A 72,089-nucleotide genomic window follows, 5' to 3' on the forward strand; every position below is an offset into this window, starting at 1 on the left:
TGGTGGAACTCGCATTTAGACAGTTTTGCATAGAGCTGGTGGTTACGTAGGCGTTGCAAAACTTCTCTGACCAGAACAACATGCTCTTCCATGGTTTTAGAATAAATAAGAATATCATCCAAATAAACCACCACGCCGCGGTACAGCAAATCATGGAGGATCTCATTAATGAGTTGCATGAAGACCCCCGGGGCCCCTTTTAACCAGAACGGCATCACAAGAAATTCAAACATTCCAAAACAGCTTGAGAAGGCGGTGAGGGGTTCGTCCCCTTCACGAATTCGGACGCGGTAGTAAGCTTCCACTAAGTCCAACTTGGAGAAGATACGACCCTCCTGTAACTGCCCCATGATATCTGAGATCAACGGGATGGGGTAGGCGTTGGCTTGGGTAACTGCATTAAGCTTTCGGAAGTCAATGCATAAACGCAAGTCACCCTCCTTTTTGCGGCCAAAGAACGCTGGGGCTGAGTTGGGAGCGTTCGATGGCCGAATGAACCCTTGAGCAAGATTCTTATCCAAAAAGTCACGCAATACAGCGCGTTCGGAAACGCTCATGGGATAAATCTTGCTTTTAGTCAGTGTGCAGTCTTTAACTACCTCAATGGCACAGTCAGTGGTACGATGGGGGGGGCAAGGCATCACATTCTTTAATATCGAAGACGTCTGCAAAGTCTCTGTAGGCATCGGGCAAAAGTGGGGGCGATGCGGTATTGGAAGTTAAAGCCGGAGTAGGTGGAGACGTCACTGCGACTCCTTGCCGGTGTTGTTCGCACATAGGATTGGTAAAGGAAATAGTATCCGTCTCCCAGTCTATATAAGGACTATGGCCCTTGAGCCAATTAATTCCTAGGACAACTTCGAACCGAATGGGGGCTATGGTAAAGTCTATTTGTTCCCAATGGGAACCTATACCCATCGCCACTCCCTGTGTGCGATGATCGACTGGTCCCCCCTTGAAAGGGCTTCCATCCATCTGGGCAAATTGGACGGGAGCGGGTAGTGCTTCGGACTTGACTTTGAGAGCTGCGAATGTGGTTTCACTAGTTAAAGTGCGACCGCAGCCAGAGTCAATAAGTGCCTTGACAGGCAGTTGGGGACCCCCTTTATAGTGTTGTAACACTGCGTCCACATAAACAGTGATTTCCACTTCACTCACCTTGACGGGAGCTTTGGGTTTAGCAGAAGATTCTGCAGGTGTCTGTGGAGACGCTCCACTCACCACAGACCGAATCCGTTTTTTGACAGATCAAGAGGGGATTCCAGGTTTAGAGCTGGAGCATTCCATTGATCTTCGTCCGAAGACGGAGAGTTGTCCCCCACTGGGGCACTTGTAATCCGAGACCCTGTGGGGTCGTTTGGTGCAGAGAGGCTAGTCGATTCCTCAACGTGAAGTGCAGAGGGTGTGGGTCGTCCCGGTGCTGCGCTGCGGGTGGCCGCAGTGCCTCTGCGTTGAGGTCTTCATCGAGCTCGGAGTGACACGCTGGGGCGGGTGGCCTCCGGTCGTTGAGGGCAAGTCGCTGCAAAGTGGCCCAATTCCCCACATACGAGGCAAGCTCCCCTCTGGAACCTTGATTCGCGATCCTGAGGTGGTCGTGTTGGTTTCCGCAGGCTGGGGAGCGGCGCTCTTGATGGGGCTTTCTGGGCGTTCTTATCCTTGTGTCGTTGCCGGACCAGGGATATGAAACGCCGGCAGCTTTCAACTTCTTCCGCCAATAGAATCCAATCTTCGAGGGTATTAGGATCACCTCGCATATATGACCAGTTCAAAATGTCAGGGTGTAAAGCTTCCCTGAAGTAGTGGATTAGGGTAGCTTCCGGCCAGTCTACTATTCTACTGGCTAGTCTTTGGAATTCATCAGCAAATTCTCGGACTGGAGAAGAGCCCTGTCTGAGTTGTAGAAGTTCTGCTTTGGCTCGTTCTCCCATAAAAGGGTCTTCGAAACGTCTCCGCAAGGTAGTCATAAAATTGTTGAGGGAGCGGATAGACAGAGACCGAGTGTCAAATTGGAGGACCATCCAGTCAGCGGCTTTCCCCGTCAATAGAGAAGCTACAAAGCGGACCCGGCTATCCTCTGTGGGAAAGAAGTGCCCTTGTTCCCGCATATAACTGTCCACTTGATGTAGGAAACAGGGTAGAGTCTTGAGCGAGCCATCATAGGTCGTTTTCAATCAAGGTTGCTTCCATGGACCGGGTATGGGCTGTCCCGGTTGTACGGGTGCCCCAGGGGCGGGGGCAACTGGCGCTCCGGGTACTGGTCATCTTGTTTGTGGACTTCCTAGAGGCACCTGGTTGGCCACTGTGAACAGACTGATGGACTTGATGGGCCTTGGCCTGATTAAGCATGGCTTTTCTTATGTTCATATGTTCTTAAGGCAAAAGTAGCGAAACCTCAGCCCTCCGCTCCCCCCCCCCCCCCACAACCTGGTATGCTTGCTTCTAGAAAAAGTATGTGCTGGCTGGCTGGCTTGCTTATCAAGAAACTTGCAAGCGTAGAGATATTTCAAGGAAAACACACAGTGTGCTAGAACTGGCTATGCCTCGCTGAGGGGAGGAGGGGGCAAGCCCTGCATAGATGCAACAATTACAAGTGTTTGTTGTTAGAGCAAAACAATTTGGATAACATGTGATCTTTGCCCAAATAAGGGCACAGCCTAATATGGGTCTAGGATATGCATGCTTTTAATTTGCTAATATGGCAAATTAAGGTGGGCTTAAAGTCATATGATCCTTTTGTTTGTGCAAGTTGTATCAAATATTAGAAAAATGTGTGTGCATTGTAATTCTGCTGTTTTGAAACACAGGATTGCCCTTTATTCTGAATAAAGCTTAAATATTTCCCCCCTCTATCTCTTGGAGACCGGCTGGTTGTGTAGATTGGAGAATACACATCAGGCATAAGAGCCATTTGGGTGACACCCCCTTAAAAGAATTGACTCAGAATTGCTAATAAAAATCTTTGGTAGACAGTCATTGTATTCATTCCTTCAACCTTTTCCCTGGGGAGCATTATGTAGTAGCCCATATTTAACAAAGCTTCCCTCTTCCTTTCAAGATTTGTAGAGAGGCCACAATGCCTAATAATTTTGAGGAGAATTTCCATACTGTCTTCTGTGCACTTCTCTGTCCATTATCTGTAAGGAAAGAGTCAAGCCCATCAAGATCAATGGTGTATTTTGCTGTGTGTGGAACACTATAACTCAGCACTGCTGAGAGTAATAATCCTATCTCTAGTGTTTGTCATGGACACTAAAGCTACTTTACAATTCCCTCTTGACTCGCTGAGCTGTAGATTTTTCAACTTAGCTCTCTCTCTCTCTCTCTCTGACACACACACACACACACACAAACACACACACAAACACACAAAAACTTGTCTGGCTCTGTGGCGTATAATGTGCAATTGTTCTCCTAGTCAACAGTTTCAAACAGCTTGAGGTGAACACAGCATAAACTGCAAGTTCATTATGTACTGCTTGAACCTGTAGCCACGTTGGAGGTTGTGTTCCTTTCCCACTAACATCTTTTTACAATAATGGTTTGCCTGCCTGCTGTGTTTTTTTGGTTGCATAACTAAAATACGTTCCCCTGCTGCCTCCAGCTTCTTCATTCAGAGTTTTGCAAATTATTAAGCATCAGGGATCAAATGTCATGGTGCTTATTATCTGAAATCTAGATGCTGCTTGGGAATTGGCAGACTTGCCCCCAAATCTTCAAAACTGCATTAGTAATGTGCAAGCAATTGGTGCCAATGTTATGCACCTCTCTGCAGCAGAACTGAAGGTCAGGATACATCAGTTCTTCTTTACCTTTTCAGACTTTGATATGTGCCCCATACCCACTCTTTGCTCATGTTGCTCCACAGGAATAAACTCCCCTACCCTTAGTAAAGAGAAACACCATTGCAGAGAAACGAATCCCACGAGAAGAAAACAGATATTGCTACACAAAGAGGTGAGAAGCCAGGTCCACGGCATCCCACTGATACTTACCCTTTCATAAAAACAAACCAGCAATACACTCCTCATTTTGACCTGCCCCCCCTCCATTCACATTCATCTTTTTGGCTCATTTATGTTTCTTGCTGATCCAGACCCACCCTTCCTCTTCTGTTTCGGCTGGGAGTTAAGGACTGTCAATTTTCTCTGCTCACTTACGATCCCATTGTCTAGTTCACCATGTCCTTCACATAAGCCTCTAGGGTTTCCCAGACAAGTAGGATTGCCAGGTCAGTCTTCGCCATCGGCAGGAGATTTTTGGTGTAGAGTCTGAGGAGGGCGGGGTTTGGGGAGAGGAAGGACTTCAATGCCATAGAGTCCAATTGCCAAAGAGGCCATTTTCTCTAGGTGATCTGATCTCTATTGGCTGGAGATCAGTTGTAATACCTGGAGGTTGGCAACACTACAGACAAGGGTTCTGCCTGGGACCCCCTCTCGCCACCCAGACCCAAGTCAAATAGCATATAAAAGCAAATCACATGACTTGCCCAGCTCCATGGAGCCAAAGGATGATCAGAGCTGCTGGAATTTTGTCCCCATGTTTCAGCGGCACTGAGTAGGATGATGAGACCATGCCAAGCACATCCACCTCTAAGCCCACCCTGGAACAGGAGATCAACTTTTCATTTTATTCTGTTTCTTTCTCCTGTCCTAGGGTGACCAGATGCAGAAGAGAATGAGACTTCAGTCCTTTCAATAATTATGGAAGACAGATTTTTGACAAGAGCAGCTTGTAAATGCGGAGATGACATAAGCAACACATGCCAAAATTCTCTTTTCTGCAAACGGTGCTCTTTTACATGTGATTGCTTTCTCTCTGTGTGCGTTTCTGCTTCTCTTTTAAAATAGTGCTGGTTATGCCACTGATGCAATCCACTTTAGATGAGGATGCCAGCCACTAATGGGTCAGATCCCATTCTACCAGTGGAAGACCAGTGGTGTCAACAGCACTCCAAGAGCCTGTGAGGAACAGCAAGTTCTGCACCGCTATTCAGAATGGAAGAGGCAATGCTATTGTCTCATGTATGGTGAGAGAATATTCCGATTATGTTGACGATGAAGGGCTCAGAGTGCGTGCACACATGATTGTAAAATACAGAACCTACAAAGGGTTTTATTTAGCCAAGGCACCTGATCTTTGCATGTTCACAGAAGGCCCATTCACATCTGACTGGAAAGGAATGCGGAGTGGGAACTCTGCCATCTGGGCTTTCCTGCAGTTACCTGATAAAATAAAACGTTAAAGTTAGTCCTTCGTCAGTCTAAAAGCCACTTTTTGTAGCCCTGCTTACAGCTCAGCCAGAGAATACCGACTCAGCAAGAAAGTAAGGGTGCTAAACCACATCCTTCATCCCAAATGCTGTGAGATATCTGTTGCTTTATGCACTAATTTGCTAGATCCCCGTTATTTTATTCCCTTCCTCCTGTTACTGCCTACCTCTTCAGAATATTAGCAACATCAGCTCAGCCTTCCAAGGAGTCTCTGGGGCCAGGATCAATGCCTAAGAAGCCCTTCGCTCTGTTACTGAAAAAGAGAACCACAATATATTTCTCCTGGGAGTGATTGTTGTTTTCATTGGTAATGCAGTGTTGGTGTCACAATGATTTGAGAGCAGTTTAGAGGAAACCTTCAGTTGAACAGACACTACCAGTGCTGATTTGTGTGGGGCACCACTTGGGTTATACTGCTTTTCTCACTGAAATCCATGGCACTTGGCATGCCCTTGCATAGTCCCAATTGACATTAGGGCACCCATATCAGCCATGTTAAGAACATAAGGAAAGCCCTGATGGATCAGACCAAGGCCCATCAAGTCCAGTAGTCTGTTCACACAGTGGCCAACCAGGTGCTTCTAGGAAGCCCCCAAACAAGGCGACTGCAGCAGCACCATCCTGCCTGTGTTCCACTGCACCGAATATATTCAGCATGCTCTCCTGATCCTGGAGAAAATATATATGCAATATGTACATTGTAGAAGATACTGGATGGAAATTAAAAAATCAGCAGTTTAAGCCCGTTAAGAGCCTCTTGCTTTCCTGAGAGTGCAACCATATTTTTTACATCTATGAAGATTTATAATTATGCCCCCCCAGAGATAATGCACTGAATACTTTACATTATTCATTTCTCGTCTGCTGTATATTGAAAATTCAGAAGTTGATGGAATGCTGACTTTGGAATACTGTCTTCAAATCAAGCCTTATAAAAGAGAGAGAAAGAGAGAGAGAGATGCATTAAACTTTTACAAACCTCCTTACCTATTACAGAACACGTTCAGAATCCACAATGTTATTCTCTTCAACAAAATGGGGTTATGAAAATGAAAGGTGGGTATCAGTATAACTATGTTATTGATTCATATATCCTGAGGCACAGAGGCTCCTCAACAGGATATGGGCCAGGGCTGTAGCCAGCTTTCTTAGCTAGGAGGCCACCATATATCTATGTGGGAATTCAAACAAATGAATGGGAACCTTCTACTCGGCCAGTGATTTCCTTATAATCAACAGAAATTGACTAGAAGATTCTCAGGGTTGCCAACTGCCTGGAGAGAAAAACACACATTCTATCCCTATAATGTATTGTAGTCTCTATGAATTGTTCTCATCTAAACATAATTAGTTGTACAAGAACGGTTATTTTGCGTTTCAGAAGCTTTACCCACTTACAGAAATTCATTGTTTCTTTCTTTAAGTTCCTTGATATGATCATAGACATAGCATAATGGGGGATTTTTTTTTTTTTAGATCACTCAAGTACGGTGTGATGGTCAGGGGTCTTCAAATTGCAGTAAGAATATATATTGGAAGCTCCCAAAAACCAGGGAAGGGGAAAATGAGGCTTCACCACACCATCAACCATTCATATTACAGTTCTATGCGGCCCTGTGTCAAAACCTTAGAGAGCAAGGCGTGAGACTAGGGTTGTGCATATCGATAAACCTGACCTGAAAATAAACCCAAAATTAACCGTTTCGTCTTCATTCGGGTTTCAGGTTCACCGAACACCAAAACCTGGGAAGCAGCCCAAAGCCAAATAGGCGCTTCCTGAAAAAAGCCGAATAGATATTTGGCTTTTCGGGTTTTGGCTAGTTGCCCTCTGCAGAGTCCTTTATGGCCCTTGTTATGTTTAAAGGAGAGCTATCTCCTTTCTTCATATTCCTGCCCCCTAACTGGTCTCCAGGGCAGCAAGAGGGATGGAGCAGGCATATTGGAGTGACCAATAGGAAGGCTCACTAGATCCACAACAAACTGAAAATGTTATCGAGGTGTATCTTTTGCCAGGAATTAAATGATCTGATCTAGGAAAGTTAACTAGATGCTTAGGGCTTTTTAAATGTTTGCCTATATCTGAATCAGGCCTGACCAGAGTCATCCAGAAACATGTAAGCCAGCAACCACCAGCATATCTTGTAGATGTGAACCCAAATGTTTTGTGAGAATTTCCTTTTGTGTTGTGCCTACTGCTAATCTGTGACAGTTTTCTAGTATAAGGATGTGAGGCTAGGGCTCCCCTTTTCAGGCTAGATATTTTACCTCAGAGACATTCCTCAAGGCCTCAGCTTGAGGAGATTAATCCTTCTCCCTTCAGGATGCTCAGACCTCCGCTCTCTCTCTGGACCCGCAGAGACAGCCTGATGTGTCCTTCCTCGGCCTCAGGCTATGAAGGTTTAAATAGCCCCAGGGCGCCTCTGTAGGCTCCACCTGCCATCCCCAAGTCCCAAAGGATTCCCGCCTCATTTAGAGTTGCCATCCTCCAGGTGAGGCTTGGAACTCTCCTGGAATTGCATCTGATCTCCAAAGTGCAAAGATCAGTTTCCCTAGAAGAAATTCTACCCTGCCCTAAGCTCAGCAGTGTGGTTCCATCAGCGGAGCTCTCTAGTCAAGGCTGCTTGAAGAACTTCATCGTAGAAACAGCTTTAGGTTCAATCACTTAGCAATTCCCAAGCAGCCATCCTCCAGGCAAAACTATTAATCCATTTCTGCCTTTGATACGAAGGGCAGGATTTTCCGTTTTCTCTTGGCAATTAATTAACGTCTGCAGCACCATTGACTGAGCAGTTGGAAAAAAAGAGCCATGGTGGGGTTCAGGTGAGTCACTGAAGGGCTTGGCTGGAGAAATGATGAGATTAGGAGTTAGTTACAATAGAATTGATGGGATCTGGCAGGATACTTGCCATCTATTGCAAGAAAAGTATAGAAATGCTAAATGTTTATCCATTGTCTCTTTGTCTTCTTTGGAGAGCTGCAACCTTCCTTTCTGGGGAGGGTATGGCTCACCTTTTGCTGCTTTCAGCCCTGTCAGCTCGCTTCAGCTTTGCACAACCAAGATGGATGCCAGGAGACCCCTTGTTGTCTCACTACACAGCATTGTGCCATCCTTGAGCACCAGCTTTTGTCCTGTACCCCACATAGGGGTGTCCCAGGATTGCCCAGGGTCTGGTCTGATGCCATAACAGTTTCCTCACGGTCACCCCACCGACTACCTCAGGGGTTTGCTTTGATTATGCTTGCATTTTCCGACTGTCAGAGTGTTTTCTGGATGCTGGCTAAACATGAATCCAGAAAACATGGGCAAAACATGCGGAAATGTGCTGGGAGGGTGAGGTGACCTCTGATGGTCAGAAAATGCAAGCATAATCAAAGCAAAGCTCCGAAGTAGTCAGTGGGGTGACCGTGAGGGAACAGCCTTGCATAAATGGCCTATGAGTTCAAATGAAGTTCACTGGCAGTGCAATCCTATAGAGAGTTACTCCAGTCTAAGTCCCTGGACAGTAAAAGGAATGTTTAAATTTTGTGTGTATTTACTTACTCACCTAACTGACCTTACGGGGTAGGAAAGTGGAGGAGAGAGACCATATAGGCTGGCCTGAGCTCCTTGGAGGAAGAGTAGTATTAAAATGCAGTAATTAAATATTTTGCATATGTAGGATTGCAGGATTGGTTCCTAGCAACTCCACTTAAAGGATTTGGTTAGCAAGGATGGGAAAGAGACCACCTCTGCCTGAAACATTGGAGAGGTGCTTCTAATCAGGGTAGACTATGTATGTCTAGAAGAAGAAGAGTTGGTTTTTATATGCCGACTTTCTGTACCACTTAAGGAAGAATAAAACCAGCTTACAATCACCTTCCCTTCCCCTCCCCACAAAAAACACCCTGAGAGGTAGGTGGGGCTGAGAGAGCTTTAAAGAGCTGTGACTAGCCCAAGGTCACCCAGCAAGCTTTATGTGGAGGAGTGGGGAAACAAATCCAGTCTACCGCTCCAAACCACCGCCTTTAACCACTACACCACGCTGGCTCAAAGGTCTAGATCAGAGGTCCCCACTCAAGTTGTGCAAACGGGCACTTTTAACATTTTGACAGCAGAGAATGGGTGTCACCACCCAATGGCTGCCATGGAGGGCTGGGGCCCCATCCCAAAACATTGGGAAGTCGCAAGCCAAGCATCCTCCTTCTATGAAGTCATTTTTTTCTGGTTTCTGATGCTCCAGTGATGTATTTAAAAAACAAAACAAAAAACCCAACCCCAACCCAAAAATGACAGATATTACATTTAAGAGGGATAATATTTTATTTCATTAAAATATATTCAGAAACATATCCTGCAAAAGAATTAGGGTTCTCAATAATTTATTACTATTTACATTAACAAATTTTGTTTTAAAATTATTATACAAAAGAACACTGAAAGATTCACAGGTGATGTACCATAGTCCTCTAGGCTGTATGGGGGGGAAAGACAAGTAACTTGGAATGTATTTTTTTTCCTTTTCAAATCCTGTACATAAATTCCGGCAGGTATACTATATTAAAAAAAAAAAACAAAAAAAACATGTCCACACTTATAAAACTGTACCAGTTGTAAAACTTGTGTGGTTTCCTCCAAAGAATCCTGGGAGCTGCAACTTGGTGAGAGTATTGAGAATGCTGGTTTAAGAGAGCCCTGGTCATAGAAATACAGTTCCCAGGAGCTCTGGATAGAGGGAATAACTATTAAACTAGCTGAAGTCATTATAGTGTAATCTGAGTGGCGAAAACAGGTGTTTTGCAGGCCCATCAGCTTGTGCCAAGAACAGGGTTAACATAGCACCATTCAGCCATTAAATGCTGCATCAAGTATCTCATGCGCCACACACAAACTACCCCACTATCACACACAGCCAGTTCTCCCTTTCATCCCTATCTGTCTCAGGTCCGGGGTCCTTGACTGTATCCTGTTTCAATAACAGAGTACAAGAGCCAACATTCTTTTCCTCCTGGCTACCCGAGAGAAACCTTTGACAGTGGAAGGCATCTTCAAGGGTGCTCTTGTGCTTTAATAGCAGCACAGAATAAATTTCCTCGATATTCTGCAGCAAGTTGTCGGAAGGGGCCGCCCTTCCCAAACTGCGAGGTGCTCTGCAGCTAGTAAAGAAACTGGAGGTCCTCTTTCCTGTGGAAACCCTGAAGGCAAGCAAGGGAGGAGGGCGGAAAATGAGATGCACGGTGGGATAGTGAAACCATTTCTTAAGAGCAGGGACTGAAGGAACATGTGTGCCCCACAAGGGATACTTAGAACATCTTGTTATTGGATATGAAGGATGTGTATGCAGGATTAACAGGGAACACTAATGGCTGCCATACTTCCCATGCTCCCCCTGATTGTAAAACTAATATTGATTTGTACTGTCAGGAAAGCAACTTTACACGGGATCAGAGACAGATTTATTCTAGGGCTGAAACAATTGCCATTGGCTTGTCACTGCAAATAATCTCCCACTGGTACACGATTCCTAACCTACTTACAACTTGACAGAACTACTTATCGCAGGGGTTAGCACCATCATTCCACAAGTCTCCGTGTTCCTGCTCCAAGTTCCTAAGTATTTCTAATTCATTATGGCAGGGTACGGATGGAGATCAGTCTACATTAGAAGGCTATTTTTGCTGGCTTCCTTGTGGTGAACATAACCATGTGCTCCGGCTCTTAGACAGCTAAACCCCACCTCTCTTATGTAAACACGGTAGGGCTGAGAAGTTCCTCTCAACTTTCTAGAGGAGTCTTTAGAAATTCTGACAAAGTATCTAAAAATTATGGGGTTCATCTCTGGTTTGGGATGTAATTTGCTTGTTTCATCTATTAATAACAACAACAACAGTATTTCAAGTGAGAAGGAAAGGCCCTCAGAAGAATCAATAAAACGACTCCAGGCCTAGAATAAATTAAGCAATTTGTTAATGTGCATTTTTGCTGTAGGCACACGTGACATAAGGCATTGGTTAATCTGGAATCTCTCATTGAACAAATCACCATGACACCTGTGATAAGGGGTCACGCTGAGGAATTGGGGGGGGGGATTGGTATCTAAACAAAGAACACCTTCCAAAAAAAATGTAATATTATTACAATGGGAAATTTTGAGAGAGAAGTAGTTTGGATGATCTTTGCAAGTCTGACTCTATATCAGCAAGAATGTGCGCCATAATATTTTGCACCATTTACGTGTTTTCAAGAGCTTAGTGGCCACATCTAGCTTTGAAGTCTCATGTCTTTTCTTGAGATTATTTAGCCACTGGTGCACTTGCTTCATTCCTTTGGCAGTATGAATGGTCTCTCAGCTGTTCAGGAAAGAGTTTTATCTTTTCAAGGTGCCTCCAGGAGCCACAGTGAAGAACCAAGCAGCTACAGCTTCAAGACAAGTATTTCAGCTAGCCCTTCTCTGCTGTTCATCACACAGCTTTGGCATGTGTGACTAATGCAAAGCTATGTGGTGGTGGATGTCGTGAATAAGTCATCAGCCATGAAGTTCACTTGACAGACTTAGTCCAAAATATCTGTCTCAAATGGAACAAGGTGGTAATATGACAAGTTGGTGACATATGCTGCTGGGTCATCACTGTCCTCTAGTTCTGATGTGAAGTCACTAACGTTCTCAAACCTAGAAGGGAAAGAAACAAATTATTCTGTGCAGTCCAGGATAGAAAAGCAAAAGTATGACTGGGGTAGAACATGCATACAGAGTATAATAACTTATTAGAAGAGCCCGAACCATCTCTTGAAATACAATGAAAAGGAACCATTTTAGAATAACGCCCCCTTAAAACCAATGCCTTAAAATATTATTCAGGAGCAAACTATTATGTGTGCCACAAAAACACTACTGAAAATGGCACCTTAGCATCAAGTTTTCCTCCTAGCCATCAAAACACAAAGGAACACCATGCTGTACTGCAAGTTCCTGACACCCCCCATGACCTCAAAAATATGGAACAGGGTAACTCATAGTGCTCCTACAAGAAGACAGAAAGCTTTCCATTTTCAGAGGTATTTTTGCAGTACACACATGTACAGGTGGCCTGCACCTAGAAATGGTATGTCACACTTGCAGGTAAACATGGGGACTGAAGGAGAAAGAATTCTTAATAATTATGAAAATCCTACATCCATCTAGACTAGAATCATAGAAATATAGAGTTGGAGGGGACCTCCAGGTTCATGTAGTCCAACCCCCTGCACAATGCAGGACATTTACAACTACCTCCCCTCACAACCTCAGTGATCCCCTACTCTATGCCCAGAAGATGGAAACAACAACAACAACCTTGCAGGATCCCCGGTTAATCTGGCCTGGGAGAAAATTGCTTCCTGACCCCAAAGGGGTGATCGGCATTACCCTGGGCATGTAAGAAAGGGCCATGAGAGCCAAGCACTGACACAACCCTTCCTGCCCTCCCTCTCATGATCTGCCTAAGTTCACAGAATCAGCATTGTTGTCAAATGGCCATCTAGCCTCTGCTTTAAAACCTCCAAAGAAGGAGAGCCCACCACCTCCCGAGGAAGTCTGTTCCACTGAGGAACTGCTTAACTGTAGACTACTTTTGTGTCCCACCAGTGGTACACATATCACTGGTTGAGAACCACTGTTCTAGACTCATCAGTTAAACACACAATTTGGTTTAAAATACAGGCCATGCTGAAAAGCTTTCTTTCATAATGACAGATACAACTGGAATACAGTTTCCTTTGTTGGGGGGCTCCATACTCCTTTGCTTGAGGAAAACTGTGTTTTATCTAATGTAGTAATTTTAAACAACTAATTGCAAACTCCTATGTGGGTTTAATACTCTGCAACAGGGATGAGGAACCTCCGGCCCCGGGGCCGTTTAAGGCCCGCGAACCGAGGCCGGGAGCTCCAGGGCACAACTTCCTCCTCGTGCCGCTCCAGCTCTCACTAGGGCCCTCCCCTCGGGCATGACACAGCCATCGTTGGCGAGACACAGCTGGGAACCCACCCACCCCAACTCAGAGGCAAGCTGGGGGAAAGCGGGAGACAGGCCGGGGACAGGCCCACCAGAGGGGGAAGTGGCGGCCACAACCAGACAAACAAGGGGGTCTTTGCCAGGGAAAGGAGGTTGGGAGGAAAGGGGCCGTAGAACGGACAACGCAGCCTAGGTGTGCAAGAACTTTCATAACGGAATGACGCTCACTACTTTAGAATCTTGCTCAAAATGTGAACAGCGACTGGATTGCATAGTGAGCCCTGAACAAGCACAGACCACAATTTCCCATGTCACCAAAACCTTTCTAAAGCCCACACACCCAATTAGTCACTGACACTGCATTCGGACATCACATCAAATGAACACTAAGCCAGCTTGCGCACAAAAATAGTGTGTTGCTAGAAGTGTGTGTGCGCCTCACAATTCCCTCCTCATGAAAAATACAATGAAGAAATATTGATTTCAAATTAGTTTCAGTTCCCTGATACATATGAATGGCAGATGTGTAGCTTAATTATGGTTAGCTTTCCACCAACAAACCAGGATTCTAAACAAGAGATTAAACCCTGGTTTAGAATCGTGGACTGGCAAGAGGAAACAAAGGTCATTTATGCATGGGAGTTTTACCTGAGGTTTGTTGCTCTGTGGACCCACACTTTCCTGTTGGGAATCTATGAACCAGCAGTCTCCAAGCTCAAATCAAGTCCTCGCCCCTTTAAATGCTGCTTTGTAATTGGCTTACTTTGTAGAGCAGGGGTGGGGAACGTCAGGCCCAGGGGCCGTTTAAGGCCCGCGAAATTATTTGGTCTGGCCCTTCGTGTGTCCTGGCAGATCTCTAGCACAGAAGGATCTAAGACTGGCGATCCGCCCCCTCCCTCGGACAGGAATAGCGTCTATTCAAGGCGGATGTGAGTTTGTTTTGCTGAGAAAAGGAACCTTTTTTTCTCCTTGCAGAAGAGTTGATAGCTATGGAGCTGCTAGGACCGCCCAAGAAACTGTTAACCCTTTCCCACCAGGGGCATAGAGAAACATATTTCCTCTGTACTACAAGAGGGCTGGGGGCAGAAGTGGGGACAATAGAGGGGTTAAAGGGGGCAGGGCCAGAATGCGTGGGGGGGGGGAGTTCTTAGTCATCCCTGCAGATGGAGGTAGCCAGAGCCGGCTGTAGAATCCGGCTCTGACCGTGTGGGGCAGGAGCAACTCCGGTGTGAGGCTGGACCATCCTGTGCCACCAGGTGGGTGAGTGCGCCACTGGTTGGATGCCTGCCCGCTTGCCCATGCAGGGGGGGGGGTCATCTGGAGCAGCTGCCTTGGTTGGCTAAATTTTAAGTTGATAATTTTGTATGGCCCACAAATGATGTTATAAATATCCAAATGGCCTTTGGCGGAAAAAAGGTTCCCCACCCCTGTTGTAGAGCTTACTGTGAGAGAAAATTCCCCTCCCCAAAACCCAATTGCTGTATAAATGCTTGATTCCAGTTAATCTCTCTTCCCTTCTATATGAGTAGATATTTCTTATATCTATAAACGTATTTGGTTTACCTTAATCATGATAACCTTTACAGAAATATATCATAGTTTATTTTCAATGATATCAACTTTTTAAATATATATTTGATTATCTTTTCAAACAAAAATAGATTAGAAACCAATATATTGAATTAGCAGCAGCAAATATCTGTATTAAATACGTTTATTATTGATTGAGATAACATTGTTTATTGCAAACGAACGCTAAACTTCCCCCTTTCCCTCTTTTACCTTCTGTATTCCCTAAAAAATAATAAAAAAACTATTTAAAAAAAAAGCATTTTAAGAAAAACAGAGCAATGTGAAAGGGGAGGGGAATCCAAACCTCAGTTTTAAAAAGGCTTTCTTCTGCTCAGAAAGAGCTCCCAGGAAGCAGGAAGCATTTGAATCCCCACCTCTTTACATGCTGCTTTGTAACTGGCTGTGAGAGAAACCAGGCTTGCGTGTCTGACGCTTTGCCTTACTCATGGGTGGGGTGGAGGGGAGAATCGGGTTAACAGAGGCCTGGGAAGTCCCAGGATTTGCAAGGGCTGGCAGCAAGGTCCTCTCTAACAGAGGGAACACTCATGCATATCTCCAAGGAACAACCAAGACAGGCCAGGGCAGAACATGAGAGAAAGTACCCATGCATAAACAACCTAACTCTAATGATATTGAGGGCTCGCATTTGTACATCTCGAATAACTGGAGTTAATTTTAAATCAGGGGGAGGCCGGGTGAATGTACAAGCCCAGCAACATTTGGGGGGGGTATGCATTCAGGCTTAATATTAGCTTGACATTAGAACACAGCCAAAGATACCTTGCACCCTAACTGAAAACATTTTTCTCTAAAGCTCACCATGGCAAGAATCATGACCATTAGTCAAGCTGCTGCCTTTTACTGTGGACTTGGGTGAAGGAACTTGGCAACCAAGCTTTGGGAAAGTGAGTCACGTAATTGAAGCCCTCAGATCTTCCACTTCTCTCTTTAACAGCTGCTGCAAACAGCTCAGTTCTTATCACATACTGGGTAGTACAGAATAAAATCTGCTCTTGCCACTTCATTGGTGATTGTTTTTTGCAGAAAGTTAACAAACATATTTATGATTTAGAGCTAAACAAACAACCCCCTTCCCGTTTCTTCAGTTCTACGCCCCTTCATCATCCAGTGACAGTTACACACAACCAAATTTACTGTAGAAAGGTTGAACTTTGCATTGGATGAAGGATGGGACTGTTTTTGCTACAGAACTCTACAGTTTCCAAAAGTGGTTTGCTAGGAACGTGAGTAGAGAAGCAAGCCGGGCTTGTGGGGAATCCATTACTGCATCTACTATTAGTGCAAATATACATTCCTCCCAAATATTGTGTGCATTGGCTTTTGTTTCAGGGCCAGTTCACTCAAGCTGTGAGCATTTACACAGTCACTTGGTCACCTGGATTGTGGTTTACTTGTTATAGATCATGTAAAAGAAGAGTTGGCTTTTAAATGCCGACTTTCTCTACCACTTAAGGGAGATGCAAACCAGCTTACACTCACCTTCCCTTTCCCTCCCCACAACAGACACCCTGTGAGGTAGGTGGGGCTGAGAGAGTGTGGCTAGTCCAAGGTCACCCAGCTGGCTTCGTGTGTAGGAGTGGGGAAACAAATCCAGTTCACCAGATTAGCCTCTCATGTGGAGTTCACCAGATTAGCCGCTCATGTGGAGGAGCGGGGAATCGAACCCGGTTCTCCAGATCAGAGTCCACCGCTCCAAACCACCACTCTTAACCACTACACCACGCTGGCACCCCATGTGACAACATCAGAGCGCCCAGGTCAGTGTGGGCCACCAGCACAATCATTCCATAAATTGGTTGAGTAACGATTTGTCCAGTTGTGCTTTTGGCCTAGGAATATACATAACGGAGGAATAGTTTTTTATGGTTTTATATGTTTTATTGTTATATTTTTAAATTATGTTGTCACGCGCCCAGAGCCCAGCCGGGGAAGGGTGGGTTAGAAGTACAAAATAAATTAATTAAGCAGCTGTTTAAACTATTAAAATGCTATTGTTTAGCCATTAGCAAGCTTACAATTTGCCCTGCATTCACATTCTTAGATATTATCAGCTCTACTACTGGTTTTTGTTATGGAAAATTTAACTTGCTAACATGCTCCGGGGTCAGTCTTGTATGCAGACAATTAATTGGAAAGTCAGCATTGGAAATCACACGCTCCGTAGGCACAGACAGTCCTGGAATGCACAGATAACCCTTTGCCAGGGTTTCAAGCCTTGGAAAACATGTAAAGCAATATAGAAACAGTAAAATAATCCTTATCATTTGAACAGCTAATTTTTTACATCCCTATTTCAGCCTGTGGTGGCTACACTATATGAAAATTAATATTTTTGTATGTCACTTTAATTTTTTAATGTAAAAATAATCTAGAAATGCTATGAATAAATAATAAATTGGGGAAGGAAAAGGTGCTCTGGTGTGTGTGTTCAGCTGTTGTGCAAACTGGTCTTCAATCACAAACTTGTGTGGCTTGTACTTTGGCTTACCTCTGTTTAGCTAAGCAGGAACGAAACATGTTTTGCATTCTTTGACCCTCCTATGCTGACATTTACTGGGATAGTTTCATGGTTCTTGCAAATTTAAGTTGTGCTTCATTGAGAAAAGGGGTCACTTCTCATATTTCCTAAGATCCGGTTAGACATAATTTCAAATAATTCTTTACAGGGGGACCAACTGGACTGAACCACAAACACTTCACTGTATGGCTGGATTGCTTCAGCTCTTTCTTATGAAATACTCCTACTGCTGCAGCAAGCAACTATCAAGACGGAAACCACACGAAACAATCCAATGTTCTCTATATGCAGGACTCAGATGAACGAGCGCCACCTACTGAATGAAAAAAATACCTCTTTCTACAATAGGAGGGAAATATCTGCCTGCTCCACACTTAATTAAAAATTAACCCCCCACGATTACCAAGTAAGATTGTAGCCTCTGTATACACAAATATATATGTCTGTTCCATGGCCCATGCTGAAATATATCCAGAGCGTGATAGCCACTCCTGCTCTGAAATTAATTCATAGGAGCAGGGATTCAGTATTTTGTTGGCTAGAATGAGTCATGGGGCCACTATTGACCTGTAGACACACAGGTTAGGGGCAGTACACAGAAAATCCTTGTGTATAAACACACACACACACACACAGTGCTCATGCAAGGATGTTTATTTATTTACTTTATTTATATCCCGCCTTTCTCCTCAAGGGGAACCCAAAGCGGCTTGCATCGTTCTCCTTTCCTCGATTTGATCCTCACAACAACCCTGTGAGATGGGTGATGCCGAGAGTGTGTGACTGGCCCAAGGCCACCCAGCAAACTTCCATGGCAGAGTGGGGATTCGAACCTGGGTCTCCCAGATCCTAGTCTGACACCTTAACCACTACACCACGCTGGCTCTCTGTGAGGATCGAAACACTAGCACGGGGGTTCCCCAATGTGGCAGTGCCCGCCAACACCTTTCCCGGCACCTGCCAATTGTTTTTGGAAAGTAGGTGGGGCCAGGTATAGTTTTTGTCCAGCAGGACATCTGGTTGGCCACTGGGCATGTGAATTACTGACTGCAGATTTTTTTTTAAAAAAATGTTTCACTGGCAGATGCTACCACAGTCAAACCATTCGTAGTTTTGGGGTTGGCTGTCACCAATATGCGGATGATACACAGCTATATATATCCTTATCCAAAACCTCCGGTGGTGCAGCAGAGATCCTCAATTGCTGCCTGGCTGCTGTGGTTAAATGGCTAAGAGTGAACAAACTGAATCTATATCCTGGAAAGACAGATGTAGTGCTGGTTGGGAAGGCAGAGTCTTGAAGGACATTATGCTCCTCGCTTTCTATGGGGTCCATCTGACCCTTGCCTACTCAGTTAAGAGCCTCGGGATCCAACATTATTGATGGAGAAGTTAATGCAGTTGGACAAAAGGCTTTCTTTCAACTCAGCCTAGCTCAAAAAAATACCCCTTTACCTTGATACTGCTGATCATCTGGCCACCTGGATCCATGCCATGGTGACATAGAGGCTAGACTACTGTAATGCACTGTACATTGGTCTCCCCTCAAAATCAGTTCAGAAACTCCAGCTGGTGTGGAATGCAGAAGCTTGGCTATTATTTGGAGTTAGATGGAGCATTCATATTTCTCTCATTCTGCAGTCATTCCACTGGCTGTCCCTCAGTTACTGGGCTCAATTTAAAGTACTGGCTATCACATACAAAGCCCTTCATGGCCTTGGACTCTCATACCTGCTAAACCATCTCTCCTCATATGCTCTGCCATGACAGCTTCACTCATCTGAGCAGGGCTTTTTGCAGGTACCAACCTTCAAACGGGTAAAATCAACAACTGCCCCTACATGTGCCTTCTCCAATGTGGCCCCCACCTTGTGGAATGGTCCACCTGAGGAGGTCAGGAAGGCTCCCACTCTCCTGGCTCTCCTCAAACTATGCCAAACTGAACTGTTTAAGAGGGCTTTTCTATGCAGGCAACAGGACAGCAGTGTACAAAATAATTCACAAAGTTTCTTGGTCAAATTATTAGGTAGGACCTGTGGTCTAAACTACTATGTATGGTTTGCTGTAAACAGGATCCTACTATGTTATCTTGCATCATATAATAAGAACATAATAACATAAGAAAGGAGTTGCTGGATCAGACCAAGGTCCATCAAGTCCCGTAGTCTGTTCACACAGCGGCCAACGAGGTGCCTCTAGGAAGTCCACAAACAAGACGACTAATATAACGGGCATGCTCCTCTGATCCTGGAGAGAATAGGTGTGCATTATGACTAGTATCCATTTTGACTAGTAGCTATGAATACCCCTCTCCTCCATGAACATGCCCACTCCCCTCTTAAAGCCTTCCAAGTTGGCAGCCATCACCACATCCTGGGGCAGGGAGTTCCACCATTTATCTGTGTTGTGTGAAGAAATACTTCCTTTTATCTGTTTTGCATCTCTCCCCCTCCAACTTCAGCAGCTGACCCCACGTTCTAATATTATGAGAGTGGGAGAAAAGTGTCCACTCTCTCCAGACCATGCATAATTTTATAGACCTCTATCATGTCACATTATGAGAAGACAAAAGTCACTGGAGAAGACAATCATGCTAGGAAAAGTTGAGGGCAGCAGGAAAAGAGGACGACCCAACAAGAGATGGATTGACTCAATAAAGGAAGCCACAGCCCTCAATTTGCAGGATCTGAGCAAGGCTGTCAAAGATAGGACATTCTGGAGGACACTGATTCATAGGGTTGCCATGAGCCGGAAGCGACTTGACGGCACTTAACACACACACACATCATGTCTCCCCTTAACTGCCATAATGTGCCATGTTAACACTTATGCTTTACTTCAGTTCTGTTTTTTAGATTTTTGATTGGTTCTACAACCCAAATCCTATTTCACTGTTCACTGAATGTCCCATCCTGTTGATCATATTAACTCACTCTGTGTAATCAGCCTTGAGTCCAGTGAGAAAAGCGGACCATAAATAATGTAAATAAATAAATTATCTCCCTCATTCCTGTTTCCCAGTGTATTTTTTCTTTAAAAAAATACCACTCTTCTCCCCTGCACTTGGGCTTCCTCCATCTGTGTGGCTCTGACTCCTGATGCAACAACTTTAGGATTGGCTCTGCCTCTCATGGCAGCCATTTTTGTGGTTGCACCCATCACCCTGGGTCAGAGTTCCAAAGGTGCCCACATGCTCAAAAAGGTTGGGGGGCCCTTCTGCACTAGCAATTCCAGATCAACCCCCGATCCACTGTATTGTAAGATTTTTTTTTTCCTTCAAGTATTTCTCTGCTTCCTCTCTTTTTCTTCTTCTATTGGTCTTGACTGATGGAGAGTTCAGTATTCATGCCACAAATATTTAAAATTCTTGAAGAAACTGCTATCCTGTAATTAATTAACATTATTTAAGTGACTCATCAATCACCTGCCACAGCAGAGCTTCCCTTTCTCCTACAAATGACAATTAAACTGTCAACAGAACTAACTATGACAACTCTGTTTTACTATTTAATATGGCTGCTATCCTTAAACCTCTCTTCTGGCACAAAAGCCAATCATTTCTACAATGTTGACAGATTTTTAAAAAAGTGTATAACACTTTTTTTTTGCTGTCAAGTCACAGCCGATTTATGGCGACCCCATAGAGTTTTTCAAAGCAAGAGACATTGGGAGGTGGTTTGCCATTGCCTGCTTCTGTGTAGGAACCTTGGACTTCCTTGGAGGTCTCCCATCCAAGTACTAACCAGGGCCAAATATTTTAAGACAGGCTAAGGCTAAAGCCCACCTAAAACCGAGAGAGAAACTGCTAACTGAAACTCCTGCCCAAATAAACACGAGAGTAACCTGTGTGTTACAGTTCACGTCTATGTCGCCAATTATTAGACAAATTATATTAAAACACTGGCACTTAGTACAGCATTTACCGGGTTGCCAGCTTCCACCACGCATGGCTTATAAAAGAACCAGATCTTTTAGAGATATGTTGGTAAATGCGATGCCTCAAAATAAATCCACCTCCACTCTCCCGAATGGAAATTTTAAATGCGGCTCATGTCAAAGCTGCAAATATATGTTAACGGTACGCGAGATAACTAACCCTGTAACTGGTGGCACGTTTACTATAAACACCTTTAATAACTGTGACTCGCGGTACCTTATTTATGGAATTAAATGTACATGCCAATATTGGTACATTGGCAAAACCTTAAGACCTATTAAATATCGAATAAGCGAACACAGGTCCAGAATTCGGAATCGGGTTTTGGAGGCACCACTAACTCCGCATTTTTTAGACAAAAACCACTCAGATGAGGAACTGTCCTTTTTTGTAATATGGCGGTTTATTAATACACATAAATATGACAGAACTGATATTGAATTAATCTTAAGACGCCAGGAATCAAAGTACATCTTATTATTTGAGACTTTACAGCCTAAAGGCTTAAACACATCACTGGATTTGGCATGCTTCTTGTAATATGTTTCTATAATTGTATATTGAGACTCTGTATCTTTAAGCCCAAAACAGTGCTTGTTAAGATCACATGATCAGTTTCTATATAAAGCTCTGTAAACATGGCGACATTTCCAACGCTGAAGCAGGTTATTAACAGCCAGCGTGTAAGTACTGTTTGTTTTGCTTATATTATGTTACTCTGTGTATCGTGCTGTATCCTATATGTAATGCCGATATACTGCATGTGATTATATGGTATGTTTAAATTGTACAGTGGTCCCTGAGGAAGGCTATGTCAAGCCGAAACAGAAAGGATACCGGTCTTCTGTAGCAAAGACGATTTCTCTTACCTCTTGGACACAGGAAAACATTTCCTGATTGCTTATCCTACGGAGCACATAGTTGAAAGTGCATGGGACTTTTTTGACACGGTGAATGTTATCCGTTGTTTGATAGAAGTGCACACGGATTGTAAGTGCACCTGAACTACATGAGAATATATATGCTCTAATATATGTTTCATAATTGAAGACTACTTTGTGACTCATTTATTTGCATGCAATTTAAATTTGCTGGTCTATGTTTGCTAATTTACTGACAGCAGGCTAACTCAAGTTTACCTAGCTTCTGAGATCTGGCAAGATTGGGTTAGCCTGGGCTACCCATGTCAGGGCTGTATAGCACTATACCAGTACAATCTCCAAATCAGCATGAATAGCACACTGTCTTTGCCCTATATGGGGTAGTCATACGGTGGGTGTTATAGTTAATTTACCATTAAAAACAACAACAACAAGAGCATTATATATTCCAGATTAATAGAGGAGAGCTAAGCAGCCTAGGCAGGGATGTGGAATGGTATAGTATAGCTTGATCTCATCAGATCTCAGAAGCTAAGCAGGGTCAGTACTTGGATGGGAGACCACCAAGGAGGACCTTGCAGAAGAAGGTAATGGCAAACCACCTCTGCTTAATCACTTGCCTTGAAAATCCTATGGGGTCACCATAAGTTGGCTGCAACTTGACAGCACTTTACACACACATACACATGCAGCCTGGAAATAAAGGAAAGACAACATCACATATGATGGAACGGAGAATTGCTGTAACCTGATCTTTAATGGCCCCGTGTTGTTAAATATCACTTGGATGTAAGACAATTTACACATTAATTCCCTGCACCACACATCACAGTGAAAAATGGTAAGGACTCTGAACCCTAAACTTTGGATTTCATATTAGAAGAGGGATTGAAAGACGCAAATGGATTGTGGTTCTGTAATCTCTTCTTTGGTATGTTCAAATACATTATAATGTTTATATGCTCAGATACCTTGCAGCAGTAAAGGTCAAACGAACAAAGAAAAATCTCAGAGCATTCTTCCAGCATACTTTACTGATATAATGAATTATGAGCCCAGGAAAGCTTTCACTAAGGCACCTCTAGATATTCTACCGCTTGCCATTTCAGAAGGCCACTTCAATGGGACTCCATATAGGGAACGAGTCTGCTCTTATGACTATAGGTCTACTGAAGATTTATCCCATGTCACATTCCAGTGCCTGAGATTTTGAGTCAGATCACAAAAGATTTCTGTGGACCATTATATATTGCTTCCCTGGAAGGTCAGATCAGGATAAACTAGTATTACTACTGGCAGATAGGAATAAATTCACTTCTTTCTGAATGGCAAGGTTTGTTTGCTGCCATTAGAAAAATAAAGATGAGGCATACTGACGTAAGCACAGTTAACCTGCACACTAATTACTCCACTCTGGGTCATTTAGCTCTTAAGACTGTAAAGTGCATGATCATGGTTTTATTTTGTGATATCTTAAATGATTTTTATGTATTTTAGTTTCTTCTATGAAAATTTGTAGACATTTCTTGTTCTTATTTTGATGGAATCATTGTGCTGTTGTTATGGCTTCTTTTTGATGCAATAAAGACTGACTGACCATCTCAGGGAGCTGTCACAGGGAAGGGTAAGTATTATTTTAAACTAAACAAGGCCAGTGATATTTTACAGATGGTATTTATTTAGATGAGAGCCAGCGGGGTGTAGTGGCTAAGAGTGGTGGACTCTAATCTGGAGAACCGGGTTCGCTTCCCCACTCCTTCCGCATGAAGCCTGCCGGGTGACCTTGGGCCAGTCTCAGTTCTCTCAGAACACTCTCAGCCCATGCAGAGGCAGGCAATGGCCAACCACCTCCCAATGTCTCTTGCCTTGAAAACCCTACAGGGTCGCCATAAATTAGCTGTGACTTGACGGCACTTTCCATCACCACATTTATTTAGATACTTATACCCCACTTTTCTCCGTAGTGGGGACAAAAAAGGGCTTGGTGGCCATTGAGGATAAAATGGAGGTGGGGGAGGCAGTGGTGGGGTCTGGCTCCTTGATGCTCCCCCTCTTCCAGATCTTATTTCCCCATCATCGGCTTCACACCTGCTCCCATTCCTTCTCAAATTTCCCTGCCTCCCGGTACCCACCACTTTCCCCTAAATCATCTAGTCTCAGTAGTGTGGGAAACACATTGGCGTTTTGCATCTCCATCCCAAAAATCAGATCATGCTTTGGTCAGAGTGTGGTGAAATGGGGAAATCCACTTCTCAATATTCAAACTTTTTGTCACTCTTATCAATGTGACAATGTGAACAAATGTAAAATGTTGGGAACTGGCAAAGATGGGTGTGTTGAAAGATCATGAATACTTACAAGTGTTCTGCTGAATCTACATCCAAGTTTTTGTCTTTTCCATTTGGTATACTGTGATCAATAACTATTGTTTCAGTATTGGCTAAACAAAACCCATTGGAGCGCATGATTTCTGTGGAAGAAGGAAAGGTGACAGTGAAACATCAAAACTGCAGACTAGATCCAGAAAGTCAGACAGAACCGAGCGCTCTCTAACAGATGATACAGCTGTCAAGAGAACATGTTGAATTGAAAGAAGCTAATTCTTTTTAAAAAAGACAAAATCCATAAATTTTCTTACAAGCATTTCTACTCATTTCTACACATTAGGGAAAACTTTAGCAATAGAAAACTTAGGAAGTCTATTTTGAGGAGGGCTCAGCATCCAATTCAGCTTCCATTGCGTGTCAGAGCTCACTTCCTCAGACACACAGGAGAGTATATCCGTTAAAAAAGGTAAAGGTCCCCTGTGCAAGCACCAGGTCATTCCTGACCCCTGGGGTGACGTCACATCCTGACATTTTCTAGGCAGACTTTGTTTATGGGGTGGTTTGCCAGTGCCTTCCCCAGTCATCTCCCCTTTATCCCCAGCAAGCTGGGCACTCATTTTACCGACCTCGGAAGGATGGAAGGCTGAGTCAACCTTGAGCTGGCTACCTGAAACCAACTTCCGTCGGGATCGAACTCAGGTCATGAGCAGAGCTATTGACTGCAGTGCTGTAGCTTAACACTCTGCGCCACTGGGCTCTTCATCCGTTAGGCCTGGTTAAATATCCAGCAGAAAAGCGTGGGGGAATGTTACAAAGAGAGGCCAGTGAAAACAAAATCCATCAATAAGGTAAAAACAAAATCCAGGACTGAGAGAGTCTCACACCCTCTCAGATTGAACTGATTACTACTGCTGCTGGAGTCCTGTGTGATTTTGCTACAACCGACTAAGGAGGCTATCCCTCTGGAATTATCTGCAAAGAATCACATGGTCACATCTAACAGTCTTCTTCACCTAGTCCCAGGTTGCAACACATTAGTGAGATAAACTAAAAAGGAAAGATTGGAGGGGGGCGCCGAAAATAGTTAGAGCCCTTCCCACACTTCTAAAACCAGTTAAACCACAGCAGTTTCGTTCTCCTTGAATTTACTCTGCATAATGGTTCACCACTGTTCGAAACGGCTGCTAAAGATTATCATGTCAAACACAACCCGCATGAACTGGAACAGGCCTCATTAAAATAAACTCAGGGGGTATTGACACAACTACTTGAACCTGCAGCAGCTGAAAATATTATTCAATCCGAGCTGACTTTCACACGCACTGCCCCTTGACATGTGACGCCCACAACGATTTGAGCCTGAATCAGTTTCGCAGGCTGTATCACACTGTATAAGCTTCAGTTGCAGTGGCATAAGAAATGCCAGTCTGGGTTCAACTTGGTACCTTTCCTTAGTATATGTGCTGCCAAAGGGAGAACCAGTGTGGCACCTGATGGGCAGCAGCAGAAAGTTTTCACACAGGTAGTTCAGAACCTCAACAGTACAGTGAAAATCGTCTCGAAACCACAGCTGCCGCAGGTTCAAAAGATCATATGAATGATCCCTGAAAGTCTTTTGATGACACCAGAATACACAAAAATAAGAACTCTTTACACACCTCTGAAGAGGGTGTGTAAAGAGTTCTTATTTTTGTGTATTCTGACAGTGGGCTTTATATTGTAAAAACCGTTAAACGTGTGACTTTATGAAGAGTGTTCCTTGAGGGAAAGGACCATTATGGCTCTCTGGATGACAGTCTACCCATGGATGCTGTGTAACACTTGGATTTTGTCAGTAGTCATCCGAATTGTATTTTATCAGTTACTGCCCTTCAGTTGTTCAAAATGTGTATATTGTATATTTGAATTATTAAAAGAGTGTTTGTACAATAATGGCTTTTGACTTATCTGTCATAGTTTACTCTTTTTCTGACAGATACAGTTATGACCTGGATAGCCTAGGCTGGACTGATCTCATCAGATCTCAGAAGCAAAGCAGGGTTGACCCTGGCAGGTACTTGGATGGGAGACCTCCAAGGAATACCAGGGTCATAATATGGAGTCAGGCAATGGCAAACCACCTCTGAAAGTCTCTTGCCTTGAAAACCCTATGGGGTTGCCATAAGTCAGATGTGACTTGACCTTGACGACAAAAGAGAAAAAAATCAGATACGACAGAGTATGCAAATTTCCTACAGCTCAGTTAATGTGGGCAGCTGTAGCTCTAGCATCTGGAAAGGACTATCACAGTTAGGCAACATGGCTTTGAACACATGAAGCTGCCTTATACTGAATCAGATCCTTGGTCCATCAAAGTCAGTATTGTCTACACAGACTGGCAGCGGCTCTCCAGTGTCACAGGTGGAGGTCTTTCACATCACCTACTTGCCTAGTCCCTTTAACTGGAGATGCTGGGGATTGAACCTGGGATGCTAAGCAGATGCTCTACCACTGAGCCACTTGGGGGGGGGGGGAGCAATAAAAGGCCCTTCCTTGTCCATTACATTTTTTTGCAAAAATAATGGAGAATTTCTCAATTCAGTGTCAGAAAAGTTAGTCTGTGACCCCCTGAAGATTTTGCTCATTGTGTCAAATCGACATGACTACAACTTGAACTCCTATTATTTTCACTCTTTAAAACATCCTTTCATTAACTTCATTCAGACTTAATATGGAGAATTACTCTGACTTTCGATCTGTTTTTTGGTTTGTTCCAAGCTGACCATAACACAGGCATTGTTAGTTTTCTATCAATATCACTGCCGCCGCCCCCCCCCCCCCGTCCCCCACTTGCCTTCTTCTTCCCAGGATGTGCACTTAAAGTATGACTCATGTTCTGCAACAAAAGACTGCAAGGCAGAAAGAGACTTCTGTTTGAGATTTAAATTTGTTTCCATCTGGGAGGCCTGAGTTGTTCCCCTCTTTAGTCTGAACAGGAACCAAATTTTCTGTAGTGAATACAAAATTCCCTCCCCCCCGCACTTCTCTTGAGGACAAAAGCTGTTGCAGCAGACCCAATGAGAAATGTGAGCAGAATACCAGAATGTATTTTTCTTTCCTCCTGAAACCCTTTTGTATGACTCATGGCCAGATTTTTCTCTTCCAAGGTCAAAAGCTGCCTTAACAATTGTAACTTTAATTTCATCCATTCCAGCAAAACCACTAGGGAATTTTACCTTGCCAGGTTCTGAAAGGAAAAGAGTAGATTCTTTTGAAATGTGGTGTTGGAGGAGAGTGTTACAAATACAATGGAGTGCCAAAAAAAAAAAAAATCAGTGGGTTATAGATCAAATCAAGCCTGAACTGACCCTAGAAGCTAAAATGACTAAACTGAGGCTATCGTATTTTGGTCACATCATGAGGAGACAAGAGTCACTGGAGAAGTCAATCATGCTAGGAAAAATTGAGGGCAGCAGGAAAAGAAGAAGACCCAACAAGAGATGGATTGACTCAATAAAGGAAGCCACAGCCCTCAATTTGCAAGATCTGAGCAAGGCTGTCAAAGATAGGACATTTTGGAGGACATTGATTCATAGGGTCACCATGAGTCGGAAGCAACTTGACGGCACTTAACACACACACACATACACAGGTTCTGAAAGCGACTTCAAGTGATCATATAGGGGTGGAAAAAGGATAAATACAAATACAAGCATTAAAGTAGTAAAATCCTGTTCATATGAGACTTGAGTAACACTGAAAGCATACAGATAAGCAAAGATTGTAAAAAAATAGGAACATATCTGTTTTTATCCCATCCTTTCCCCATTCAGTTCTGCGAAGAATGTATCGCTATTCCCTCATCCCAGTTTTTATCTTTCTAACAACGCTGGGAGGTGGCTGGAAAGACATTTATGGCCCTAAGCTTCATTTATGGTAAGCTTCATGGCTCCCTGGGACAAAGTCTAACACTCTATTACACCACTTTATGTCAGGCACCCCGGGGTGGGGTGGAGGGGTGGCAAGGTACAACCTTCTTAGTCTGTGCAGGATGCTTGTAAAAGAAGGAAGTAGAACAGCCCATGTGGTGGCATGATAAGCAGTAGATTAGGATTGGGTTCGCATCCCCACTCACTCATGAAGCTCACTGGGTGGCACTGAACCAGTTATTCTCTCTCAGGCTAACCTCCCTCACAGGGAAAACCAAATAAGATGATGATAATGGAGGAGGAGGAGGAGGGAGGGAGGGAGGAGGAAGAAGAGGAACCGGCTTACAATCACCTTCCCCTCCCCACACCAGACACCCTGTGAGGTAAGTGGGGCTGAGAGAGTGTGACTAGCCCAAGGTCACCCAGCTGGCTTTGTGTGTAAAAAAAAAAAAAAAAGGTAAAGGTCCCCTGTGCAAGTACCGGGTCATTCCTGACCCATGGGGAGTCATCACATCCTGATGTTTACTTTGTTTACAGGGTGGTTTGCCAGTGCCTTCCCCAGTCATCTTCCCTTTACCCCCAGCAAGCTGGGTTCTCATTTTACCGACCTCGGAAGGATGGAAGGCAGAGTCAACCTTGAGCCGGCTACCTGAAACCAACTTCTGTCAGGATCAAACTCAGGAGCGGGGAACCAAACCCGGTTCACCAGATCAGAGTCCACCGCTCCAAACCACCGCTCTAAACCACTACACTACGCTGGCATGTAAATCACCCGGAACTCTGTGTCGGAAGGGTGTGATAAATATGTGACCAGGCTAGGAGAGTGAAGTGCACGGGAACTGCACTTGCCCAAAAGAGAATGCTAAGGCTGGGTCTCGGCATGCAGCAGGATGAGGTGCCACGATGGATTGTATAGTTTTAGATTATGAGTGGGGATATCCCTTCTGAATGCTTTTTTTTTTTAAGCAGTGCTTTGAAAACAGAAAAATAGCCTATCAAGGAAAAATTACTATCCACCTGGTGTGCAGGTTTTCTATTTGCAGGGAGTTTTTAACATATGAGCATTCAAAACCCTGATTCGCCTCCACACAGGCCTGCGGCACGAAGATTTCTGCTGCACACACACAACATACCAAGCCTGAGGGAGCCTTGGGAGGAAAATAGAGAGCTCCTGAGCAATTTGATACAGGCCAGTAAGAAGCTGTCTGTTTGCTTTCAAGAGGCCCCAGGAGTATTATTTTGCATGTGTCTGTATGCTACTGCTGAGTGCTCAGGCATTATTATTCTGTGACAGGCTTTTGCTCGTGGGGATTCAAAAAGGCATCCACTGGGTTGGATGTCTTCTCAGTTCTGAAAGAACTTCTTTTAAGGAAATCAAGCACAAACTTAAGAACCTTGGACTTTACATAAGAGTCCAGACAGCTGTTTAAAGCAGCAATATTGACGGAGAAATATTCCTTGGGGCGGCTATCCAGACTCTGAGGAATACTGCAGGGGAAAACTAAAATGCCTTGATTAAGGACATCAAATGGAATGAGGTGCAGCCTTCCCTAGCTTTAAAGTTCTTGGGACTTTGATTTGTGGTCTCTTCATGTTAACGAAACAGGCATTTATCGACAAATCTGCCCCGTGCTTTGCAAACCGAATGCAGAAGTCCTACATTTGGGCATGTCTCTTGATCAGCATGAAAACCGCATTCTTCATGGTTTGTTCATTTCTGTGGTCCAGAATGACAGATGCTGAGAATAGTTTGTGGTAAACAGCATCGATCGTTCTAATTCTTGGGCTCTTAACGCTCTAGAAATACATTAACCATAACAGAACAGGGATCTTTTATAATGATACAGTATGAGATATTCATCTGATCCAAGAAGGAATTAAAGAGAAAGTGAATGAAAAGGGGTCTGAGCAGTGGAACATTACAAGAACCGATATAGCAAGAGCTATTGTTTCAACGTTCAGTATGGACAACTTGACAACAGGCAGCGATTTGGCAGCATCTAACTCAGTTCAGAAGCATGAGACACGAGTGGAAAGTGTTACTACCCTGGCTGCCTTTCTTGTGCTGTAGGACCAGCACAGAAAATTGGACTGCACTCCCTCCCAAGTATCATGTCTGCAATGGTAAACCATTTCACAAAGAAATTATAGGACAGTGAGAAATAAAGCAGCAATTTGAAAGAATAAAGAAAATAAGAATCGAGGGGTTATCATATCAAGAATTTATTTATTTATTTACTTGAGCTACACCCTGGGCGAAAACGCATGGTCACTTAGCCCCATTCCAGCCCCGTTCCAGCCCAGCTCCCTCCCAGTTTCACCCAGGATCAAACCTTCGCAAACGGACGATACCTTATTTAATCTTCTTTCAGCCCTTTATCGAAGCGAAATGAACCCGCGCTTTCCCATTCCTCTTCTGGGAGAAACAGAAACAGGGGAAAACACAGATGATTGGCATCTCTCACAGCCAATCGCAAAGCAGTGTTTGAAGTGGCAGGGATTCAACTGTTTCCTGCCTGCTGCTACTTGGGAGCTTTTTCTGAGAAAAAGAAAGTCTTTTTTAAAATGAGGCTTGGATTCCCCCCTCCCTTCTTTCAGGTAGCTCCGTTTTTTGTTTTTTAGTTCTTAAAATGCTTTTAAAATTACAAGCGGCGGGGGGGAGCCTCCTTTAGTCAATTCGAAAGGACCAATCACCAGGAGCTGGGGGGGGCGGAGGGCTTACTCAGCAGGAACCCGCATTTTCTGTTTACATGGATCCATTTGCACATAGTTTAGTCCCTGCTCATTCCAGGTAATGTGGGTTCATTTGATCCTGGGTGGAACGGGGATGGAACTGGGCTGGAACTGGGCTAAGTGACCATGCGTTTTCGCCCCCTGTCTTTCTCCCCAATGGCAATTTAGAGTGGCTTACATTGTTCTCCTTTCCTCCATTTTATCCTCACAACAACCCTTTGAGGTAGGTTAGGCTGAGAAAATGTGACTAGCCCAAGGTTATGCAGCAGGCTTTGACTGCAGAGTGGGGATTTGAAACTGGGACTCCCACACTCTCTAACCACTATATTACACTAGCCGTAGTGAAAGCAAACCTCTTTTGGCCAATACAGTTAGGGAGGAGAAACAACCACTACTATTCATCGTAGCATGCGCTGAAGTCAAGTTGCTCAATCTTACCTGATATTTTAACTGGGCTTTGAAAAGTTGGTTGAATTTTATGGATGTTGTCATTTTTTAGCACCTGGTCTAGAGGAGATCTTTCGAAGAAAGTGAGGACAACTTCAGATCTGGAGTACTGTGGGGAAAGATTAAAGAGAGAATTAGGACTAAAGAAAAGTGTGTCCAAGATTTAATTTTTGGGATCAGATCAGGCATGATGGTAACAGCCGTACATGATGATGAAACTGGAACTGCATGGGTAACCAAACTGCATGGTGTAACCAAAGCATGGTTACACCCTTCCAAGCCCACTGATTTCAATGTACTTACAAAGGTGTAACTGTCTCCGTGATTTACAGTACAATCCTAAATCAAAGGCAGGGTGGGGCAGTTTTAAAAGCAGAAGAGATGTTAGAAAGGAATGCAGAACCTGTCCTCTCCGTGCCGCTTGACTCTGTGAGCACATTTTTCCTTTACAGAGTTCCATTTTTGTAACATGCTACACTGGGTGAAAAGCACTTGGGGATAAAAGGATTTCACAGCTCTCCCTCAGGTACCCTTATTGTTTATAAAATTAAATACCTCCCTCCAAGCCCCTTCTATACAATTAACAGTGCAATCCTAAGAGGGGTTATAGCCTTATAAACCTCAATGAACCTAGAAGGGTGTCACTCTGCTTAAGAGGCAGTTCTGTTTGAAGTCTGGCCCTCCAAACATAAACAGCGTTCTAAGACATACTGCTCCACAAAATAACACTTAGGATGAGGTATACAGACTTTATCTCATCACATAGTGTCATTATGGTTATACTGCAGGTATATTATTCTGCTGCTTTAGGCAGATGTTAATGGGGTAGCAGACAATCTCCCATGCCCAGGCTCCAAGCACTGGTGGGGCTCTTTGCTCCAATGGGAGCAAAATGGGGTGCAGGAAGCAGTGTCATGTGATGTCACTTCCGACTGAGTACCCAGAAGTGATGTCTCAGCACCCTAGGAATTCCATAGAGATTTGGGGAATTTCTAGAGTTCCATTGTGTCACTTCCAGGTATATAATATCATTCCTCTTGGCTGTTTAGTGGGCTAAATCTTATGGAGATGGGGAAAATATCCTCCCAATTCCCAATGAACGTCTGCATATACTTCACTGAGAAACACATGTGTTGATCTGTTCAATCCATTGAAATAAATGGAGAAACATGTGGGCAGGAGAGTTCAATTGCTCATTAGCAACTGAGGAATATGGGAGATTGTCTCAAGCTTTCAAACCTCCACTGAGATAGTACTGTATTGCTAGTGAACACCAAAAATAACCAACAGTTCGTGGAATGGTCACCTTTTCTAGTAACTGGGTCCTTCCCTTTTGAAACTACAGACATTTTGTAACACTTTTTGAAGAGCACAACATAATTAAGCAACTGACTGAAAGAACAGGTTGCCTATGTTTTACTCGGTTACACCCTCTAATTTGCTGCAGCCTCAACTGCTGAAAATAAACGTAGATGTAAATGCTCTGAACGCCACTGGCAATAGCTCTATAATCAGTGCCAAATGTTTAGAAAATCACACATGAATTACAACATACGGATGGGTTATTCTGGAGAAAGAACACACAGCTTATGGAAAACAGAGTTTCACTTACCTGTAACTGTTGTTCATCTGGTGGATCTTCCATGCAGTAACACATTGGGACTGCGCAGGCGCAGGCCAGCCACTGATAAGATTTGTTAGCTTCTAGCAAAATCGAAAGTGAGAGTGCTCCCCCTCCCCTCGGGGCATGTAGCCTTCCCACCTAATGGTCACACGACCCAGGGGGAGGGAGCACTCTCCCCTCCATTTCTCCAACCTGCCGCCACGGAACCACCCACGTGTATTGTGGAGAGGTCCCACAGCGGGGAAGGAGGGAGGGATGTGTTACTGCATAGAAGATCCACCAGATGAACAAGTTACAGGTAAGTGAAACTCTGCTTTCATCTGCGTGGCTTCTATGCAGTCCCACATTGGGAGAGTAGAAAGCTCGGTTGCCCGGATGGTGGGTGTGGGACAGTCACCGAAACAATGACTGCAAGAAGGCATATCCCACTGCTGCCTCTCTAGATGAATCCACATCGACCGCATAGTGCTTCATGAAAGTAGAAGGGGTCGACGACGTCGCCTCTTGACAGATGTCTCGGAGGTTGATTTTAGACAAAAAGGCGAAGGAGACAGCGTAAGCTCTTGTGGGGTGCGCCTTGATCATGTCTGGGCAATCCACATGTGCTCTCTCATAAGACAGTCTAATGGCTGAGGTAATCCACCTGGACAGGGTCTGCTGGGAGGCTAGGTGACCTTTACGGTGTCGTAGGGTCCAAGAGGCCGTGGGCGCCAAGAGGCCGTGGGCGCTGAGAGATGCAGTAGGCTCCGAGAGGCCGTGGGCGCCGAGAGGGTCGCCGAGAGGCCGTGGGCTCCGAGAGGCCGTAGGCGCCACTTGTCCGGAGTCGGAATAGCAACGCCCTTATGTGGCTGCAAAAGGAATTGAGTGCGGAGCTGTTGCTCATCCTGGGACCCGCTCTGAACAGGAGCAGAGGGGCTAACCAGGGCATCCTGGGACCAGGGCATCCTGCGACCCGCTCTGAACAGGCAGAGGAGTTAACCAGGGAATCATCAAGCTCTGTATCCTCAAGCTCCGTAGACATTGTCACTCGGCACCAAGAGACATTGGCGACGATGGGAGATGCCGAGGTGAGTTAGATGCCGATCGGTACAGAGGTGATGCCGGTGCGGGTCGGCGCCGAGGCAACTTCGCATTCCGAGTGACGGGGGAAAGAAAACTTGTCCGGTTTAATGAGGGTTTTCACCGATTAGAAGTCCGAAGGGAGGATTTATCTCACCCAGACGTACCTCAGATGTCTTGCCGAGTTTCCGAACGGGGAATTTTCCTCAAGGTAGAGGTAACCTCGCCGAGGACTCTATGTAAAAGTAATCAGTCTGAGTCTTCAATGCCCTCTGAGTGATCTAGCATAGCTCTTACATGAGGAAGGCAGTTTCTCTGTGACAATCGGACTTAATTATTTCTTGAATAATAATTCTAATAATTATTATTGAATAATAATTCCATGGCGGCAGAAAGAGAACTGGAGGGGAGAGTGCTCCCTCCCCCTGGGTCATGTGACCGTTAGGTGGGAAGGCTACATGCCCCGAGGGGAGGGGGAGCTCTCTCACTTTCGTTTTTGCTAGAAGCTGACAAATCTTATCAGTGGCTGGCCTGCGCAGTCCCAATGTAGGACTGCATAGAAGCCACGCAGATTAACGTGTCTTTAGCTTCTCTTCATTATGGAGTCTATGAAGGTTCCTCTCTTCAAGAAATAATTAAGTCCGATTGTCACAGAAAAATTGCCTTCCTCATGTAAGAGCTGTGCTAGATCACTCAGAGGGCATTGAAGACTCGGACTGATCACTTTTACATGGAGTCCTCGGAGTGGTTACCTCCACCTTGAGGAACGTTTCCCGTTCGGAATCTCGGCAAGACATCTGAGGTGCATCTGGGCGAGACAAAGCCTCCCTTTGGACTTCTAAGCGGTGAAAACCCTCATTAAACCGGCCAAGTTTTCTTGCCCCCGGCACACCTCGGTACCGATCGGCATCTAACTCACCTCGGCATCTCCCATCGTCATCGATGTCTCTTGGTGCAGAGCAACAACGTCTATGGAGCTTGAGGATACGTCTCATGATTCCCTGGTTAATCCCTCTGCCGGTTCAGAGCGGGTCCCAGGATGCCCTGGCCCCAGGATGCCCTGGTTAGCCCCTCTGCTCCTGTTCAGAGCGGGTCCCAGGATGCCCATGGCCTCTCGACGCCCACAATCTCTTGGCGCCTACATTCTCGGCATCGACATTCTCACCAATCCAGTTCGTCACTTGTCAACCTCTTACTCTGGGTCCAGGCAGCGTAGAGGGACCCATCGTAGCACCTCGTCCTCTACACGATCCCGCAATTGTCAAAGTCGGCCGCCTTGCTGCCTCTGACATAGGCACAGCGATGACTCTTGGCGCCGAGAGCCTTCTCGGAACCGTACGTTGCAGAGGCAAAGACTCCCCCTGGAGACTCTTCTAACCAAGGTCTCCTTCTACATTAAAGGATATAGTCCATTCCGAGTCCGATGCAACGGCTACTCAGGTCTCTGACTCGGAATTCCACACCTCGCAACCCTCACCTGTGGATATTGCAGGAGATACTAAATCACATCTCCTCCGGGGGATGTGAGATTATATGTAGAATTGATCCGTCTGGCTAAGGTTCTAATATATATTCCCCCCCCCCCGACGTCTCGGATGACGACCATCATGGGTATATTACTTTCCTCTGAAGCAGGTCCTGTGGTCCTTCCAATTATACAAGTAGGGCTGTTGAAAAAAAATTCCGTAAAATTCGGATTCGGCAAAATTCGGCCCGTTTTGATTCGGGCTGTGCCAAAGTCCGAACTCCCCCGCTTCGGATCCCCGAAATTTGGGCGAGATCCGGAGTTCGGGGGAAAATTCGGGGGCCCCGCGAGCCTTCATGGGGCTTCCCTGAAAGCACGCGGGGGGCCCTTTAAACAGATCTGTGCCTCCCAGCTGGGAGGCGCAGATCTGTTTAAAGGCCCCCCCGCGCGCCTTCAGGGAACCCCCCCTGAAGGCGCGGGGGGGTGGAACAGAGGCGCAGATCTGTTTAAAGAGCCCCCGCCCCTCTTCCCGGGACTCCCGGGAAGGCGGGCGGTGGGTTGTCAAGCCCCTCTGCGCTGTCTGCGCAGGCAGCGCAGAGGGGTTTAAAGCCCCTCTTCCTGGGAGTCCCGGGAAGGCGGGCGGTGGGTTGTCAAGCCCCTCTGCGCTGTCTGCGCAGGCAGCGCAGAGGGGTTTAAAGACCCCCCACCTCTCTTCCCGGGACTCCCAGGAAGGCGGGCGGTGGGGCGTGGAACAGATTTACAGATCTGTTTAAAAGGCCCCCCCGCGCCTTCAGGGCAGTCCCCTGAAGGCGTGCGGGGGAGTCTTTAAACAGATTTGTGCCTCCTGGCCGGGAGGCACAGATCTATTTAAAGGGCACCCCGCGCGTCTCCAGGGAAGCCCCCTGAAGGCTCGCGGGGGGTCTTTAAACAGATTTGTGCCTCCCAGCTGGGAGGCGCAGATCTATTTAAAGGGCACCCCGTGCGTCTCCAGGGAAGCTCCCTGAAGCTGCGCGGGGGGGTCTTTAAACAGATCTGTGCCTCCCAGCTGGGAGGCGCAGATCTGTTCCACGCCCCACCGCCTGTTTAGTGCTGAATTTTTAAAAAATGCAAAGCCCTGGTGTGTGCGTGTGGGGGGGGAGGGTGACCACTTCTAGTGCCAGAAAAAAGTAGTGCAGTTTAAAAGGAACACAGCACTTTCCATACATCTCTGTGCAAAGACAGGCAGGAATGGAGGGATTTGTCCTGACCCACCCCAATAACCAGCTGCAGCCCCCCCTACCCTGGAAAGGCCACCTTTGCCCCCAGCAGCCTTGCGTATGTTAATGGAGCCCCTCACTCTTTCCCTTCACCCCTAAGCTTTTGTTCATATGTATTTTTTTAATTCAGCCATACCATTGTAAGCATGCACAAAAAAGGTTCTGTGACACCACCAATGGTGACAGCCCCCCTCCCTTGCAAATCCTGATTATTCAAGGCATGTGCAGAAGAAAATAAACTGATTCCACAACTGTAAAAATGCAGAGGGAGGGCAGAAATGTGGAAGAAGCATGCCCAAACCGATTCCAGTGATTTTGAACCAACTGCCAAGGAAATCAGGAGTAAGTCAAGCATGTGGAAAAGCCTTCAGTCAGTCTGAAATGGGGATAGTGAAAACATTCAATAAACACCATCTCATCTTATATCTATCATCAATATATAAGTAACAAACATGGCTCCTTCTGAGAATACTTAAATCCACACATCAGGGCCATGGAGACCTAAAAGACACATTTCTACAAACCTGGGGTGTGTGTATGTTATGATATCCAGCTCTGAAGGAAAATCCTAGAACTAAAGATAGGGGGATTTACCAAAAAACTCTTACAACCCCCCCCCAAAAGAAACAGTTAACTGTGCAAGCATCATGGCTTAGCCCTACCAGCTTACTTCTTACCTTCCAGGGCATATTTATGATGTTCTTGAGAAGCTTCTCTACTTCATTAAGCCTGGCTTCTATGTCTTGAGACTCTTTGATTGTAATCAATCCTAGAAATAAAGCAGAAAACCTGTAAGGTCATTTGGCCTCCAAAAGTTTACATTTTATATATAGGTGTCAACATTTTATTTTAGTAATTTATTTATAATGGGTCCTAGATGCCTGGGAGAAAAGCCAGTGTGTATGTGTGTGTGTGTGTGTGTGTGTAAATAAATTTCAAATTAATATTTTAAATGGATTAAATTATAGATTATGAACAGGATCTTAAAAATTAGCATGTATTAAGAGTTCAATCAACGAATAAAAATGTTTATTCTTTACAATATTCTTATCCGGCCTTTCCATACAACAGGCCAATAAAAGTGACAAGAGACCAAGGTCTTTTATGCATGGCTATTTCACTCGCCGTAACCCGTGACAACTTCGGGTCTTTGTATAGATTGTGAATGCCATTTCTGACCGTCAGAGGTCACCATATCATCTTTCCACCCGTTTTGCCCATGTTTTAAAATTTGATACAATACAGGTCCCTCAAAATGTGGGCAAAATGCGAGGAAACGCAGGGGGAGAGTGAGGCAACCTCTGATGGTCAAAACGGCATGCATAATCCAAAGACCTGAAGTCGTTGCAAGGGTGATGGTGAGTGAAACAGACATGCATAAAAGATCTAAGGTATTTAACCGGAAGCAACAATGCAGATTTGGAAATGGCCTAGGACCCAAAAGCCCTTGGATGTTTTAAATTGTTTTGTCTTGAGTGGCCACCTGAAGTTAGCTATCAGAAGGCTAGGCAAACATTTCTAGAAAGGGGTTCAAACACCAACCCTTTATAACAACAATTACATTCATTTCCAACCTCTTGCAAGCCTACCCCTGCTTGCTCTGTAAGAAGGAGTTTAGGATGTTTTTGTACATGGAAGCTTTGAGCAGCTTCTGTTACAACTAGGCTTGCACAGCAAATGCAAAAACAAACATTAGCCAGTGTGTTTCCTTGCATTACAAATTCTTCTTCACACAGAGGACAAGAGAGGATCAAAGGTCTCCTACATGAAAATACCCTTCTTGGGCTTCCGCAATAAGTTTACGAAACTTCAGCTTTGTGGGATCTCCAAGGGATGAAAGTTCCACAATTGTCAGTAGCCAAAATCAAAACCCACATAATACCTTCTGTTAGGACCATCCAAAATGACACATATTGTGCCAGCTTTCAAGCTCTCCAGAACTCTTCATCAGACTGGATGTTAAAACAAAACACAATGGGAGTGGCAGCTCTCGGGCCATGATGGTCAAGCAATCAGGGCCAACCACTTCTAGCCTTCTAGAGGGAAAGGGAAACCTTTCAACAATGTTGAAAGATATGTATCAGGCTGACTACCAGTCTTTATGTATGATTTATTTTTAAGCACTTTCCCCACCCACGAGGGTTTAAGCACATGATTGGTTGGTTTTATTACCATTTGGGAAAATGCCTCTTATGAGATGTGCGTGAGGGATAAATAGCATCAACTGGTCCTAGATTTGGTGGCCAAGCCAAATTTATATCTTCACTGCAACATAACTTGCGCCTTTCAAATTCTTACGATAGTATCAAATGGCAAAGAGTAATTTATAAACAGGAATCCAGGAGAATTTGTGGGGTAGAGGACACCCCATCCCCCTAGTTTCTGCTTTACCCCCTTTTTCTCACTCCTACTGCCTAATTTTTCTTCTACAGCCACTTTTTCACTCCCCCCCCAAGTCTCTGCTTCTCTTTCCCTGCTTGCTCCTCTCTCTCTGCCTCCCTGCTTCCTCTTTTTCATGAGTCAAGGAAAATTTATGCCACTAGGCAGTTGTTAGTGTGGTGTAGTGGTTCAAGTGTCAGATGAGGATCCAGGAGAGCCAGGTTCTGCCATGGAAGCTTCAGCCAGTCACACACACTCAGCCTAACCTGCCTCACTGCATTGTTGTGAGGATAAAAAAGGAGTAGAGGAGAACAAATGTAAGCCACTTTGGTTCCCTATTGGAGGAAAAGGTGGGGTACACATGAAGAGAATAAATAGATTAAGTCTTCAAGGTGCCACAAGACCATATTTCATTTACACTGCAATGGTTCTGATACATCTTTTTTTGGTAGTTATTATTTGATATACGACAATTGCTCTTCAACTTTAACATTAAAGAAAGGCACGCTAGAAATTCATTCAGTAAAATAAAAAACGAATCTTTAGAAAATCACACGCCAAGCCTCCCAGGTGGAAACTCTCAGATCAGTTTCCATTCCATGGACATCCTACAAGTTATCCAGTAGAGGGAGCCAGAGCTCCATGCATTTCTCAAGATTCTCCCAGCAAAGCATAAGGACAGTCTCTCAAAGATGTGCATTCCTCCAGGCTGAAAATATTACCCATTCTTCCAAAGTCTTTTTCTGCCAGGTTTCTTGCACATTATATGGCTCATTGTTTCCCACAATGAAGTATTTCTTTACTGCATGGATAAGTATGCCTATTATATTAAGTGCTGTTGAACACAGGCAGGATGCTGCTGCCGTCATCTTGTTTGGGGGCTTCCTAGAGGCACCTGGTTGGCCACTGTGTGAACAGACTTCTGGACTTGATAGGCCTTGGTCTGATCCAGCATGGCTTTTCTTATGTTCTTAATTAACCCTATAGAATGGTGGGGAGGGGGACCTGGCAGAAGAAATATTGCATCTCAGGTATAGGCACCCCCCATACTCCCCACAGCAATCTCTCCTTGTATCCCTAGAACGACAAGCTCTTTGGGAACGGTAAATGACAATCAGTTTAAGTTTGTTGTGCAGTTATGCCATTAGTGCTCCCTGCCAATAGGGAAGCATGTGGGAGTATACCCCCCCTTAAAAAGTATACAACAAGAAGAGAACAAATACAACTTAATAGAATGTGCAGACATTTATATTTCAAGAAGAGGTGACCAACAGATGTGCAAAATGTCTGACCAATGTTACCAAAAGCTATTTAAATATTTATCATTATCACTATTATATTATAACTGACAGTAAAGTGGCTGGCTCATGCCAGATCATGAATGCAATAAAACCTGTTTTCTACATACTCGGGGGGAGGGGGGAATCCCAAGCTATGCAGGAAATTGTGACTTTGCAAAGCAAGGAAATGGAAATACAACCCAAAAAATGTCTAAACAGTCTGAATAGGACTGAGCATGCTGTAGGAAGCTTGGAATGTTAACAGAGCCATGAATCAGTTAAATAAAGTTCATCTGAAGGTGGTCTGAGAGCTTGTAATGAGCAATACTGGTTTGATACATACAGGGGTTCATCTACAAGCTGGCAAACATACACGCCAGACAATGTCAACTTACCTTCCATACATCCTTCCTACATGAAAGATGTTTCTGGAGTGGGAACTGAACTAAGATTACAGTTCTTCCAGCTGGAATTTGAAATGAGAGTTAACTGCCTTTTTTTAAACACTGGATACATTTTCCGGTCCCCTAAATCTTACGACTATATATAATTACAGAGGTGTAAGGAGCCATGTTGTAATGTCAGCAGGCTTAACTCAAGTTTACCATGGCCCCTTATTATCCCTTGAGCACAAGAAATACTAGCCAGCACCACAAGCCCTTTTCTGAGATCTCATCAGGCACCACCCGTGTACTTCTAAGCTGATCTTATTCTTATTTTTATATCCCACATTTCTTCTGTCACTGGACTCAAGGGAGCACACAGAAATTCCCAGGTCTCCCATCAGATACTGACCAGATCCAAACTAACAAGGTGCAGTATCCTGGAACCTCAGGTCATAGACTGGGACCGTAAGAGCTTTGTAGCCATAAAGACTGGAAACTTACAACACAGTCCTAAGGACAGTTACAGTGCATTCCTAAGGACAGTTACTCCAGTCTAAGCCCATTGAAATAAATGGGCGTAGAATGCACAGTTAGGAATGCACAGTTAGACCCTTCCAACTCTTTTGACTTCAATTGATTTAGAAGGGCATGACTTGTGTTTAGGATAACAGCATTACTTTGTTAAAGCTAAGTTTCTCAGGATGCTGAATTCTGTTTGCACAGCCATGTTCACAGAACATATACATATAGTGTCTAATGTTGATGCAATGTGATTTTTTATACACACACACAAATGCACAGATGCAATGTAAATTGTAGAGAGGGAGTGATATAATAATAATGCGGATTTTAGTTAAATAGACAAATAGAGTATTATTTGATTATGTGCTATGGGTATTTTAGTTATATTAGTGCTGTTTTAGTTTTTTAGTTTTTTAATAATTTGTATCACCAGTATTTGGTTTTCTCAAAGTAATGATATATCTACGGGTTTTTTTCCTTTTCCTTTTATTGTAAGAATAAATGTTTCTAATTTTTAAAAAAGGAAAAACTAAACAAATGCTCAGAATCAAAACAGAGCAAGAATGTCAGGAAAAGAGAAATTATGCTGGTCATCCTGCAATACAGGAAACAGAAACAATACAGTACTATGCAGTATTGGTTCTTGAATTGCAATCAAGCATGGTCATGCAGCAGCCTTTCTAATAAAGTGATTATTTTTAATTATACTTTTAATTACATTTCAACCTGCCCTTCCTTCAAGGAGCTCAGGGCAGCATACATGGTTCTTGCACATCCTCCATTTTATCCTCACAACAACCCTGTGAGGTAGGCTAGACTGAAAGACTGCCACTGGCCCACGGTCACCCAGTGAGCTTCATGGCAAGCAGTGATTTGAACCTGGCTCTTCCCCAGTTGTAATCTAGTCTTTTAACCACACTGGCTCTTCTCAGGCATAAAACCATGTGGCAGTAAGAAATATGCACTCATCTTTGCCACACTGAAATTCACGCAAGGCATGAACTGTAGTATGTTTCCCCCCCACTGATCTGGCAAATTGTTTTGCATATATTAGAGAAGCTGTTTGCATGGAATAGCTGTTCCACATGGACAGTGCTCTCCATAAACATATGCATGGGGAACCAAGCAGAATCCCTGTGGTGTATTGTATGCACAGAAACCCACATAGAATCTGCTGTGCAGCTAACAGGAACCCCTTGCAGATTGGCAGAGGGCCTTCTACAAATCCATTTCCCATGCATGGGTGCAAATGCATGTCCACGCCAAGATACTTCTTTGGTAGCATCCATTCTCACCACTTTCAAAGACCAGGTATGGCACTGAAGGAACTTGCCTCGTTTATTAAAGTTTATGGTCATGTGCTAGTTTACCATAAATCCAAACTTTCATTCATTCCAACTCTTGTCAGCACTCAAACTTCCCTGCTGTGGGAACCTAACTGGAACATTAATTGGCATAAAGGAATCTGGATACCCTGGCACAGTGTCAGCTTCAGGAATTAAGAAATATCAAGCAAATGTATCTAAAATAAGAACATTCTACAGTGGCTTGACTTGAATACCTCGCTGAAAATGGGTAGCATGTGATCAATATTTGAATGGATTTGACAAGTTGTTTCCTCTCCAAATTTGGATCTACGAAGAGGTAAATAAGGTAAAGGTCCCCTGTGCAAGCACCAAGTCATTCCTGACCCCTGGGGCGTCACATCCCGACGTTTCCTAGGCAGACTTCGTTTGCGGGGTGGTTTGCCAGTGCCTTCCCCAGTCATCTTCCCTTTACCCCCAGCAAGCTGGGTACTCATTTCACCGACCTCGGAAGGATGGAAGGCTGAGTCAACCTTGAGCCGGCTACCTGAAACCAACTTCCCTTGGGATCGAACTCAGGTTGTGAGCAGAGCTTGGACTGCAGTACTGCAGCTTACCACTCTGCGCCCCGGGGATCACTACAAAGAGGTAAGGTATGATATATTGCAACGTTTAGCATTTCATGCTCTACAACTCTTTAGGGGTACATTGTACCTAGAATCCTAAACAGCTGCAGTTCACTCCCACAGTAGCTTCAACACTGAAATACTTGATCTATGTACTGCTAACTCTGTTTATTCCACATCAAATTACTGGTACAATCAACACAGGAATTAACACTGGTTGCTGCTATTTAACATTAGGGGAGAAAGTATCCTTAGCCAGCTGTAAGCTCAGACAGGTACTTCAACGTTTCTTCTACATCAAATGCTTCTGTGCTTGGACAAAGTTACATTAAGTGATCAGAAAAAACTTGGTTTTGACCAGTTTCATTTCATTTTCAGTGATATGAATTCAGATCTCAGTACTGATGTCATAAAACAAACGAAACAGTACTTGATCTAGAAAGTCAGGGTCACTTCAGAAGTTACTAGATTGCTATCATGACAAATCCTTCCACTTAGGAAGTTTGTAACTTAACTTAAAAGGGGGTAAAAACTGGGCAGGAGAATGAAATCAATTATGTCATAAAATAAACCAATAAATGGCAAGAGGTTGCATGTATGCACATTACTTCAAAGCAAAATCCAAACCATAAAAAGCCATATAAAATACCTTACATAAGGACCAACTAAAATTACATGGCTCTTTAATGGGGAAACGTCTGAGCAATTCTTTAAAGGTAGAAAACCCATATGCATCTCTCATCTGAGAGATTCCACTGTTAATATGAGAAAGGAGAAGGTGATTGGAAGGACTGAGAGACAAGTGGGCGGGGGAGAGAACACAAACCCAGACCAACAACCAGACAACAGCAAAGATGGTATATTTTGTGGGCTTTGTTCAGACTTGAAAGAGCGATCTGCCTGAACACCTGCAGCAAGTAAGGATTGCCTCCAAGGAACCAGGTGCAAAAGCTTTCAATGGTTACCGTAGATCTTTTTGTTGTTGTTTATTCAGGGCAGGGTTTGATGGGTATGCACGGACTGGTAAAAAGCTAGCAAAAAGAAAGGTGACCTAATAAATTTTGTGAACTCATTTGTGGCAAAGTTGGCAGAAAAGGGTACATTCAACTGATCTGGTGACCACGCAAATTGGCTGCTCGCTGAAATTCAACGCTTTGCTCCCAACGAGCATAAAAATGATTGGAGGCCCGTCAGTAAGATTTTTCACCGGGGAGCGTAAAAAACAGGTGATTCCTAAGAAAAGGCAACTGTGACAAACAGGGTCTTTACTCTGCAAACTGTGCAGCGATAAGAGCCTGTGCCATATTAAAAACAAACACTTAAATGAGATCAAGGCAGGCAAAAATATACTTCAGGCTAGATCATTAAAGAGTCCAATCATTTGTTTACTAGACAAGCTTTGTTAATGAACTGTTGACATTGCCCACAACAAAATGTGCCACCCGTGATGTAGGGTATTAATCTTTACCGCTGCAGCATAGCAACTGCAGCTGCTCTCTTTGGAAACTGCTGACTTGCTCCTTCATAGTTAAATAGTAGAGAGAGAGAGAGAGAGAGAGAACAGAAAAACAGTGTACCAACATAAGAATAGCTCTATACAGGTGTACTTCACCAATAAAAAGCTGTGTGCATGTGTAATATGCACAACCCAGATTACAGTAATGCGCTGCAATTTCAGAGGAACATGTTACTTGCCAGCAGGTCCTGTGGGCAGAAGGGAAGGGAAAACACGTCTTCTATTTTTGCATAGTTTGTGCAACACTGGAAAAGGAACTTGCATAGTGGAGATGTGTGCATTTCTCCCACAGAAGTTTCTTTCTGAGCATTACGTGAGTGTCACATCCTGGGGAACCCCAGCCTGAGTCAGAAGGGATGGAACAGGGGTACTGCCCTAAGCATGCCAGCGGCACTGTAACGGGGCAGAAAGAGGCACCCTGGGGGTCAGTAAGGGTGGTGCGGGAGCAGACAAGAGGAAGAATAACCAAGACCTCCTCAGGAGTAGGCACAGGTCGTCAGGAATCGGGTGGGGACAAGAAGAGGATAAAAAGGGTCCAGTTGAAGGAGGTGGGGGGGAAGTACCTGGCTGGTAACCTTAGGTGGACACCTCTTGTGCCTCAAGGAGGAATCAGTTAACATGCATACCACTGTTTATAAATTGTTTTTCCTGTTCCAAATGTTCACCTAGAGTGGGGGGAAATAGACAGTGGCCCTTACTGCCCTGAGAATACTGTCAGATGCAACCCCATCTTGACCAGACTGAGGTCTGATAGAATGTAACCCCTCCGTTTTCTGCATTAACTGCTTGCCCGTTACCTTTGCCTTCTCTCTCATTTCTGAAGAACATAATAAAATCAGGGAGAAACTGAGTCAATTTAACCAGAGCTTTTTGTTCTTTTGGCATGTATATATACACACATGTCTCTTCCTGCCTTTACCTAGAAGCTGGTTTTTGCAGTTAACAAATACAGCAAGATGAAATGCGCATCCATAAGTGTTATAATGTCATAACATTATAATGATATGTCAATTCCCTATTTTTGTGGGGGGGGGATCAGAAGGGTCTCACTGGTGTGGGGACAATGGCAATCCAAGTGATGCAAAATAGGCAATTTCTCCCCAACCCACCGAGGCTCTCCTTGCTCCTTATATATCTATAATAAAGGTATTGAAAAAGAAAATATATCTATATTAATAATTAAATTATCACAGAAACATTAAAAGCTATAAAGCTCTGAAGAGGGGGAGGGGCTGTGGCTCAGCTGTAGAGCATCTGCCTGGCATGCAGAAGGTCCCAGGTTCAATCTCCTGCATCTCCAGTTAAAGGGACCAGGCAAGTAGGTGATTTGAAAGACCTCTGCCTGAGGCCCTGGAGAGCTGCTGCCAGTCTGAGTAGACAATACTGACTTTGAAGGACGAAGGGTCTGATTCAGTATAAGACAGCTTCATGTGAAAAATCTGAGCTTTTGATATGATGTTTCCAAAAAATGGAAGATACACTTTCACAAAGCTCCTATTTGTAAGCTGAACACAGAAGCACTACTGGCAATCCCACAACATACAGTGCTTACCATCTTTCCAACACCAGGGTAGGGGAAAGCATTAGAAAAACCAGACGGTTGATGCTATTTTAAGAGGAAGCATTTTAGCTCAAAGTAAGGCATTCATTTGGTACTCATGTTTGACAAAGTATGTCTAAGAAGCAGGATAAACTAATTCCTCAGAGGTTATTTAAAGGTATCCATAGAAACAGAAAATTCCTACCACACAGTGCCGCTACTTCCAAATCATATTAGCAAGAGATTAAGACCAAATTCGCACAGGCCACTCAGAGAACTTTTTCAGCCCTTTTTCTGCTGTTGGTGCACACATGTGAAGAACTGTTTCAAAGGTGCTTGTTGCAGAATCTATTAATGATTTGAATTAGACCCAGGTCCAAATGCCTACTCTGCTCTGGAGGCTTGCTGGATGACCATGGGCCAGTCACACAATCTCAGCCCAATCTACCTCATAGGGGTGTTGTGAAGATAAAATAGAGAAGAGTGATAAGCTATCTGAGGAGAAAAGACAGGGCATAAATGAAATAAATAAATTACATTATACATCCAGCAACTGCAGATTCTGCAGGAGGGAATGCAGCATAGTACAGCCCGATCTCATCCGATCTTGTAAGCTAAGCAGTAAGCAGGGTCAGCCCTGGTTAGTATTTGGATGGGAGACCACCAAGGAATACCAGGGCTGCTGTGCAGAGGAAGGCACTGGCAAACCACCTCTGTTAGTCTCTTGCCATGAAAACCCCATAAGGGGTCACCGTAAGTCGGCTGAGACTTGATGGCACTTTATACACACAACTGCAGATTCTACACTACTCTATTAGATTTAATAAAGCTGGAAATTACTAGTTTATAACATTCTGACATTTGCACCCCACCTTTTCTCCAAGGAAGCCTTAGTGGTGTGCACAAAAGTGACCTAATTTTACCATCACAACAACCCTGAAGAGTATGAGAGTGCATGCGACTGGCCCACGGTCACCCATTAACTCAATGGCTTCAGATTCAGGTCCCTCTGATCCCAGTGCAAAGCTCTATTAACTACCCCATTAATAATAATCATAAAGAGATGATCCTATAACACAGATCTCAGTATTCCACCCTCATATGAAAACAGCCTCTCTCTCTTTAACTGAAGTTAAAGGGAACAAATTGAGTCAACTAAACAAGATCTCCTGAAAGGTTTATGCCTCTCAAAGGCTAACACTGAATATTCTTTCCTGAAATGTCATTCAGATATTATTCACATTACAGTCTGCAGTAAAAAAAAGCCATTATACGTTGCTTAGAACTGGTGTATTTGGAAGTTAATTGTATTCATGGGATTGGACGATGGTGTCAAAACATTGTATTAAGCCAAAAGATACTGTGCTTGTAGTCTGTAGGCAGCAGTTAGCAGGCAACGCTAGACACAAATACTGCCAACTACTAATCCAACGCCAACAAATCAAACTATTGTGAAAACTACCAGAAAGAGCTCCATAAACATTTTGTGATCCTTCCTTTTTTTAAACAGTGCATTATGTCAGGAACATATGAAGAAATTATCAAAATCTCACCCTCAACTGCTAACCCTAAGTATTTTGTGGTAGTTTATCCTTCACTCTTTCCCAGAAATAATGGATACTTATGGTGCTGCTAAGTGGCAGGCCCATTCAACTACTCATGCTAAATGAACCCAATCATAGATTTTTGTTCTTCAGAATATTAAGCGAAGTTTTTATTCATGCATAACTAATCGTTTTCCCCTCTGGCTCTCACATGAGGAAATCTACTGTATTTCTACATTGTACGTGTGGCAGTGAAAAATTGTAACATTACTCTGAAGAAACTTTGCGGCTTTTCTGTAGGATTCATTGCCCAATTGTTGTGGCAAAAATGTGGCAATTCAAGGTCCTGGGAATAGATTTGCCAGCCTCCATTGAGATCTCCTGGGGTTACAACTGATCTCCAGAGTACACAGATCAGTTCCCTTGGAGAAAATGGCTGTTTTGGAGGGTGGCCTCTATGGCATTGCGTGCTACTGAGGTTCTTCTTCTCCCTAAACACTGCCCTTCCCAGGATCCACTTCCAAGAGAGAGCCAGCGTGATGTAGTGGTTAAGAGCGGTGGTTTGGAGCAGTGGAGTCTGATCTGGAGAACCGGGTTTGATTCCCCACTCTTCTACATGAGTGGCGGAGGCCAATCTGGTGAACTGGATTTATTTCCCCACTCCTACACATGAAGCCAGCTGGGTGACCTTGGGCAAGTAACATTCTCTCAACCTCACCTTCCTCACAGGGTGTCCGTTGTGGGGAGGGGAGGGGAAGGTGATTGTAAGCCGGTTTGATTCTTCCTTAGGTGGTAGAGAAAGTCAGCATATAAAAACCAACTCTTCTTCTTTAAACCTCCAGGAATTTCCCAACCCGGGATTGTCAACCCCACCTGAGGAGCTATTTATGGTTATGGGCATTCATCAGAGCAGGCCTGAAAAACATATTGGGCTCTACAAACCATGAACTGAAGTAAAGATCATCTTGTGTGTGGGGGGAGCATTACCACTACGAAGAACCCTTTTGTCATGTCTGGCTATACAATGAGATGTGGGGTTAGCAGCAGTCGCCCTCCCACCCCCACTCAGCATTTGCAGCAGCAAACACAACTTCTTTTGAGAGTGTCTTCAAAGTGTGTCCTGAAGAGGGGGAAAGGCTCCTTCCACTGCAGACAAGCTTCTTTACAAGGAGAACAGATTGTGGGCTCCAATCCATTATATGCTATAGAAAGCAGTTTCTGCATCAAACAGAAGATACAGACAATTCAAGCAAAGAAAAACAGCATTTGCCCACTAGAAAAACACATACTGTAAACAATATTACAGTGCTTCTCTAATTGTAACAGAAGCTTTGGTCAATGATCGCATAATATAGAAGGGAGCACATGCAATAGCTCGCGTAAGCGTATCTGTGTGAATTTTAAACCTTTTCCTAATGCACAGAAAGGTTCTTTTTATTCCTTTAGGGAGTCTGAACAACTCTCAACAACATTCAACTTAGGGCGAAAAGAACGATACAGAACAAGTGACTTGCAAAGGATAAACTGCACAGGTCCAGTCATACATGCCATTGAACTGATCACTGTATGCAAAGGACCGTGCATCATTGATGTGACACTGAACTCTTTGTGTCTGCTGAAAAGCACTTACATATTGCCCTACCAACCACAATACCAGAATAAGTTGTCCTCTTGCCTACTTTGTATGTCTTGTGTTGCTATTACCTAATATTAAGTCATATGTGGTTTCACTGGGACACTAGTGAAACTTGCATATGATCTGTGATTTCCAAGGAGACCAAGCGCACACCCATTGCCTGATTACTATAAAACATCAATCATGCTCCCAAAGCATTTTTTTAAAAGCCTGTAGTTTTAAGTTCATCTTTGGTTTTGAGCTGCAGTGTTTTAGGCAGCCTGTAGGGGGCACCTTGAGCCTGCCTGCTTCTGCCAACATTCCTTCTTGCCAGCTGAGCCGAGAGAACTGTGAAAATAAGTTCACGTTTCCAAGATCAGAAAAGGAAATGACAGCTCATAACAATGCAGCAAGGACTGCAGGGCGGAAGCAACGGAAACTGAACTAGCACAAATACTTGAGGGAAAGCGCCACTGCAGGCAGAGAATGAAGAAAACGTAAGCAATTCCAAGAATCGGGAAAACGTGCAGAGATGGTTCTCGGTCGGCTAGCCATCCATCATCAGGAAACCTTGGGCTAGTTCAGACACGCATGTACATCATTTCATCTTTCATTACTTGGCTACTTAACACAAGCTAGTAGTCTCTAAGCTTTGCTGCCTCTAGTAACACACAAGGCCCTGCCTCCAATGTCTGCGCATTCAACCAGAAATCTGTAGACAGTCCTATGTGGCTTTTAGAAGCATCGATAGCACATAAGAACTGACATGCACATGAACACGCCTGGGACTCTGCAAAAGTTCGACTGAATGTGCTGAGGTCAGGGGCTGGACCACCGGATGTGATACTGTTACATATGCATACATTTTTAAATAGCTACGCAGACCCAATGTGGTGCGTTGGTTAAGGTAACAGGACCTGGATGATGAATCTCTGCACAGTTACCCCTGTGTGGAGGACCTTGTCTCTTTGCAAGTCCTGGCCTCCCCCTCCACTGAGATCTGTGTCTAAGTGGGTGTGGGGTAGTATAAAAGACTGGTCTGCAGCCATTAACCCGGGATGGCTCCTGCATGCCATCAAATGATGCAACGGCCAGTGTGCGTGCATTGACTAATTTGGTTCATAGCTAGGCTAGTTTGTGCAGCATCTCATCAGGAAGGGAAAGGGCTGAGCTAACCAAAACAGAGGATTCCGGAAGCTCTTTTGTAAGTTGCGGCCACCGAGTGATGACTAATGGAGACTGCCTCATGTGACAGCAACCTGTTCAGGTAGAGCAGCTTTTGAGACACTTTTCATAAATGCCAGCATGCGCACACACCCAAATTAAGGCTCATTCTGCTACAGAAAACAATGGCCGATCCATACGGCAAAACTATGGTTTGGCTCAGCATGTGTCAGTGGGCACACAGTGGAATGATTTTCAGTGGCTTCCACACAGTGTCTTACAACCCCTCCCTGAGCCTGGTCTTGGCCGGGAAGGGCGGGTTATAAATTGAATAAATAAACAAACATACAGCCTAGTCCCGAAATTGGTGAGGATCAGTGATGCCCAGCAACTTCTGCTAGAGACTTGCTAGAGATTTAAAGCTTCTACCACAAACACAGAATGGTATCATTGAAGGAAGGGCCAAGACAGGACCCCCCCCCCACTCCAGTTGTTTTCTTTTCCTTTACCAGTACAATTGCAGTAGAGATGGATTCATATATCACAGAGTATACCATCTGGGTCCGGGGTCCCCACCCTGTGTACCAATCAGATGGGGGCAGAAGGTTCTGCACAATTCCTGCAAGCGCGGTGCCCAATTTGGGTCAGGACCACAGCGCACATGAGAAGGAGCTTCAGCCCCTCCCCCACTGCTTTCCAGACCTGGAACAGTCCTGGGGGGGTTGCTAGTTGGTCTACTGGGGAAACCAACTTGTACTCTTGGACGTGTGTGGGTTTCCACAGTGGGCCGAACAGCTCTGGAGCCATTTCAGGCTGGCACAGAGAGGAAGGGTGAAGCCCCTTTTCCATGCCTGCTGTGGTCCCAATCCAAATTTGGCACTGCATTCACGAGAACTGAGAAGAACCCACAACTCACACTGACTACATAGGGTGGGGACCTCAGCCCCAACCTGTGTTCTCTAATGTGTGATTCATTCTTGACAGAACTTTACCTCTGAGCTCACCTACACGGTGAAGCAGAGTTTGTAGCCTGGAAAAGTAGAGGCCAGCTAGGTTTTTCTGTCTAAAGAGACCCTACATCTCTTTATTCCTTGCCTATCTTTGCTTGTATTCCAAAGCTTCATCAGCGAGTCACAGTCTGTGTACACAGAGCTTGATTGCCCAGTTCAGTTTCCCAGCAATTGGAGCCAAACTATGACAACAGATCTCCCACTGCCTGCCCAATGCTTCAATGTGACTCAGGAGCATTTGTTTCTTTCTACCCGACATCCATTTGGCACGTGTATCAATGACTCCACACAGTGTCACACAGGGGACAAGCAAGTTCATTCCCTTGGTGGCATTTTCCCGGATCAATCCAGAGCCAAATCTCAAGCGACCAAGGAGCACAGCTCCATCTCATTTCTTTGACCCCCCTAAAATGTTTGCCAAAGACAACAGGGAAAGGCAAAACATTCTAGTGGCTAACTGAATATGCCACTGTGGAAAAGCAGCTTTTCCACATAGAGAGCAAAGATGAAAGGCCAATCTGCATGCTCAGAAACAGTACTACCTTCTCAGATGGCACGTGGAAATGGAAATTTGCGTTTTCCTCTGTTTGATGTGAGAAACGGCCATGAAAGGAAGCCTGCTGTTCAGTAATGTTACATTTTCATAAGTAGTAAACTGGGGGGGGGGGGAAATTAAACACAAACTTGTTTAGTGGTGTTGGAAGAATTCTCCATTTTGTATCAGGCAGGGGAAAGCAGCACAGAGTAACTTTGTTAGTGGGTTCCTGAAAAGTACAGTAAGTTTACAAATGGACCCTGCTTCAAAAGTTAAACAGCCACCGCATGATACTAAAAGGGCCTTTAAGCACTTATAATGGTGGGACAGAAAGCAGAAGAGCCATTTTAAAACCAAATATTTAAAAAGTGCTACTATAGTTGCTACATTAGAAGTACAGGCTCAGGAAACACAAAACGCAAGCAGTAATCCTAAGCAAATCTACTCAGAAGTAAGCCCATTTCATTCAGTGGAGCCCTAGTGGTGAAGAGTGCCTCCCAGTTTTATCTGACGATTATTTGGAAGATTTGGTGCAGAGGGTAGAGAACTAACTTCTGGCTGAGAAAGGCTGGTTTGGAGGGGGATTGTCCTACTCCAATATCTACATGGCTACCTGCAGCCTCCTGCGAACACCAATCCTGTGCCAAGCCTGGATCGCAAGAACGTAAAAAGGAAGCCCATTCTTTTCTTCTTGCACTCCAGGTTTGAGACAGGGTTGGCGTGTGGGCAGCTCCTAAGAATGGCTATCAGGAACTGACGCACACTAGTTTGCTGTCAGATCTTGATTGCAAGAAGGTATGAATAATCATGCTTAAGACCAGACCCCCTAACTATAGGACTTCTTCGCGTTTCTGATTTCAGAAAATTTGAGCCCCAAGCACCATTCATATCTACTTTAAGACCAGCCCATTTTGGAATAACTTTAAATTGGCCACTCGAGGCTTTGCCTGTTTTAAAATCTTCAGATCTTCAAAAAATTTCAGATATGCTTCAAGCCATTCATCGCTTGCAATGAGCCTTTACAATTCAGCTTAAAAATCAGGAGAAGCAGAGGGCTAGAAGAGGCCACCAAGACCCCCCCACCCCGGCTTCTCAAGTCAGCCTCTAACCTCTGGCACAGAGTCACTGACCAGATATTCCCTCAGCTCAGTGACTCACCTCTTACCTGTTTACACATTAAAAGTGCTGGAAATTCACAATCCTGCTGAATCAGCACAGGCCACACTTCAGGGAGCCGGAGGTGATCCCTGGCTGCTGATAATCCAAATGGCTAGTGGCAAAGCAATGCCAATGATTGGCGCTATAGAGGTGCGTGTGGGCTACACCAAACAGTTACTTCTTCCTATTGCTTCCCTAATATCTGATTTGGCTCTAGGATAACCCATCCGGATACTGAGGGATACCCAATCAAAGCACCCACAGTACAGGCAGGTTTCCCCCCCCCCTAAAAAGCAGACAAATACATCACAGTTTAGCATCTGTAGTGTCCCTTTTTTTTTTTTTTTTTTTTTTGTTAATTCAGCAGTCCTACAGGAACGGAAGGATACTCTATACTTCCCCCCCCTAAAAAAGCCCCAAAAGACATATTCACTTCCTTTCTAAAAGGAGAAGTGCTTGTCCCCCACATCAAGTTTATCAAGAAACCTGAAGCCCCAGGACTCCCAGTATTTTCACAGGCTCAGAGGCACTCACTCGTTCCAGGGTTTACCCCCTTGGTGGCCCAAGCCCCAGGGGAACTACTACTGGACTCGCATTTTGCAGCCTCTCGGAGACACTCTGTTCTCATCCTCTGCGGCAAAACAGGAGCCAGTGCCCTGGCTAGATCTAAGCCCTGCTATTGGAAAGGTACTCTGCCCATGCTTAGGGGCACAGCGTGTTCTTTAAGAAAAAAAAAAACCCAGAAAAGTTATCTTCCGAAGTTTCCAGAGCAGAGCCCCGGTATTGAAAAGCTAGTCTCCAACGAAGGCCCGGCAGCCGAATTTAAAGGGAACTTGCAGGGGCCCCGATCCTCCAAACCCCCCTCCGCGGAAGGGAGCCCCCCCCCCCGGCGCTGGCTGCCCCGTTTTATGTGTCATGATCCCTTTTCGTGACAATTGTAATAATTTTGAGACACCAAGGTCGACTTCCCCTGACTATGGAAGATCCACTGATGTAGCAATTGGTAATAACCTCTCCGCCCTGACCTGGATGGCCCAGGCTAGCCTGATCTCGTCAGATCTCAGAAGCTAAGCAGGGTCAGCCCTGGCTAGTATTTGGATGGGAGACCACCAAGGAAGTCCAGGGTTGCTGTGCAGAGGAAGGCACTGGCAAACCACCTGTTAGTCTCTTGCCATGAAAACCCCCCAAAAAGGGGTCGCCATAAGTCGGCTGCGACTTGAAGGCACTTTACACACACACACAATAACCTCTCCCTTTCTGTAAATGATGATGATGATGCTAGCCGGGGGGGGGGGCGCGGGGGGGGGTCCCACCTTGGAGCAGCGGCGACCGCGACAGCTCGGGCCGGTCCTCGGGGAAGGAGTCGAGGAGGCGCTTGCAGAGGCGGCCCAGGTCGGCGCGGCTGCGGTGCAGGTAGAGGACGCTGCGGTCCGACCACTCGGCGCGCACCTCGAAGAACTCCTCCTCGGCGCCGCGCCGGCTCACCACCAGCCGCCGCACGCCGTTCACCCAGCAGCCGCGCACGAACATGTTCACCAGCGAGGTGCCCTCGAACACCGCCGAGGCCATCCCGGCCAAGCATCGCCCGCAAAGCCCGGCCGTCGGGGGGACGCAGCCAGCCAGCCGCCCAGCCAGCCAGCCAGGCAGGCAGGCAGGGAGGGAAGGAGGGCGATCCCCGCCCGCCCCGGCGAGGGAGGTCCCGGCCAAGCCGCGCGTTCCTTGGACGCCCGCACGCACTCGGGGCTGGGCTGGCCGAGGAGGAGGAGGAGGAGAGCTGCGGAGCGCCCTGGCCCCGCCGCTTTTGCAACCCGACCTTCCCGCGACGCGAAAGCCGCCTTGCAAAAAGGGGGCGCGCCCTAGGGGACGGGGTTGCCAACCCCCAGGCGCCGGCCGGAGCTCCCCTGCGATCGCAGCTGCTCTCCTGCGATCGCAGCTGCTCTCCGGCCGCTGGAGATCAACCCCCCTGGAGGAAGTCGCCGCTTTGGCCGTTGGACTCTATGGCGCTGCGGTCCCGCCCCAAAGCCCGCCTTCCTCCGGCTCCGCCCCCCCCTCCTCCCCAAACCTCCCGCCGGGGGCAAAGAGGGGCCTGGCAACCCTGCTGGGGGAAGGCGTCCGAATGCAACACGTGGAAGGAAGCGGGGGGGGGGGGTGCGAGAGAAGGGCCCGGACCCTCCTGTTGTCGCTCCCGCTCTCAAGCGCGGGCCGGGCAAATATAGTCGCCGCAAATAAGAGATGGGCTCGATCCCAGAAAAAAAACAGATTTTTTTAAAAGTCGGGGACGGTGGAACGGAGCAAGAACCGGAGAAGCTGGGCGCGATCCCGCGGCCTGGCGGGACGGTGGAGGAAGAGTACGGGGCTGGACTGCTAGGGAACAGATGTGGAGGAGACAGAGCAATGCTGCTTCCTCCCCACCCCGGGGTTTTCTCGAGGCGTCTCTGCCCCCACCCCCACCCCCCGGCTGCTTTCCTTGCAAGCCGATCCCGGCTGCTTTTTCCCTCCCACTCGCCCGGCCAGAACCCCTCCCCCCCTCCGCCGCCCGCTGCGGTCCGGGAGGGGCATCACTGGAAGGCAAATGCGACTTTGCAGAGGGCCGCGTCACATCGTCCTGCTATGTACTGCCTCAAAACACACCCGCCCCTCCGATTCCGCCTCTCGGCGTTTGCAACAGCTGGGAAGGGTGGGGCCGGCCCAAATGCTCCACCGATCCCGCCCTGCGAACCAGAAGGGGGAGGGAAGGGTCTCTGGTCAATGAAGCCCTATGCTAGAGTCGAGATGTGTTCGTCTGCCTGGAAGAAGAGCCGGTTTTTATAATGCTGACTTCGGGGGTTGCCGCGCTTGGATTCCCAGCGATGTATTACGAGTTTGAAAATGTTATAAAAAAATACTGTTCGCACTTTCTGTGTATTCCCACCGATGTATTAAGAGTTTGGAAACGTTATGAAAAATACTGTTCGCACTTTGTTTGGGCTCTTTCGCTGTGAAGACATCTTCCAACCATTTATAAGCCGTGGTATCCAAAAACCCTTTTAAAGCAATGGGGGTTACCGCACTTTGTATTCCCAGAGATGTATTAAGAGTTTGAAAATGTTGTAAACAGCAGCGCTTTAAAAGGGTTTTTGGATACCACGGCTTATAAATGGTTGGAAGACGTCTTCACAGCTAAAGGGGCCAAACAAAGTGCAAACTGTATTTTTCATAACGTTTTCAAACTCTTAATACATCGGTGGGAATACATAGAAAGTGCGAACAGTATTTTTTATAACATTTTCAAACTCTTAATACATTGCTGAGAATACAAAGTGCGGTAACCTCCTTTGGCCACTTATGCATGGGAGGTTTTGCCTTGGATTGCTGCTCTCTCGACGCACATTTTCCCCATCCAAATTATCAAAGCTCAAAAATAAACACTGGTGCAGAGTTTTGAGAATTCAGATGGGGAAACTATGTGTACAGAAAGCGGCAAATCCAAGGCAAAACCTCCCCTGCATAAATGGCCTTTCTCTACCTTTTAAGGAGACTCAAACCGGCTTATAGGGCTGTCGATTCAGTTCGGCCCGAACCGAAAAACAGCCGAATTTCCCCCGATTCGGTGGTTTTTCAGTTCAGATTGAACCAAACTCAAAAGGGGGGGGGGAAACGGGGAGCCGAGTTCAGGGTGTTCCCAAATAAATTCGGTGAATTCAGGCTCTTTAAACAGATCTGCGCCTTCCAGCTGGAAGGCGCAGATCTGTTTTCCCCCTCCTCCCGGCCGGGAGGTGCAGATCTATTTAAAGGGCCCCCCACGCGCCTTCAGGGGAGTCCCCTGAAGGAAGCTCCCTGAAGGCGGGGGGGGGGGGAGATTTGTGCCTCCCGGCCGGGGGGCACAAATCTATTTAAAGCCCCCCCCCACGCGCCTTCAGGGAAGCCCCCTGAAGGCACGCGGGGGGCGAATTTCCCCCCGAACTCTGGATCTCACCCGAATTTCAGGGATCTGAAGCGGGGGAGTTCGGACTTCGACACGGCCCAAATCAAAACGGGCCGAATTTTGTCAAATCTGAATTATACCGAATTTTTTTTTCCAACAGCCCTACCGGCTTACAATCACCTTCCCCTCCCCTCACAGTAGGGTTGCCAACCTCCGGGTACTAGCTGGAGATCTCCTGCTGTTACAGCTGCTCTCCAGCCAATAGGGATCAGTTCCCCTGGAGAAAATGGCCACTTTGGCAATTGGGCTCTATGGCATTGAAGTCCCTCCCCAAAACCTCCGATGGTGGTAAACAAGGACCTGGCAACCCTACACTACAGACACCTTGTGAGGTAGGTGGGGCTGAGAGAGTTGTGGGAGAACTATGACTGGCCCAAGGTCACCCAGCAGGCTTCTTGTGGAGGAGTGGGGAAACCAACCCGGTTCACCAGATTAGAGTCCGCCGCTCTTCGCCGCTACACCGCGCTGGCTCTCCAGCGGGCCTCATCTCGCGAAATCCTCCAGTGCCTCCAGTCACGGCACGAAGAGCTGAAATGGTGGGTCCGGTGTGGTGTGGTGGTTACGCTGAGCTTGGGAAAAGCTAGACCCAAATCCCCACGGTTGCCTAATCACTCTCTTGCAATCAGTTCACAGGGTAAAACAACAAGACACGAACCGTGCCTGCCATTCTCAGTGCTTTCCAGGAAGGAGGGGAGGATTAAAATGGAATATGTGTTCACAAGAACATTTTCCTTCAGTTACCCCAAATGCAGGGTTTAAAGCACTAAATGTTTTTTGTTAATGCTCAGTGCTGTCGTGTTCACACTGAGGCTGCTTCCACACACAGTTTCGCTATGCCTTGCTTCCCAAATGGCGGCTGGGTTGTTTTTTTAAGGCCTGCCGGACATTATTAAGCAACTGTCTGGCTTCCAGGTTTTCCCTTGCTTGGCTGCCATCTTTGCTTGCTTGCTGACCTTGGGTCGCACACACCCTTGGCATGAACTCTCTCACAGGGTGGTTGCTGTGAGGATAAAATGGAGGAGAGGAGAACTATCTAAGCTGCTTCAGGTCACCATTGTGGAGAAAGGTGGGGTAGTATAAAGTAAATATTCCTCTGGTTTCATGAGGGCAAGGATTGGCAGGGGCAGGCACGCGGGGATACCAAAGAAAGCAAAGAAAACACCCCCGTGTAGATGCTCTGTCGCCATTGCGGACTGACATTGTTGGGGTTGCTAGCTCCAGGTTGGGCAATACCTGGAGATTTTCAGGGCGGAGCCTGAGGAGGGCGGGGTTTGGGGAGGGGAGGGACTTCAATGGGGTATAATGGCATAGCGTCCACCTTCCAAAGCAGCCATTTTCTCCAGGTGAACTGATCTCTGTCAGCTGGAGATCAGTTGAAATAGTGGGAGAGCCCCAGCTAGCACCTGGAGGATGGCAACCCTAGTCATCATGTGGATGCAGCCTGAGAGGAATGTTTGTGTGAACATTATAGAAATGGCCTTAGCATGGGGCTAAAATGAAGCTCCCATCACAGGTGGCAGATTTAAGATTGTGAATAAGAATGCTACAGCGAACAAGAGATCTGGCCCTCAGGCCAAATTTCTCCCACTGAAATGAGTGGAAGCATCTCAGTAACATGGCAACCCTCCTGCACAACTCTGGTTCATTTCTGTACTGTGGGACAGGGCTGCTTCCTAGTGAGAGCTAGTGTGGTGTAGTGGTTAGAATGTCAAGTGGTATTTGGGAGTGGTGGTGGTGGTGGAAATTGCTGTCAAGTCACAACTGACTTACAGAGACCCCACAGGGTTTTCGAGGCAAGAGACGTTCAGAGGTGGCTCGCCATTGCCTGCCTCTGCGTCATGACCCTTGGCTTCCTTGGCGGACTCCCCTCCAAATACAAACCAGGGCCGACACTGCTTATCTTCCAGTCTGACGAAATCAGGCTAACCTGAGCTAACCAGGTCATGGAGGATTTGGGAGACCCAGGTTCAAAGCCTCACTGTGTCATGGAAGCTTGCTGGGTGATCAGACACACAATCTCAGCACAGGGCTGTTATTGAGTATAAGCTGAAGGAGAGGAGAACAATGCAAGCCAGTATGGGCCCCCATTGGGGACAAACCAGGCTATAAATGAAGTAAATAAATAAAATAATGGTGTGTCGCTCATGTTAAGTAGTGAGAGAAGGAGGGCTGTTCTTAACCTGTAAAGTCCTACAGGGCCAAGGACCCACATATCTGAAGGACTGTCTCTCCTGTTATGTGCCTGTGCTGTGGTGGCCAGATGGCTCCGTTTTCATGGGGAAAATGTCCAAGTTCCACCTCTGTCCAGTTAAATCGGCTGATGTGGCTGTGGAGACTTGATTCCTGAGCACTCCCAGCAGCTGGAAGAAGGGTTGCTATAGCCAACCTTGGTGTTTGGCATGAATTAAAGATGATGAGCTGTGAGCAGGGAGACCAGGAGCCTTGAAATGTTCACTGTCAACAGTTAACACCTGAATAGCAGACAGAGCTGGCACCACTCTGGGTTGCATTTCTATTTAAATGTTTGTAATTAGCATCTCTTTTGGCTTCTTTCTTAGGGCTGGTAATGACCACCCTAATCGGTGGGTCAGCTTAGGTATCCTCAGAATTCTCTCCCATTGTCCTTCCCTGATGCGCAGTAGATTAGCCATTTCCACTGCTCAGTCAATGTCATTGGGTCTGGCATCAAGGCTTTGGAACGGAGTCCCAGAGGTTGGGAGGGTACCCACACTGCCAGCGCTCGAGGCACTGGAAAGCTATCCTGGTTAAGAGGGCCTTTGATGGAAGTCGACGTGAAGAATTGTAAATAGGGCTGCTCTGGATATATTGTTTTCAGTAACTATAATGCTTTAAGTGTGTTGTGCAGGGCTTATTTGGCACTTTCTGATTGTAAGTCACATTGAGCCGCCATGGATAGTGGGAAAGGCAAGGTATATATATTTAAATAAATAAATACACACATTTGGATTTTCCATGATGGGCATTAAAATGACTTGGTGAGACCCTGAAGTATCAGAACTTACTCTTTTCTTGCTTTTATTCATATTTATGCTATTTAAAGTCTGCCAGTGGTATAGGAGAGCCAGCGTGGTGTAGTGGTTAAGAGCGATGGTCTCTGATCTGGTTTGATTCCCTACTCCTTCACATGAGCGGCGGAGGCTAACCTGGTGAACTGGATTTGTTTCCCCACTCCTCCACATGAAGCCAGCTGGGTGACCTTGGGATAGTCACAACTCTCTCAGCCTCACCTACCTCACAGGGTGTCTGTTGTGGGGAGGGGAAGGGAAGGTGATAGTAAGCCAGTTTGATTATTCCCTAAGGGCATTAACGCATGGGCAGAATGTTCCTGGTTCGCTCCTCTGTTATCTCACAATAATCCCACAATATTTAATCCCACAATATTTAAGTCTGGATAATCAAACGCATGACGCCAGCCTATCCCACATTAAGTCTGAAACAAGTAGCTGCTGGAGGCTCCCCGTGCGTTTGAACCAACCATATAATGTGGGATAGTTCGCAATGCGGGATAGCAGGGGAGTGACATCGCCCAAGGATTGGCTGAGGAGTTATCCAATCAAAGGGCGATTCTCCCCGTTTTTTTTTTCTTGGAACACCAGCGTTCCGGTATACCATCGTCTCAACCTGTCAATTAAAAAAAGGCGGGACAGGAGACCGGAAGCAGCAATTGCTCACACAGGAAAGGGGGCGGGACGGGGGACGGGAAGCGGCACTTGCTCGCGCAGGGAAGGGGGCGGGACGGAGGAGACCGGTAAGGGGCATTAGTAGCGAGCTAGCCGAGTAATTACACGCACGTCGGCGTTCCGGTAATGTAGCGGAATTAAAAAAAAGTAGCGGTTTAGCACTGAAAAGATCGCTAGAAAACAGGGATTGATTAACCCGGGTTTTTTTGCCTTAATTCGCAACTAAGGTGGGTCCAATGCGCAGCCCTTGGACGGTCGTGCGTGTGGACCACGGAGATTCGCTACTATTAAGGCACAAAAGCGAGACAAATTGGCCGTGCGTTAAGCCCCTAAGTGAGGAGAAAGTCGGCATATAAAAACCAACTCTTCTCCTCCTCCTCCTCCTCCTCCTCACCTTACCCGTGGAATGCCCTCCTTGTTGAGGCTTGCCTGGCACCTACTCTACACTCCTTCAGGCACCAGCACAAAACATTACTTTTCACTGCAGCTTTTAATTTAGGAGTTTGATTTTTAAATTGTTTTTACAGTCCACTTCTCACTGGAGGACTGTTTTAGACTGTCAAATGTTTTGTGTCGTTTTTATGCTCTAACTGGGGTTTTAATGTCTGCGTTTGTTCATTTGAATTAATGTTATGCTGTTTGAAGATTTTTCATTATTTTACTTTTTGAACTGTTCTGAGCTGCTCTCTGGAAAGGCGGTATATACATTTCCCCCACCCCTGAACAAACCAGTAAGAAGATCACTAGGAGACTAATAGGACTTTGGTGAATGTGAAGCATTTTAAAAAAAACCCATTGATGTATCCTGTAATTAAAACATGCGAGCACTGCAATGCATCAGTGAGGCGTGTCCTCTTTAATGATCATCAGAGAAGCATCTAATGCTTTTTGTTTACGCATGTTCACAGGCGTCCAGCCTTGAGTTGAAATCTGGATGATTTGGCAGACAAGCTGAAAGATAATGACGGGCTTCCTCCTCTTCGCCTCCCGTTGACTTACGGGGAGACGTGATTAATCAAGGAAGTGAAAGCTTCTCTCACCCCCGCCTGAGGCATGAGGGGGGCCCTGGAGGAGCTACCTCATCATTAAGTGCAGCTGACTGGGCTTGGCCTCTACATAGTTTCAGACCCAGGCAAAGAAGAAGTTTTTGTGTTGAGGAAAAACTGACGTGGGAGGCAAGAACTGCAAAAAGCCAAGAGTCACCCTCTCCAGGGAAGGTTGGGTTGTGGATGTGAACCAAGGCCTTCTTTCAGCTTCCCTAGAAGTGAAGTCTGGACAAAAAACCTGAGATGACACATTACTGAGGAAACAACAGAAATACAACACCCTCGTGGTATTTAAACTCTGTGGTCTCATGAAGGTACTGCCTCTCATTGTGTGTTTACAGTACAAACTGTCTGAAACTGGTTTAACAGATACAGCTTCGGCTTCACATGTGAGGGGCATTAAGAACCTGTGACAAAGATCTGTCAAATTCCACACCCAGTTCCAGATGAAGCCATGTTGATTTGAATGGTTGATTTGTATTGTAGGTGCTACATTCATACATGTTACTCTTGGAGTGAGGTGGTATTTTAATAGGGATGACAAACAGCAGTGGAATCACGGCCATTTATGCAGGGCTGTTTCCCTCGCAGTCACCCCACCGACTGCTTTGGGGCTTCCTTTTGATTATGCATGCCTTTCCCGACCATCAGAGGTTGCCTCACACTCCCCACATGTTTCCATGCATTTTGCTGGTGTTTTCTGGATGCTGCTTTAGCCAGAATCTGGAAAACGTGGGCAAAAACCGCAGAAAAGCACGGGGAGCATGAGGTGACCTCTGATGGTCAGAAAAGGCATGCATAATCAAAAGGACTCACTGAAGCAGTTGGTGGGGGTGACCATGAGGAAACAGACCTGCATAAATGGCCCATGCCTCTGCTATGCCATAGGCACAAGATTGGAACTTTTTGCTGAAGATTGATTATGGTACCTTATGGTATCTGATCTATCTGAAACAGCTGCATCTGCTTGTTTTGTTTGATACAATGGGTTCATTGCAGTTACCTTTCCTACAGAAAATGCTTTGTCTGTGCCCCAAAAAGCTCCTGCTGGTGGTGAAGAGGGACCTGGCAATCCTAGTTAAAAGCATAAATGCCTTAGCTTTACTTAATAACTTAAGTAACTTAATAACTACGCATTTTGTTTTGTAGTTGTAGGGTGTAGCAGCAAATTGTTGATTGCTAACAACGCCACCCTAAGCAGAATGACACCGTTCAAAGCCCATTAAAGTCATTAGGCTCAGAAGGGCATTAACTCTGCTTAGGGTAGCACTGCAAGGTACCTAAGGCTGCTTCCTCCTCCTCATTATTCTTCATGGAGTTCTCATTGCTACTGCAGATCCCGAGGAATTCACAGTGGCAACAGAGTGACTGTATGGGGTAAGGCTTCCCTGAGGGCTTAAAAAAAGTCTTTCTTCAACCAGCTTTGCAGTGACGCTGCATTGGCTAAGCATAGCTTTGTTTTTTCCAGTTGTGGAAGCAGGTGGGAAGAGGTAGGGACAAGAAGTCGTCAATATTGTAGCTAGGAATGTTCAAATAATTTTACTTAAAGCTATTTCTTAATTTTAAAAGGATGCTCTTATTACCTGGACCGAGAAACAGTCTCACTACCACACACTCGACATTATCCTCAAACTATAAAAACAAGCCACTCCTAGTTACCTGAGACCACAGTAGAATGAGGTCAATACACCCCCAACTAAGACCTTTTATGCATGGATTGTTCCTGTCACGGTCACCTCCTGACTACTTCGCGATTTCGTTTTAATTATGCATACATTTCCCGACCTTCAGAAGTCACCTCACTCTCCCTTTGCATTTCCCCCACATTTTCAGGATGCTGTTTTACCCCAAGTTTAAAGTCTGTCTTGATTGAAAGTTGGTCCTGTGCATACTTGTCACTTCGGGTTTTTCTCCCCATGCCCATCCCTCCCATGTGTCTGATCCCCTCATCCAAACCCTTCCCTCAAAGACATTATCCAGTGCACTAGTGAGAGAATAATGTTGGAATACCATGAGGCTGCCGGTCAGTTTCACAGCAAGTGTGTATCAGTTTCAGATTAAAAGGTTGAGAGAAGGCTGAAACAATCACAAATGACTTATACAGCTGCTTATTTAGTCAGTTTCACACTGAGTGTGGGTCAGTTTCAGTTCTTGGGGTGGAACAGACCTGGGCTGATTTGCCACTCTCCCCTTATACGCATCCTCTTATACACATGAAAGCCTTTAAAAACAATAAAAGTTTTATTTTTGAATCTATAAAGTACAAACTAAACATTCAATACATAACATCATAACATACACAACACATCACAATATAATACAGTATGCCAAATCATTCTTTTCCAGGGTGCATTTAAAACATATAATTTCATTATAAGTTCTATCTTATAATATAAAAGTCTAATATAATGCTATTGCTAACTGCCTTTTATGATAACACTCCAATCATGATATCTATGCTTTATCTTTTTCTTATTACAATGACCCACCTATCAATAATTACTACCAACATATATTTTCAAAAAGAATTATTGAATGGAATTGTAAAATAAAAAATACCTATACCAACTGGAAAAAGAAGGTGTCAGAGGAGGAACTGAAGAAGAACAGAAACGGCCGTCTCTGTCAGAGTATCAAGTTGCTTGTAATAATCTGACAGTAACAGCTGTGTGATAGCTGTCAGATCTGGGAGGTCAAGATGAAGCAATAGCCTTGCTGGTACCAAAGTGAACTGCAGGAATCTGGATCTGGGCAGTTTGCTGATGCAATGCCTTGGGCAGGTCCACAGGTGGCCTAATTCAAATCAGGTGCAGTGGGTGTATATAAGGCTATGTAACTGTGATTCTGTAACCTAACCTAACACCTATCCTATTTGGAAGAAGCCTGGAAGTAGTAGTTGAGTAGTGTACGTGATGGTATGTTTTATCTGTGCACTATAAATAAAAGACACTGTTTCTTATAAAGCAAGACTTCTGGTGGTATGTCCTGGAGGAACTCCTAATCCACTTGCTTCCACGTCAGTCTCCTCTTCTGCCTAACATCTAGAATAAGAAATATTAGACGAATAGTCCTTCTAAGACATAATAATTATTAAATTATTGTTTGTATTTGATAGGAATGAAGATTGTGATACTTACCTTGTATACCTGTTGGGATATGCTATAAGATTTCACTAGTTGGTCTACTATGGTTATATAGCTGCACAGTAGTTTTAAGTGATTCTGTAAGATATTGTTTAAAACCTTTGATATTGATATTGAAATTTTGCATTTAATAGAGTATCTGTGTTTTTTTGGTTATAACCTCCAGGTAGCAGCTGGAGATCTCCTGCTATTACAACTGATATCCAGCCGATAGAGATGAGTTCACCTGGAGAAAATGGCTACTTTGGCAATTGGACTCTATGGCATTGAAGTCCCTCCCCCCCAAACCCCTCCCTCCTCAGGCTCCACCCCAAAAACCACCTGCGGGTGATGAAGAGGGACCTGGCAACCCTATATAGTGTTGTAACAGTCTATTGCCTCTTACTATTTCCACTTCAAAATTTAATAGAAATATTATAGTGTTATAGTGCATGCACAAAACGAAGCAAAAACAAAAGGTGCAGGAACTCACTGTGCAACCAATCCTTTCAAGCCCCACTGTAAGGACAGTATTTGTATAGCACTCTGGTGCATCTTTGAAAAAAGAACCAAAAAAAAACAGCAAGTTGTCATAGCAGCCATGATGCCCATGTCCTCAGTAGACAATGTGGAATTTCTTGGAACACATGAGGAATCTCCCATGCTCCATTGCCCAAGTGCATGCCTCTGCATTAGAAGCAACAATGAAAGCAACAGGGAGAATTGTCACTGTGTGGAATCAGTTGGTAGCTCAATTCAGAAATATTATCAAACTCTGTTTAAGGAAAATTATGGTTAAGCATCACACTAAGCTCTGATTTTGTGAAAGTCCAGAAACCAGAAATTGAGTTGAGGTATACGGCCAACTATTGTCTACACTAACTATAGCTTCTATAGTTATATAGAAGCTTCTATAGTTATAACTTCTGTCCTGACAAACTGAAGTGTATAGTACAGGCCCACCCACTTTCTTTTGGCTAGTGAGAAAAGATTTCTCATATCATTGACAGACTAGACTTCTCTTCTGTATGAGTTATTAGCTGTTGGGATTGATGTGAACCTTTGTAGCAGAACAACTCAACGTGGTTCTTTTTGTTCAAAGAAACCTTTTGTAATCTCCTCTCTTGTTCCAGTACATGGTGGTCTCTCCCAGACTCTTCAAGGCAGAAAGCAAAACAAAAAGAGCAATTTTATTTCCAACAAGTTGCTGTGGTAACCCGAAGGGAGCACAATTCCTAATGGAACTGAATGCAGTCAGAGGTCTCAGCTGATGTTAATATATTATTCGTGGCTCCAAACTGGCCAACACCAGAGACCGAAATACCTTGACAGAACAAGCTACTGACAAGAAAATAAATTTAATAAGTGAATGCAATTTGGTCAAAACTAAAAAGTTAAATAGGCACTCCAACCCTAACTATTTGCCCATTATACCAATTTAGTACTGTTGTAATTCAAGCAGGATTTATGTTTTGTAACACCGCATAACTAGTACATCCTGACCCAATCAAAACACTTGTGTGATGACTTAGCAAATCTTAGAAGTTGGCTAGGACATACAGCAACATTTTTACAATTGTATTTTGATCATTTTGATAAATAAAGCTCCAAACAGTACCCAAAGACCCTACCCCTACCACTAGGGTTGCCAACTTCCAGGTACTAGCTGGAGATCTGCTATTACAACTGACCTCCAGCCGATAGAGATCAGTTCACCTGGGGAAAATGGCCACTTTGGCAATTGGACTCTATAGCAATGAAGTCCCTCCCTTCCCCAAACCTTGCCCTCCTCAGGCTCTGCCCCCAATACTTCCCGGTTGCTAATAGGGACCTAGCAACCCTACCCACCACCCAATTCTGTTAAATCATTCCTGATACAGCATATCAGTTGTGTTTCCATCAGAGAACCTCACAGGGAAAGAGGTGATAGATATTGTTATTCCCACAAGTTATACTTACAACTCACAGCTGAAGGCACCTCTAGCAAGGGAAGTAGCCATTCTAGCAGCCCATTCTAGCAGTTGCCAGCAGGCCTAGAGAAAAAAATGTCATGCCTCTTTAACAGAGGCTTAATGTATGGAAATAGGCAGCTGAAGCTTGTCATGGTATGGAGATAAATGACATCACCTGGCAAATAAGAGCCCATTAATCCTCTAGTAGGGGCAGGACATTTTTTTTCCTCTGGACAGTTGACAACCCTAAGCACATCCCATTTGATTCACCCATTCAACTGAGATATACATCCTGCCTTGCATCCTGAGAAAGGTAGATATATACATATTTTAGATAAAATTTTAAAAGTATCTGTTATTGCCATGCCACAACAAAACATCAGTTCAGCAATGCATTGAAATACGACAAGCTTTAGATCAAATGATATATGTTATATACTTTAGAAGCTTTAGATCAAATGATATATGTTATATACTTTAAAAGCATCTATCCAAATATTGCCCTGACCTGGATGGCCCAGGCTAGTCTGATCTTGTTAGATCTAGGGAGATAAGCAGGGTCAGCCCAGATTATTACTTGGATGAGAGACCACCAAGGAAATCCAGGTTGCTACACAGAGGCAGGTAATGGCAAACAACCTCTGAACGTCTCTTGCCTTGATAACCATGCAGGGTCACCATAAGGTGACTGCGACTTTATGACACATTCCACTACCACCACCCAAATATTATTCCAGCCACAATCATACATTTAAAAAGATCATCATTATGGCCACCAAACATTTGTTCATCTCAAAACTTCCAAGGGATTTTAACAACTGCCAAAGAAAAATCTGCCATATCTTCACATTTTGTTTGCCAGTAAGAAACCTCAGCTTCCAAAATTCAGGTTGCTTGTCAAAATTTAATATCAACCTCAAGAAAAAACTCAGCCTTGCTTGTCATAACATACGACAGTGAAACAGAATATGTACAATATCACTTTGCCAATGCCACAAGCACACCAATGCATCTCATATGGAATATTATGAAAATGGCCAGCCAAAAAGAGAAGAGCATGAAATCTCAGTGGAGTGGGGTGGGACTCAACTGTATGGAAGCTACATCCATGCTACAACAATGACTTGGGTATGGACTTCTACTGATGGGCTCCTACTGATGCCTATCAGAGGTGTGTGGAGAGGCAACAGATATCACCTCTTGGGCCTGTACAGCTGCCAGCTAAATCCAAGCCAAGCCCTGTGGCAACAGGGTGGTGGCAGTGCAGAAGCAGGCAATGGGTGCTGCTACCTTAAGGTCGCAAGATACCTTGAATAAGGGTGCCAGGTCCCTTCACCACCGGCAGGAAGTTTTTTGGGAAGAGCCTGAGGAGGGAGGGGTTTGGGGAGGGAAGGGACTTCTTCAATGCCATAAAGTCCAATTGCCAAAGCAATTTTCTCCAGGTGAACTAATCTCCATTGGCTGGAGATCAGTTATAATAGCAGGAGATCTCCAGCTAGTACCTGGAGGTTGGCATCCTTAACCTTGAACCAGCCCTGCTCATTTGACTGCTTTTATTTCTGTAGTGTCTTTTTACAAATCCCCTAACCTCAGTGGCTGTGCAAGTGTACCCCTGCAGCATTAGAGTAGCCATTCAGGTGCAGTTCTTTTCTAAAAGTTCAAAAAGCAGCAAGAAGTACAATTCCGTCGCTTCTACAAGGTCCTATATCAGAAGTGCCTGTGTTGTGTAATGATTAGAGTGTTGGACTAAGATCTGGGAGACCCAGGTTCAAATCCCCTCTGTGCAATGGAAGCTTACCAGGTGAACTTGGGCCAGTCACGTACACTCAGCCCACATAACCACTCTACCTCACAGGGCTCTCTTGAGGATAAATGAAGAAGAAGAGTTGGTTTTTATACCCTGCTTTTCTCTACCTTTTACGGAGACTCAAACCGGCTTACAGTTGCCTTCCTTTCCTCTCCCCGCCACAGACACCTTGTTCTGAGAGAACTGTGACTAGCCCAAGGTCACCCAGCAGGCTTCATGTGGAGGAGTAGGGAATCAAACCCAGTTCTCCGCGGCTCTTAACCACTACACCATGCTGGCTCCACGTTGGGGACAAGAGAGCCATGGGCAGATTAGTCTGTTCTATTTCACCTTAAAGTCTGATGCACAAATTTGAGCCGGAAGGGCTAAGCCAAGAAAATGTACTACCTTCAAACTCAAATTAACATACAATTTCTGGTCAAACAGATGCTATTTATTTCTTCCACAGGATCTTTTATATGCCAAGATCTAAGCAAAACATGCGCAGTCAAGTAATATTGTATCATTTTCCCCTCCTGCCCTAGTTAATAAGGGCATTTATTCAAACTTGCCTATAAATTTGGCACTTAAAGATTTTTATGGTATCCTGCACAATCCTAAACCAGTATGACACATTTATAAGAAAGCTTCCAAAAACCCATGCATCTCAGGGCTTTTGTATGATGTGCTAATGTATTTTGCTAGGCTTGTTGGGGTGGCAATCCAGTACACTTTTAGGGCTGCTTAAACACATAAAATTTCTGTCACACACTGTGTGCTGGATTATGGGCTTTGTAGGTCTGTGCTGACTCATATCTTGGTATTTTTGGCAATCCTCTCACATTTCCACTGTGAAAATTAATGGGAGTACCCCCTAGATTTCAAAACTACAAGGAACAGTTCTTCCCAATGCTGCCTTTCATTGCTGCACTTAATCCCCCCACCAAATTCTTCCCTCATAAAATATCAGAGTGCACAATCCAGCCACACTTAGGCACTTATAAGTCCAAGGGAGAGACACCACGCACAAATGTCCTTTTCAGAACCAGGGAATTCAAAAATACTCCTCTGACTGGATCATACACGTACCAATTTGCTAATGATTCTGTTATTTCTAATTTATTCTACCAATAAAATATGAAGGTTTAAAGCTGGAATATTTGGCAGACCCTGAAGTAGATGATACATGAGAAATGTGGGCTGGGTTTTAGCATCCCCACGTCCAGTGTGGTCCCAGTGGGAGCCATGGCACCTGTTGATAGGGTTGCCAGCTCCAGATTGGGAAATACCTGGAGATCTGGGAAGCGAAGTTTGAGGAGGGCAGGGTTTGGGGTGGGGAGGGACTTCCATGCCATAGAGTCCAATTGCCAAAGTGGTCATTTTCTCCAGGGGAACTGAAGTCTATCACCTGGAGATCAGTTGTAATAGCAGGAGATCGCCAGCCACCACCTGGAGGTTGGCAACCCTACCTATTGACCCTTTTCCTCATGCCAGCCAAGTGCTTTTAGAAAGTGGGTGGGGCCAGGTGGGACTTTTGCCACTTGGCTGTGCAGATTTTTTAAAAAGTTGTTTCGTCAGAAGCTGCCACCAACGTACAAAGATATTCACTGCATGACTGAAGGTATTCTGTGTTTATGCAAGCAACTACTTTAAACAATTAGGGTTGCCAGGTGGGCGTTTTTGGTGGGAAATTGCCTGCCAATACACCCAGTTGCTCTGGAGCAGTGGTCACGGGCGTTTGCACACGATGACGTAACTTCCGGTTTTACTTCCAGAAGCCCCGCATTGCCGCAGCTGCTTTAGTGTTAAATCGGCTGCGGCAATGTAGCTCTTCTGAAAGTAAAACCGGAAGTGATGTCATTGCATGTGTGTGCCTGTGTGCCCCTGTCCTAGTCCCGCCCCATAAAACCTCCCAACGATCAGAAGAGGGGTCCTGGCAACCCTATAAACAATATATTAATTTTAAAAGGGATTCTGTTTAACACCTTCTACCTGAAATGCTGAAGAGTTACCAGTAGAGTTATGCATGCCCTCACTCTCTGTGGTTGGCTCTGCCTCTTGTGTGGAGTTGCCAACCTCCAGGTGGCATCTGGAGATCTCCTGCTGTTACAATTACATTCTTACCTTCTTACATTCTTATTAGCTAGATGCAGGAAGAAGAGCCAGTGTGCTGTAGTGGTTAAGAGCCAGCATGGTATAGTGGTTAAGAGTGGTGATTTGGACCAGTGGACTCTAATCTGGAGAACCGGGTTTGATTCCCCACTCCTCCACATGAGTGGGGGATGCTAATCTGGTTAACCGGGTTATTTTCCCCACTCTTCCACATGAAGCCAGCTGGGTGACCTTGGGCTAGTCACAGCTGTTTTAGAGCTCTCTCAGCCCCACCTACCTCACAGGGTGTCTGTTGTGGGGAGGGGAAGGGAAGGTGATTGTAAGCCGGTTTGATTCTTCCTTAACTGGTAGAGAAAGTCGGCATATAAAAACTAACTCCTCTTCTTCTGTAGTGGTTAAGGTGTCGAATTAGGATCAGGGAAACCCAGGTTCAAATCCCCACTATGCCATTTGGATGGGAGACCTCTAAGGATTACCGGGGCATGACGGAAAGGCAGGCAATGGCAAACCACCTCTGAACACCTCATGTCCTGAAAACCCTATGGGTAGGGTTGCCAGGTCCCTCTTCTCAACTGGCGGGAGATTTTGGGGGCGGAGCCTGAAGAGGGCGGGGTTTGGGAGGGGAGGGACTTCAATGCCATAGAGTTCAATTGCCAAAGCGGCCATTTTTTTCCAGGTGATCTGATCTCTATCGGCTGGAGATCAATTGAATTAGCAGGAGATCTCCTGCTACTACCTGGCAGTTGGCAACCCTACCTATGGGGTCGCCATGTCAGCTGTGACTTGATGTCAAAACACACACAGATGCAAGAAGAGCAAGGATAGGAGTGGACTGAGGGAC

General features: G+C 45.2%; 1 protein-coding gene across 1 annotated transcript; it reads right to left on the reverse strand.

Annotated features, from left to right (window-relative positions):
- Positions 1-11,509: 11,509 nt before the first annotated feature.
- On the reverse strand, positions 11,510-55,134 carry PXDC1 (PX domain containing 1). Its single transcript, XM_056854706.1, has 5 exons — positions 54,879-55,134; positions 37,664-37,755; positions 31,574-31,691; positions 24,526-24,637; positions 11,510-11,917 (listed from the first exon to the last, which is right to left on the reverse strand). The coding sequence occupies exons 1-5, from the start codon at positions 55,132-55,134 to the stop codon at positions 11,800-11,802; spliced, it is 696 nt and encodes a 231-aa protein (XP_056710684.1). The 3' UTR covers positions 11,510-11,799.
- Positions 55,135-72,089: the final 16,955 nt, after the last annotated feature.

Source organism: Euleptes europaea, chromosome 8, assembly GCF_029931775.1.
Source record: "Euleptes europaea isolate rEulEur1 chromosome 8, rEulEur1.hap1, whole genome shotgun sequence".
NCBI classification, from domain to species: Eukaryota; Metazoa; Chordata; class Lepidosauria; order Squamata; family Sphaerodactylidae; genus Euleptes; species Euleptes europaea.

Coding starts and splice junctions, on each gene's coding strand:
- PXDC1 (XM_056854706.1), bottom strand. CDS start 55,134: ATGGCCTCGGCGGTGTTCGAGGGCACCTCGCTGGTGAACATGTTCGTG. Junction 31,692..37,663: donor TCATAAATATGCCCTGGAAG/GTAAGAAGTAAG, acceptor CTTTCCCCACAG/TACTCCAGATCTGAAGTTGT. Junction 24,638..31,573: donor AAGCCCAGTTAAAATATCAG/GTAAGATTGAGC, acceptor CTTCTTCCACAG/AAATCATGCGCTCCAATGGG.